General features: G+C 43.3%; 1 protein-coding gene across 1 annotated transcript; it reads right to left on the bottom strand.

Annotated features, from left to right (window-relative positions):
* Positions 1 to 12,208: 12,208 nt before the first annotated feature.
* LOC142748176 (gonadotropin-releasing hormone II receptor-like) lies at positions 12,209 to 62,704 on the bottom strand. Its single transcript, XM_075855293.1, has 5 exons — positions 62,595 to 62,704; positions 43,246 to 43,321; positions 40,563 to 41,075; positions 35,146 to 35,347; positions 12,209 to 13,042 (listed from the first exon to the last, which is right to left on the bottom strand). The coding sequence occupies exons 2-5, from the start codon at positions 43,246 to 43,248 to the stop codon at positions 12,639 to 12,641; spliced, it is 1,122 nt and encodes a 373-aa protein (XP_075711408.1). The 5' UTR covers positions 43,249 to 43,321; positions 62,595 to 62,704; the 3' UTR covers positions 12,209 to 12,638.
* Between the last annotated feature and the right edge of the window lie 9,385 nt (positions 62,705 to 72,089).

Genomic DNA, 72,089 nt, shown 5'->3' with positions numbered 1-72,089 from the left:
GATCAATAATCTGGCACCTCCTGGACATGTTGTTTATCTGTGTTTTTCTTTACACTTGATGAGTAAATATGTCCTTTTGTAGATCCCCCAACCCTCATCATTTATTAACAAAGCAAAAGAATGAAGCATGGCTATCTTAGTTCTTCTTATTGGGTACCATTCCAAAACAAATATATAATATTTTTCTACTTTTACTTTTTATGAACTGTGGAGGTTCCATTTGTCAATTAGACTTTAATATTAAGACAATTTTAGGATAAACCTACAGATAATAATTTCTGCTTTCCACAAATACATTATCTTTGTAACTGCACTGAGAATTCTTGTTGCTAAAAATTATGTAGCCCAAAAAATTCGAAACCTCTATTATTAGAAAGGATAGAGTTCTAATATGTTCTATAAATATCTAATGAATGTTTCATATATTATGCATAAGCACTTGATATGTTACACCCAAACCGACAGCCTCTTCCAATAAAAGAACTTTTAATAAAAGGCTAGAAGAGGTTGGTTTGGGTGTCACCAATGAAGTTTACATATTCTCACGCATTTCTTTTAAACCATTGTGTAAGTTATCCACTTGAAAATTAATTATAAAAGTTAGCAGATTTCATGACTTTATTACATCTGCCAGTTTTGTGTTTTTCTATTTTTTTTTAACATTAGGTGTATAAATGTTCTTTTATGTCACAGTCCTAACACCAGTAGGTTTTATTAAAATTAATTTGTACCCACTTTCTATTTATACATGCGTGCAATCAGTTATGTACCAATCATGACATCTTTTTTTGATTCCCCTAGATTCCTTTTTATGGTTTTAAAAATTAAGACTTATGAAAATTAATCTTACAAAAAACAAATCTTATGGGCGGGTCTATTTTGCGGTTGTCACTATTATGTTAAAAATAATACTTCGAAGCAGAACTATGATTAGACTGGTAACTGAGTGCATCTCTCAGATTCTTTGAACAAGTATAACTAGTGGGAGGTCTATACTATGTAAGCTTAGAGTTGGAGATGTGGTCGCATGGGAACAAGAGAATCTTACATTTTGAGCTGATGGCTGAGATATGCCATTCCTCTCTGATTGGTGGGGTCCAACCTCTGGGGCCCCACCAATTCTGAAAATGAAACGAGTGCAGTGCTTATTTAGCGCTACAGCCCCTTCACTGTTTATCCCTGCACAGGGTCGCTCCTGGCAACCCATTTTGCAGGGAACTGCAGCACGGCCCTATACAAGTGAATGAGGTTTTGCTGCAGATCTCTGCACAGCCGGTGGCCACTATGTAGGAAAAACTTAGAAGGAGATGTAGTTCTAAAGCAGGTCTCATGATATTGCTATCACTTTCTGAAAACAAAAAAACCCTTTAAGCTGGCCATACTAGTTATTTTTATTATCTATAACCACAGATTTTCTAAATTTATTACCATAAGTTGGTCTTTCTTCATGACACGAAAGACATCAACAGCAGATAGCCTGACAACCAGTTTGTTAGATTTTTTCCGTGCTTGGAAAGTCATTTGTGCTGACAGATGTGCGCCCCATCAATGGAAGATGAGCCCAGTTTCAAGATAATAGCAGAAATGGATCATTGGTTTGTCATGTTAACCTTTGACTCAAGAACTGTTGGATGTGACTAAGGCATTGTGAACGCTGTAATAATCTACAGGTTTATCAATGACCTCTTCACCAGCTGCAACAGAAATACTTAATTGTAATTAGAAAAAATTTGTTCTAAATGAACTTTTCTATAAAGATTTTTCTTAAAACCCCGGCTTGCAGTTAGACGTTAGTGCCAGGCCCCCTATTGAGCTGTGGGAGGGCTGCAGATGCCTTCTTACATATTGGCCTGGAGTTTATGATCTACTTGAACAGCTTGTAAGCCCACCAGAGATGAGAAATAGAACATGATGATTAATGCAAAGCCATAACTGGAACTGTACAAAAATAGTTTGCTTTGAAACTTCACCTATATTAGAAATGTGCAATGAACAGCGACAGTCCATGAGTCTCCAATCTGCAACAATCTACAGTTCAATACATGGGAATGGTTTTCAAAACCCCATCCACACGTAGCTTAAAAAAAGGAAGCAATGTTGCAGATTTAGCTGTGAATTTCACCCTTTTTAATAAAAAGAGTGAAATCCACAGCAAAATTGTCTTGCAATGCATCTCAATTACGTCTGAAACCACCCTAACTGACAACATTGATAAATACATTACATTTGAGATCAGGGGCGTATCTAGGAAAGACTGGGCCCTATAGCAAACTTTTGACTGGGGCCCCCCCCTCCCCTGGGTGTCACACATGCCCCCCTTGTAGATAGTGCCTTTTTTACAGCCCCCCGGTAGATAACGCCATACAGCCCTCCCCTGTAGATAACGCCATACAGCCCCCCTGTAGATAACGCCATACAGCCCTCCTGTTGATAACTCCATACAGCCCCCTTTGTAGATAGCGCTATACAACCTCCTCTGAAGATAACGCCATACAGCCCCCCTGCAGATAACTCCATTCAGGCCCCTTTGTAGATAGCGCCATACAGCCCCCCCTGTAGATAATGCCATACAGCCCCCCTGTAGATAACGCCATACAGCCCCCTATAGATAACGCCATACAGCCCCCCTGTAGATAACGGCATACAGCCCCCTGTAGATAACGCCATTCAGCCCACCCTGTAGATAACGCCATACAGCCCCCCTGTAGATAACGCCATACAGCCCCCCTGTAGATAACGCCATACAGCCCCCCTGTAGATAACGCCATACAGCCCCCTGTAGATAACGCCATATAGACCCTCTGTAGATAACGCCATACAGACCCCTTTGTAAATAGCGCCACACAGCCCCCCCTGTAGATAACACCATACAGCCCCCTCTGTAGATAACGCCATACAGCCCCCCCTGTAGATAACGCCATACAGACCCCCTGTAGATAACGCCATACAGCCCCTCTGTAGATAACACCATACAGCCCCCTCTGTAGATAACGCCATACAGCCCCCTCTGTTGATAACGCTATACAGCCACCCTGTAGGTAACACCATACGGCCCCCCCCTGTAGGTAACGCCACACAGCCCCCCTGTAGGTAACGCTATACAGCCCCCCTGTAGGTAACGCTATACAGCCCCCCTGTAGGTAAAGCTATACAGCCCCCCTGTAGGTAACGCCATACAGCCCCCCCTGTAGGTAACGTTATACAGCCCCAACACCCAAAAAAAATCCGACCTATAGTGTGTCCTACAAAAGACATGTATCCCCTATCCACAGGATAGGGGATACATGTGTGATTGCTGGGACGCCCAGCGATAAGAAGATAAGTTCTCCATGACTAACCTCTGACTTCCGGAGTCTGCCCAGCTCAATAAAAGTGAAAGCAGCGCTGGTCACGCATGCGCACAAGCGCGACCGGCGCTCCAGTCATTTCTACGGAGCTGCCGACACAGACCTCGGAAGTCCGAGGTTTCTCATGGAGAACTTCAGGGGAATTTCGGTCCCCCGTTCTCCTTATCGCTGCCAGCGATCACACATGTATCCCCTATCCTGTGCTCTGCCGTAGTCTTCAGTGGCGTCGCGCTGTAGTAGCCATAGTGGCAGCTAGCGAAGCCTCCGGCCATGGTGGGGGCCCGTGCCGGCGGGCGACACGGGCCCCCTCATGCCGCGGACCCGTAGCAGCAGCTACGGCTGCTACAGCGGTAGTTACGCCACTGTTTGAGATGATGTATCTTATTCTACCGCATGTGATACCATGCTATACACTAGATGTCTTATGTGATGCATAATGAATTTATTTATTTAAAATACAAACAACATTTTTTTTTCATTTAAAGTCTTACATTTCAATAAATATGACATAAGATATTCAGGGAAATATATTTTCTGTAGCTGGTAACAGTTTCTAACTCAGTTTACAGAGAAAAATACTTTATGAGGCAAAGTTTGAAAATGTCCTTTAAGATTGAAGAACACTGGATGAGTGCGATCACATTTTTATTTTCTTCACCGAACTGAATTTTTATAGGGTGATCTCTAGCGTGTCTCAGAACAATCTAACTTTAATGTCTGTAGATCTTGCCGGCAATCTATTGGGGGTCTACAAGCTTTAGATCACTGAATGGATGAGATTATCCATCGAGAATGTAAAAATCGGCTTATTCCCAAGATATCAAAAATTTCCAATATAAACTTTAGACTGTTTTCACACATTTAGTCTTGGGGTGCCGAAAGGTTGACTAAATATTTTGTTTGGGGTTAACAGGAGGTGCATAGAAATACTGTATGGATTACGTGATCATAAAAAAGACAGGTCGATTACAAAATGATCATGACCTGCTTTCTGACTATGAAGGTATGAGGTGCCAAGTAAATGACTTCCGTTTAATTTTCTGATGTACCCGTGCATGTTGATGGCATTATGTCTATTTGTATTCACCCGTACATACACAAGTAGAGATTTAGGCAGTAATTTTACAGATCTCGGCTTGGTACAGAAGACTATTTTTTAAAATACAGATTTTTTTTCTTGTTATTTAAATTTATCTTCCTTTTTCCCGTTCCATATGTGGGGATCATATTTCTGCCTCTGTAAGAGGATCATTATGATTGCTGGTTGCATACATTTATTTTAATGAGGTGTAACATATAGGTTGGATTTCACTGGTGAGAAATAATTGTAAGGACCAAATACAAACCTTGTCCCGCATAGGGAAATAAAGACCTATACTGAATATAAATGTGTGTGCGCATCACAAATTGTCTTGGTGCTCTGTTCAAAATAAAAACCTTTAATTTCAGTCTGTATTGTCTTGTTATATCACAATGGATAGAAGGTAAACAGGCAACTTTCACTTAGTTTATGCAATTTATAGTAATACAAAAACTAAACACATATACAATAAGTAACATGAGGAGAAATACATTGTGAAGCTTTCTTCTACCCGTTTAATGGTATAAGATGACAAAACCCATTTAATATCCCTGATTGTGCTCTTGTCTGTGCTGAGTGCTCACACCATGCACATTATCCGTATAAAAAATATCAACTGGCATCACTTATGTGGATACAAGTGTCTATAATAAAGTCATATTTCATGTCGCCCTATATACGTACCCATGAAATTTATAGATACAATATAAACCAATGTGCCGAGTTCTTAGTTATGATAAACTACTCCTCAGAAAACAGGTGCAAAAGTCGGTTTGTACTGACCATTTGGCCTCATTCAGATGGGCATATTGTACTTTTGTTTACAGTGTCCCTCCAGTTATACACTAGCGCCGAACTAAAAATGGGCGTGGAGAGACTCTCCTGCACGCTGGGCGGCACTGTTGCCATTGCAATTGTACGACGCCCGTAGAGTATTGTGCATGGGCCCAATTCTAATTAATTGGACCCATGCACAATACACTCTGGGCCTCGTACAATTGCCACGGAACAGTACCGCCCACCGTGCAGGAGTGTCTCTAAATGCCCAATGTTACTTTGGTGGGAGAGTATAACTGGAGGGACATTTTAAAGGGAAACTGTCACGTCAAAAATGCAATTAGATCTTCAGGTAGCATGTAAAAGAGCATTAAGGAGCTGAGCAGATTGATATAAAGTTGAGTGTGAAAAGATTCTTAGGAGTCCAGTGGGCGGTCCTACTCAGTCATTAACAACTATTTCTGTATTTATACTCATATGTTGAAGGCTGACATTCAATGGTATAGCCCGCGCTCTGGACTCTTTAGTACACCATGAGCAGGGATGTAAATTAATAAATTACAAGTTATCCTGAATCTTATTGCACAAAACTATAAATCAATCTACTCAATTCCTCCTGCTCTATTACATGCTGCCTGCAGATCACAATGCATGTTTGACGAGACAGGTTCCCTTTAGTTGTCTGTTTTCTGGACCTAACACCTGGACCCCCCACAGTTCTAATGAACCGAACTTACTGCACCTTAGGAATCTATGGTGCTGTACGTTGGATTCTGCAGAACCACGGGGGGGGGGTCCAGGTGTTACTTTTGGAATGTGCACAATTAAACACAGATAAAATACGTTTGTCTGTATGAGGCTATACTGTGTATTTATTTATGTTATTCTGCATTTTTTCTTTTTTTACTAAACTTTAACCCCTTCCCTCTTTAGCCACTTTTGACCTTCCTGACAGAGCCTCATTTTTCAAATCTGACATGTGTCACTTTATGTGGTAATAACTCCGGAATGCTTTCACCTATCCAAGCGATTCTGAGATTGTTTTCTCGTGACACATTGGACTTTATGTTACTGGCAAAATTTGCTCGATATGTTCAGTATTTAATTGTGAAAAACACCAAAATTTAGCGAAAAATTGCAAAAATTAGCATTTTTCTCAATTTAAATGTATCTGCTTGTAAGACAGGCAGTTATAATACACAAAATTGTTGCTAATTAACATCCCCCATATGTCTACTTTAGATTGGCATCGTTTTTTGAACATCCTTTTATTTTTCTATGACCTCACAAGGCTTAGAACATTAGCAGCAATTTCTCACATTTTCAAGAAAATTTCAAAAGGCTATTTTTACAGGGGCCAGTTCAGTTGTGAAGTGGTTTTGAGGGCCTTATATATTAGAAACCCCAAAAAAGTCACCCCATTTTAAAAACTTCACCCCTCAAAGTATTCAAAACAGCATTTAGAAAATGTCTTAACCCTTTAAACATTTCACAGGAATTAAAGCAAAGTAGAGGTGAAATTTACAAATTTCATATTTTTCTGCAGAAATACATTTTTAATACAATTTTTTTTATAACACAGAAGGTTTTACCAGAGAAATGCAACTCAATATTTGTTGCCCAGTTTTTGCAGTTTTAGGAAATATCCCACATGTGGCCGTAGCGTGCTACTGGACTGAAACACCGGCCTCAGAAGCAAAGGAGCACCTAGTGGATTTTGGGGCCTTATTTTTGTTAGAATATATTTTAGGCACCATGTCAGGTTTGAAGGGCTCTTGCGGTGCCAAAACAGTCAAAATCCCCCAAAAGTGACCCCATCTGGGAAACTAGACACCTCAAGGAAATTATCTAGGGGTGTAGTGAGCATTTTCACCGCACAGGTTTTTTACAGAAATTATTGGAAGTAGGCCGTGAAAATTAAAATCAACATTTCTTCAAAGAAAATGTAGGTTTAGCGATTTTTTTTCTCATTTCCACAAGGACTAAAGGAGAAAAAGCACCGCAAAATTTGTAAAGCAATTTCTCCCGAGTAAAACAATACCTCACATGTGGTAATAAACGGTTGTTTGGAGACACGGCGTGGCTGAGAAGGGAAAAAGCGCCATTTGGCTTTTGGAGTTCACATTTAGCAGGAATGGTTTGCGGAGGCCATGTCACATTTACAAAGCCCCTGAGGGGACAAAACAGTGAAAACCCCAAACAAGTGACCCCATTTTGGAAACTATACCCCTTGAGGAAATTATCTAGGGGTATAGTGAGCATTTTGACCCCACAGGTTTTTTGCAGAAATTTTTGCAAGTAGGCTGTGAAAATGAAAATCTACATTTTTTCAAATAAAATGTAGGTTTAGCTAATTTTTTTTCATTTCCACAAGGACTAAAGGAGAAAAATCACCATAAAATTTGTAAAGAAATTTCTCCCGAGTAAAACAGTACCCCACATGTGGTAATAAACGGCTGTTTGGACACACGGCGAGGCTGAGAAGGGAAAGAGCGCCATTTGGCTTTTGGAACTCAAATTTAGCAGGAATGGTTTGCGGAGGCCATGTTACATTTACAAAGCCCCTGAGGGGACAAAACAGTGGAAACCCCCCACAAGTGACCCCATTTTGGAAACAACACCCATTGAGGAAATTATCTAGGGGTATAGTGAGCGATTTGACACCACAGTTTTTTTGCAGAAATTATTGGAAGTAGGCCCTGAAAATAATAATCTACATTTTTTCAAAGAAAATGTAGGTTTAGCTAATTTTTTCTCATTTCCAGAAGGACTAAAGGAGAAAAAGCACCACAAAATTTGTAAAGCAATTTCTCCCGAGTAAAACAATACCCCACATGTGGTAATAAACGGCTGTTTGGACACACGGCAGGGCTTAGAAGGGAAAGAGCACTATTTTACTTTTTGAGATCACATTTAGCAGGAATGATTTGCGGAGGCCAGGTCACATTTGCAAAGCCCCTGAGGGGACAAAACAATGAAAACGCCCAAAAAGGGACTCCATTTAGGAAACTACACCTCTTGAAGAATGCATCTAGGGGTGTAGTGAGCATTTTGACCCCACAGATGTTTCATAGAATTTATTAGAATTAGGCAGTGAAAATAAAAACAGTCCTTTTTCTTCAATAAGACGTAGCTTTAGCGCAAATTTTTTCATTTTCTCAACAAATAAAGGAAAAAAAGAACCCAACATTTGTAAAGCTATTTCTCCCGAGTACGGCAATACCCCATATGTGGTCATAAACTGCTGTTTGGGCAAACGGCAGGGCTCAGAAGGGAAGGACCGCCATTTGGAGTGCAGATGTTGCTGGATTGGTTTCTGGGCACCTGTGGGCCCAAAACAGTGGAAACCCCCCAGAAGTGACCCCATTTTGTAAACTACACCCCTCAATGCATTTACCAAGGGGTGTAGTAAGCATTTTAACCCTGCAGGTGTTTTGTAGAAATTAGTGTGCGCTCAATGTTGCAGAGTGAAAATGGGATTTTTTTCCATAGATATGCCAATATGTGGTGCCCGGCTTGTGCCACCATAACAAGACAGCTCTCTAATTATTATGCGGTGTTTCCCGGTTTTAGAAACACCCTACATGTGGCCCTAATCTTTTGTCTGGACATATGACAGGGCTCAGAAGTGAAGAGTACCATGCGGAGTGGAGGCCTAATTTGGCGATTTACAAAGTATTGGTTCACAACTGCAGAGGCTCAGATGTGAAATAATAAAAATAAACCCCTGATAAGTGACCCCATTATGGAACTGCACCCCTCAAGGCATTTATTAAGGGGTGTAGTGAGCATTTTCACCCCACAGGTCTTTTCCATAAATGAATGCGCTGCGGATGGTGCAAATTAAAAATTTATATTTTTCCCTAGATATGCCATTCAGTGGCAAATATGTCATGCCCAGCTTATGACGCTGGAGACACACACCACAAAAATTGTTAAAAGGGTTCTCACGGGTATGACGGTGCCATATATGTTGAAGGAAACTGCTGTTTGGGCACGCTGTAGGGTTCAGGGCCGAGGGAGCACCATTTGGCTTTTGGAGAGCGGATTTTGCTTGGTACTATATTTGTTTGAGTATTGCTGGTGTTTTATAATGTGGGGGTACATGTAAGCGGGGCGGAGTATATAAGGGGCATAGTCAGGTGGTATAAAAAAATAAAAATAATCCATAGATGTGTGTTACGCTGTGAAGCAATCCTTTCTGCACAGGCCGGTGTCGCACTGATAAATGGTGTCATTTCTTATCCCCCTTTTGGTCCACACTCCGCGCCTTTGTAGTTTGGGGAATTTTGCTGGGAAAGTATTATCCTGGTATAATACGGGCACCGTCGCTTCCATCGGATATGATTGGGCCCTCCCTTCCTGGTTCCCTAATTTTAGGTCCTTGATAAATCGCCTCTTGAAACAGAAGAAATGTTCTCCTCGGGCACAACTGCATATTTTTTTATTTCCTGACTTATTGGAGCCATAACTAATTTTATTTTTCATAGACGTAGCGGTATGAGGGCTGGTTTGTTGCGGGACGAGCTATAGTTTTTATAGGTACCATTTTTGGATACGTGCGACTTTTTGATCACTTTTTATTGTAATATTTGTAGGGCAAAGTGACTAAAAAACAGAAACTCTGGTAACGTTTTTTACGGGTTTTTTTTACGCTGTTCACCGCGTGCAATAAATAATATAATATTTTGATACCTCCGGTCGTTACGGTCGTGGCGATACCAAATACATATGGTTTATTATTATTTTTCAATAATAAAGGACTTGATAAGAGTAAAAGGGGGATTGTGTGTTATTTGATTACTTGAAACTTTTATTGTTTTCAAACTTTTATTTTTTGCACTTTTTTTTACACTTTTTTATACTTTTTTTACACTTTTTCTCAAGTCCCACTAGGGGACTTGAAGGTCCAACGGTCAGATTTTTTTTTTTCTAATACATTGCACTACCTATGTAGTGCAATGTATTAGATCTGTCAGTCATTCACTGACAGCAAGCCGTTTAGGCTTCGCCTCCCGGCGGGGCCTAAATCGGCTTCCGTAATGGCAGAGCAGGAGACCATTGTGTCTCCTGTTGCCATAACAGCAGTCGCCAGTCCCGATTGCCTGTCAGGGCTGGCGATCTGCTTGTAACCGCTACGATGCAGCAATCGCTTTCGATTGCTGCATCGAAGGGGTTAATGGCAGGGATCGGAGCTAGCTCCGGTTCCTGCCGTTACAGGTGGATGTCAGCTGTACAGTACAGCTGACTTCCACCGCTGATGACGCCGGATCAGCTCCTGACCCGGCGCCATCTTGCCGGCAGCTACGGAAGCCGATCAGGCTCCGCCGCCGGGCGGATCTTGACCGGCTTCGGTGCTAGGCAGACCGGGAGGCCAGTATTAGGCCTCCGGTTGCCATTGCAGCCACCGGAACCCCGGCAATTTCATTACTGGGGTTCCGATGAGCTGCAAACACCTTAAGTGCAGCGATCGCGTTTGAGCGCTGCACTTAAGGGGTTAATGGCGGGGATCGAAGCTAATTTCGGTCCCCGCCGTTACAGTCGGATGTCAGCTGTAAGATACAGCTGAGATCCGGTGATGATGGGACCGGCTCAGCTTCTGAGCCGGTGCCAAACGTTTGACGTACATGTACGGCAAGATGCGGGAAGTCAGTACTTTCCATGACGTACATGTACGGCAAATGTCGGGAAGGGGTTAAGTTTAATGTTTTCTGTTTCAATAGCCTAAAGATGCCTGCCTAGTTGCCTCTGAGTACTTTTTAAGCAATTTTAAAATCGGTGGTACTGGTAGCTTGTAGACATTCAACACGCTGGTATTTTATTGTGATTGTACCAATGCTGATAAGTCCATTAGGCCATTATTAAAAGGAGATGGACATTTACTTATGGTGCAGCAGGCACTGGTTATAATAATATGTTTAGATTATACAGTGTATATATATATGTATGTATATTCATAATTGCATTCTCCTAATCAGCCCTGTTAGGATAAATAAGTGTCATAAGGGGAGTTTCAGAGCGGAGCGCAACTAGCAAAGGGCACCAGTATATAGCGGATCAGTTAACTTGAGATTTCCGTTTTCAGGTTATACATGTAGCCAGTTTTTGTATTAATAGCATAAAGGGGTTCTCTAGGATTGTATGGGGTTATTTGAAATGGGTACATGACATCTGCATACTCTGTACCAACACAGGGGTCTGGTCCTCAGACAATGTAAACATATATAAAAGGTATGTAGGGTATGCAAAAAAATAAAACACTTAAACAAACAAAAGATCCAATATCAATGGGCAGACAAACAATGCATGATACCCCTTTTAATATGCAATATGGTTAAAATACCTATGTTATCAACACAGAACATCATTCATGTGGAAAAATCGTTTTTGGATATTGTTGTTCCTGTGCAGTGTTGTTTCCCATATACATCATTTTTAATGGTTTGAAGCTGTGTTTTATGTTTATTGTGGCGTTTATTTATTTGACTCTTGTCCTTATATTTTAAAATGTAGTTTTACTGGTTTTTCTCTTGTGCTGGCTTAATGTGGAAACACCACCTGGAATAGAGGTTGGTTATTGTGTTCTATAGTACACAGTACAGTTCAATAAAACAACATGAATTTGTGAGCTACCATAGTGTGACTTAAAGGTGTTATCTGGGAATTTAAACCTGATGGCCCATACTTAAGATAGGCCATAAATATTAGATCGGTGGTGGTCCGACTCTCGGCATCCCCACCGATCAGCTGCTTGAAGGAGCCGTGGCGCTCATATGAGCGATGGAGCCTGTTCATTGTTTACATGGATTCCATTTTTGTTCGTACTTCCACACTCCTTTACTTTCGTAGCGGCTGTAGCGGCTGTATTGCAGAGTTGTCCTATTCAATACCTTGCACAGCCGCTATGAATATAATAACGTGTGCAAGTACAAACAAAAATTAAATCCATGTAAACAATGAAGAGGCTCAGGTGTTCGAGCACCACGGCCCCTGCAAATAGTTGATCGGCAGGGGTACCGAGAGTTGGACCACCACCGATCTAATATTGGTGGCCTATCCTAAAGATAGGCCATTCTTTTCAAAATCCTGGATAATCCCTATGAATTTTCTTTTAAAGTACTGAAAAAAATAGAAAAACTTTCTTACTAGTAATATAAATATGACTTGAAGACAATGCTTGAAAGGCCACCGGTATATATAGAACCGCATCTAGAAAAATGTTCTGCATTATAGAACTGTCTTTGTGGCTGAGTATTCATGTCTAAAATAAATAGCAAATGCAGGGCTTTGGAATGTGGATGATAAATACTTCTAAAGCCTCCCATTGGCCCCCCACCGTGGGTTGTCTGATGGATTTAATATGTCATTTAGAATTTTGTGTCTAGAGTCTCTTAACAGTCTTTTGACAATCCAAAAACATCCTAGTGTTGACTTTAAAATATAGACTGCAGGGTTGTTCCAGTAGATGTTGGTCCATCCATGGAGGTGAAGTCTTTGATAGTCATCTCAGAGTCTGCGAGTTGCTTGCTATTTTTTGCTCTTCTTGACAGAAGTCCTCCTACTCTTCTGAGCCAGTTGCGCACATCTTCTTTGAAGGACGGGGTGTACAATCCATATACAAGAGGATCAGTGCAGGTGTGAAGAAGACCAAAGAGAAACAAGCTATGATGAATATACTCAGGGGTCAGGTAAATCATTTCTGGCTGGAACCAGTACCATATTCCTAACAGATAATAAGGAGTCCAGCAGACCATGAATGATACCACAATAACTAATGTCATCTTCAGTGTTTTCAGTCGTGCTTTGGAGATGAGGTCATTTTTACTTCTTGCTAGCTCTGGGAATAAAAAAAACACATAAATTATAAAATATGTTTGCCGGTCACTGACTACATCATCCTGAGGGACTCCATTGCAGACAAATACATTTCACCACTGGTTCAAGATAATGAATTCGCACAATACTGTATGTCACAAATTTACAGAACAGGTGCTTGAACAAGACTAAAGACCGCTCTGTTCTCGTCTTGTTACAACTACATAATCAGATAAGAGGACATATACAAGAAACTGAGCACATACAAACCACTGATGCAGATGGATTAGAGAAATCATTGATATTTCGGGATTTTGGCAGACTGCTCCATAAAATGCAACTTAACTTTTTTTTGTAAACCAAAGTTAAATCTACACTTTTTTATTGGACTACTGCATATACAGAATACAAATAACAATACCACATTGTGCCGAATCATAAGGGCCATACAGTATGATGCTATAATAACTTTTATATAAAGTTTCCTAAAAGTAATGCTATTCTGTCCTGCCACCACCAACACTGCAAAAATAATATACTGTACATTGTGTGGCACTGATACTAAGGCAATGTAAATACAGTGCTCAAATAATACCACCTTACAGTGTTCAAATAAGAGCAACATACAGTGATCAAATAACTCCCTACATAAAGTAATCAAATAAAAGTGCTATAAAATCTGCTATACAATTAATATAAAGATTTGTAGCAGTCACAAGCATCCATTGTTAGGCCACCTGTGCCACCCCCTTCATCACAGGTGGCTGATGCGTGCTCTGTGACCACACAAGTCGCACAAAGCCGCTTTGTATACACCTGAATATAGAGCAGCTAGCACATCATAAAAAAGAAAGTGTAGAGTACCCAGGTTTTAGAAAACAGAAAATAGGGAAAAAAATCATATTTTACTTCTTTTACAAATAAAATACTATTGGTTAAAAAAATTATTTGTTCGGTTTCACCACATTCTTGGAGCCATAAGTTATATTTTTTCATCGTTTGAGCGGTGTGAGGGCTTATTTTTTTGAGGGACGAGCTGTAGATTTTATTAGCACTATTTTTTTGGTACATATAATTTTTTTATTCACTTTTTATTTCATTCTTTTTACCGCTATGGTGACCAAAAAACAACGATTCTGGGGTTTTGAATGTATTTTTTTTTACACTGTTCACTGTGTGAGTCAAATAATGCTATATTGTAATAGTTTCTGACTTTTACGGACACAGCGATACAAATTTTTGTATTATTTTTTTATTCTTACATTGTGGTTGGATAAAAATGAAAATGAGAAAATGTATCAAACTTTTTTTTGTTTACACACTTTATTAGTTCCCCTATGGGACTTGAACCAGCAATCATTAGATCGCTGGTACAATACATGGATGAGTTACGGAAACAGTTACGGCCACTTCCTGGTTACATGGTCGAGTTACAGAAACAGCGTAACTCGCTGAGCTACGCTGTTTCCGTAACTCCCATAGTAGTGAATGGCAGTTACAGAAGCAGCGTAGCATGCTACGCTGTTCCCGTAACAACAGTTCAGTTCTAAGGGAGTTACGAAAACAGCGTAGCTAAGCGAGTTATGCTATTTCCGTAACTCGACCATGTAACCAGGAAGTGGTTGGGAGACAGCGGAGCTGGGTAAGACAGAACGGCATTTAGGGGGCCCTGTTTTAGAGATAGGTGCGGGACCCGCATCTATATGACATTTTTTACATATCCTGTGGATATGTCATAAATGTCCTTCATGGGAAGACCCCTATAAATTCCGCAGTCTCTATTGACCGTTGAATTTAACTAAACGGCCAGGAACAGCGCCATTGCTGTTCCTGGCCGTTAGAGCAGTGTGTCAGCTGTAAAACACAGCTGACATCTGCAGTGTATGGAGCGTGCTCAGCACGTGAGCCTGCTCCGCTCCAAACATAATCCCCTCCCCGCTCCATGATGTGCTGACACATCACGGGTCGGGAAAGGGTTAATTAAGAAGTGGTCAGGGGGCCCGGCGCTGCCGGGTCCCTTGACTGCCGACTATAAAATGCAGGGACTTTTTAGAAAGATTTATTCTTGCTAAAAACTGCGTTTTATAGTCCGAAAAATACGGTATATTTTTTACAACCACTGTATTCTACTATTACGTACAGATGTGTCCACCCTTACCTTTGCTTGAATTTGGTTAAGTACTCCAATTTTTCATAAGAACAATATCGCGACATTCTAGCAAAACTTGTAAAAGGCCGCAATGCACGTCAAAACCACTGGGCGGACAAACATAGACACATATAGCATAGACATCTCGTGACAAAGTATTGTGAAATCATGTTTAGTTTTAAAGCTGATTATCTCGCTCCACACATCTCTGGCCATGTTGAGATAAGAGGAAAGGTAAGGAAGGACACATCTGTAGCCTCTCTTGTAAATTGAATTAGATTGATGCTGTAGATGCAATTCTGTAATATACAAGAGTAGACTCACCTTCGGGTAGGTCAAGTTAATTTTATACATTAAATTCATGTCATGGCTGTTGTAACAAAAAAGGCTGACTCTACTATGTCTATGTGAGTGGTTAGGGAAATATGAGAAAAACTAATGGTACAAACGGATAGCACAATTCACCTTAAGGTCTCCCTTTACCTGTGTCTGCATACTCTGCTGGACTACAAGGAAAGGTGTTTCTCTAGAGATTAAATTCCTGGATAAATAGCAAGGAGCCAAGGCAAAGAAAAACGAGCAAGTGTTTGCAATTAGCATGGGAATATAAGCCTAGTAGCCAACATTGCTCTAGGTTAACTCAGAATCCGAGGATAGAATCATAGTAGGGAAAGTAGGGCGTTTGCAACGATCAGGCAACACAATAGAGAATCATCAGGGCAAACTGGATTACCAGGTAGAAGATCAACTCCAGTTGAGCAACCACAGTACCAGCGGATAATGTGCAAGTAATCCAGATGAGCAACCATAGGTCCAGAGGTCAAAGAATTAAAGTCTCAACCCTAAATTTAAGGATGAACCACTGTAGCAGGCAACAGAACGGTGCCAGGAAGTCTTTTAAATAATGGCTGCTGGATTTTGATTAGCGAGGTGGGTGGCTTTTTTCATTCATTACGTCTAGGGTGGCAGTGGTGGCCAGGCCCTTACAATGTTGCTGCAGCTACAGTTTCTTATAAAAATCACCCAAAACATTGATCTAAAGTAGTAAACCCATAGCTAAAATATTTACACAGCAGAACAGGCTATAAATTCTGAGATATTTGGTAGAATATAGTCAACATGTAATAAATCCAGGAAAAAATAAGACATGGTCTGAACATCCAGTATTTTTACAGTGATATATTGCTGCTAAGCACAATTAAAAAAAATGAACATGAGTTTTTTTGTAAACATTGTTTTCAAACTGTGTAAGCCCAATTGCCACTTTACGGTAAGCTATTTAAAGCTTGCCGTTGTCAAATTGCTTGTTAACGGCCACATGGTGTTGCGGGTAAAACTGCTGGTTGGTTACCTGCGAAATCGCACAGCGATTATCAAGCAATTTCATGCAGCACAGCAGCATCATTTTAAACAAACTGTATAAGCCCACTTGCCACTTCAAGGCAATCGCTTTAAAGTGGGTCCCTATGCTTAAACTTGGTCCGGGGCCGTACGGGGACCGCCACAGTGCAGCAGTTGCAGGGGGAGTAATGCAACTGTCTGGTTTCTCTCCTGTCATTTATCACCGCCTCAGTGGAATCACTCTCATTATTTATTGACAGTTAAAAGCTGTGTCCCTGAATTGAAGAAGAATTGTCAGTGAAATGGCTTGTCTAGGATTACTTAGGCATGTCTTTCTCTTAACCCTCGAAGCTATAGCAGTGCCCTGCACGAAAAAATGTACTCATCATTTGCACATGACCGTTGACTTTGCTTACTCTGGAGATTTGAAATGCATTTTTATTCACCCAAAGCTCCAGAGAAAAAACTCTTTATAACAACCCATTATCTCCCTTGTCATTTACTATAAGATATATGAGATATGCAAGCATCCTCTGAGCGTGACATTAAAGGGCTCTCACAGAGACAATTAGCAGCTTTTCCTCGCATCAAAAAGCAGAGTGGGGAAACAGGGAATGCACAAGCCTTGGACGCCAGCAGGGTTATCCCACAAGCTGCACATGGAGTGGGATAACAGGAAAGCAACTTCATGTCCACATTCCAAAACATTGGCATCTCTTTTTGGAAATTTCTGCAAAAAATCTATCACGAAACATATTGAATGTTTATATTTAGTATTGCTGACATATTCTCACTGCAAATAAAGAGATATTATATCTGTGTAAAGCTGCTCTTCATAGGAAAAGTCAAACTCAATAGAACGTCAAGATCTGAACAGTAAAATGAAATCCTAATATTTCTACTTGGGCTATAATAGCTTAAAGCATTGTAACAGATCACGCCCTAGCTTCATGCTATTGCTTGTCCGGTGAATGACATGGACAGGCTATAGAGGTGTCAACGCACTTCATTTTCTAAGGAGACACCCAATTTTCACTGTAAAAGGACAGTTTTTACCACATTCCATGGAAAAAGCCGGAAGTCCGAAACCCAGGTTCGGGCAGGAAATTTGGCGTGCTGCATGTTTTTATATTTGATATGTTCAAACTTTTTATATACCTTGTAAGTATGGAATAAACACTGTGGTGTGAAGTTAATCCCACAGTGTTGTGCTATAATTTATTTATATTCTTAGAGTTTATGTTCCAATCCTTTGGAACATCTGGGAGTTGGTATCTGGAGATCGATACCTATTTCTGTGGACCTACAGGACCCAGGAGAACTAAGTGCAAACCATTGGGAATATCGATTGTCTACCGCATACGTGCTGGGAGAAGTGATATCCTCTGAAGATTAATTTGGACTGTTGCTAAGTATGTTTTTTTATATTTGGGTGTTGTGGATTTCATTCCTTTTACCTGCTCCGATCTAACTATTTAGGAAGTATGCATAGGGAAAATTGTATTTCTTTTCACTGCCTCCGACCCAGGCATTTAAGGTAGGATGCAGGATTTCTCTGTACATGGCTGCTGAGCAGAGGCTTTTACTCTTGTGATGTCTGCCATAACTATGCAGTAATTTCAAGCTGCCCTCTCATCCAAAGTGTAGAACACTGTGGGCAGATGTTCTGTGGGCAAGGGAGCCCTCTGCACATCGAAACAGACTGCAGGTGTCATAGAGAGTGGAACTACATAGATGAAGAGGAAGATACAATTTTCCCCTATAAAATATACCGTTCAGCCATACAATATATATATATATATATATATATATATATATATATATATATATATATAAAACCACCTGTCTAAAATTGTGTTGTCCCCCTCATGTAACCAATACAGCTCTAACCCATCAAGGTATGCACTCCACAAGACCTCCAAAAGGTGTCCAATGTATAGGTAGAAGTAGTACCTGTCGAAGTAACATCCATATGAAGGCCAGGACCCAAGATTTTTCAGTAGAACATTGACCAGAGCATTACACTGCCTTGGTCCCGCTGGCTTGCCTTCTTCCTATTGTGCTTACTGGTGCCATTTCTAAGCGACACAAACACCTGGCTGTTCACATGATGTCAAAGAAAACGTGATTCATCAGACCAGGCCATCTTCTTCCATTTCTCCACGACCCAGTTATGATGTTCACATGCCCATTGTAGACGCTTTTGGCAGTGGACTGTCATCAGCATGGGCACTCTAACTCATCTGCGGTGACGCAGCTCCTGTTATGGAATCACTGGGGTTGCGAATTTCCCAAAAGGCTGCTGGAGACTGTCGGGTGTAAGCGTGCAAATAAAACCACAAACCCAAATCTGTCACAACTCTGATCGACAGAATCTAAGGCTACTCTGAGATATTCACCAGAGCCCACCAGAAGGCGGGATGGTATTCGCTGCACAGAACCCAGGTTGTTTTAACAGAGTTCAGTGTTGGATAAGGGGTGCAATGCAGGCAAACCTGAACAGGTAACCAGACAGCCAGAGGGTAAACAGAAAGTCCAAAACAGAGCTAGTGGAAATCAGGTACAGCAGAGGTCAGAACCAGCCGGGAGCAGATAATCAAAATCAGTAAACAAGAGGTTAATGAGAGACAAGCCAAGGTCAGTTTCCAAGGAGTCCAGAAGCCTAGGGCACAGAGTAAGTGAGAGCTTGATCACCACATTTAAGAAAGGAGAAAAATTCCCAAGCAAAGAAAGAGGAAGGAGGCCAGGTATAAATATCCTACCCTACACCTGACAGGGAGAAGACAGAGAAGAGGGATAGGCTCAGGAAATACACAGAACTGCCCAGAAGATAGATTAGCAGACATGGCGATCGTAAGGACACAGACGTTTCCTAACAGTATCCGCCTTACTACGAGGGGCCACCGGAGCCTTAAACCCCGGCCTAGGTTTCAAAGGGAAAATGAAAGCTTTTAACTAGACAAATAGCATGTACATAATAGGCCGGAACCCAAGTTTGTTCCTCTGGCCCATACCCTTTCCAGTGCACCAAGTACTGGAGAATACCCCTAGCCCTTCTGGAGTCCACAATCCTCTGAACCTCAAATTCCACATCTCCTTCCATCTGAACTGGAGGAGGTTTCTTGTGAAGATTAGATGGTGGAAAAATATTTTTAAGGAGAGATTTGTGAAAAACACGGAGGAAAAGCCAGACGAAAAGATATAGGATTAATAATTTCAACAATTTTATATGGACCAATAAACCTAGGAGCAAACTTGCGAGACGGTACTTTCAGTCAGAGATTTTTAGTAGAGAGCCACAGCCTTTGCCCCACACCAAACACAGGACCCACCATCTGTTTTTTGTCAGCATTTTTCATTTGAGTAACTTGGGAGTTCTGCAGGTTTAATTGAACCTGAGCCCAAACTGTGCACAGTTTATTTGATTCAACTTCCACCTGAGGGTTATCACTAGAAGAGGTGGAAAATGAACCAAAATGAGGATGAAAACCATAATTACAGAAAAACAGCAATGTATGAAGGGAAACATGGTGGCGATTATTTATGGCAAATTACGCTAATGGAAGATATGAGACCCATTCAACCTGGTTATCAGCAATATAACACCTAAGATACTGTTCCAAGGTTTGATTAAAGCGCTCAGTTTGTCCATTAGTCTCAGGATGAAATGCAGAAGAGAAAGATAACTGTACACCAAGTTTTTGCAGAAGGCTCTCCAGAAGTTAGCCACAAATTGTACACCTCAATCAGAGACAATATTTTCCGGAATACCATTCAGACGAACCACTTGATAAACAAATAATCTAGACAAAGTCTGGGAATCAGGGAGTTGAGGCAAAGGAATGAAATTGTAAAGGATCTGCCAGGCACAGCTTCGGGATTAACTCCCATAGGTAATCAGTCTACACCTGAATCTACGTCTCTGAGACTGACTCCTTCTTCCACCACTCAGGATGGCAGGCTTAGGAGATGGAGAGCCTATCGCAGCCTGGCCAGATGGAGCTAGCTCCCACCCTCTGTCTATTTATACCTGCCTTTCCTGTTTCTCCCTTGCTTGTGATTCTTTCTGTGTGGTTTCCTGGCCCAGCTACAGCTCCTAACTATTTGATCCTGCTCCATACTGACCATGGCTTACTGACTACTCTTCTGCTCTGCGTTTGGTACCTCGTGCTCTCCTGGTTTGACTTGGCTCGTTCACCACTCTGTTGCTCACGGTGTTGCCGTGGGCAACTGCCCCTTTCTCTTTGCTTTGTATTCCCTTGTATGTTTGTCTCGTGCACTTACTAAGTGTAGGGACCGCCGCCCAGTTGTACCCCGTCGCCTAGGGCGGGTCGTTGCAAGTAGGCAGGGACAGAGTGGCAGGTAGATTAGGGCTCACTTGTTCGTTTCCCTACCCCCGTCGTTACATAATCACAAGCCCATACCTAGTCTACCCTGGTCCCTGACACCACTATGGACCCCCTTGAGACCCTGGCTCAGCAAATGCAGGGTCTCTCCCTACAGGTCCAGGCCCTGGCTCAGAGGGCCAACCAGCCTGATGCTACCTTGGTAGTTCCCCTCACCTCACCTCCTGAACCCCACCTCAAGTTGCCCGACCGGTTCTCAGGGGACCGGAGGGCTTTTCTCTCCTTTCGGGAGAGTTGTAGGCTTTACTTTCGCTTAAAGCCCCACTCCTCAGGTTCTGAGAGCCAGCGAGTGGGTATAATTATGTCCCGGCTCCAGGACGGGCCCCAAGAATGGGCCTTCTCCTTGGCTCCTGACGCCCCTGAACTTTCCTCCGTTGATCTTTTCTTTTCTGCTCTCGGACTCATTTATGACGAGACTGACAAGACTGCCTTTGCCGAGAGTCAGCTGGTGACCTTACGTCAGGGTAAGAGACCTGTTGAGGAGTATTGTTCTGACTTTAGGAAGTGGTGCGTAGCTTCTCGGTGGAATGACCCTGCCTTAAGGTGCCAGTTTAGGTTGGGTCTGTCGAATGCCCTGAAAGACCTGCTAGTTAGCTATCCCTCTTCTGACTCCCTAGACCAGGTTATGGCTTTAGCGGTACGACTTGACCGACGTCTCAGGGAACGACAACGCAAACGTTTAAGTGTTTTCTCCTCCGACTCCCCCATGATGCCTCCCGAGGTTCCGTTGCTTCGTTCTTCCCCGGAAGACTCAGAGGTACCTATGCAACTCGGGGCCTTCCTGTCCCCCCAACAACGTAGAGATTTCCGCAGGAAGAATGGTCTCTGCTTCTACTGTGGGGATGACAAGCATCAAGTGAACAACTGTCCTAAGCGTAAGAATGCAGCCGGAGAACTTCCGTGCCTAAGTGATCATCGGGGAGGTCACTTGGGCGCACAGGTATTTCCCGTAAATATGAAACGTAATAAGATCTTGCTTCCCTTTGAGGTCTCTTTTGGTGGTGGGTCTGCTACCGGCAGTGCCTTCGTGGATTCAGGGTCCTCTGCTAATATCATGTCTGTGGAATTTGCTATGTCTCTTGCTATGCCTTTGATTGATTTGCCTAAACCTGTCCCGGTAGTGGGTATCGACTCCACTCCTCTTGCTAATGGTTATTTTACACAGCATACCCCTGTTTTTGAACTCCTTGTTGGCTCCATGCATTTGGAGCAGTGCTCTGTACTGTTGATGCAGGGATTATCGTCCGATTTGGTTTTAGGCCTTCCCTGGTTGCAGTTGCATAATCCCACGTTTGACTGGAATACTGGGGAGCTTACCCAATGGGGTAATGAATGTTTGACGTCATGTTTTTCTGTTAATTCTATTTCTCCCCCTGAGGAGGTGAACACGCTACCTGAGTTTGTTCGGGACTTCGCTGATGTTTTCTCTAAGGAGGCCTCCGAAGTGTTACCTCCTCATAGAGAATACGATTGCGCTATCGAATTGGTACCAGGAGCTAAGCTTCCTAAGGGTAGGATATTTAATCTTTCTTGTCCCGAACGTGAAGCCATGAGAGAGTATATCCAGGAATGCCTGGCCAAGGGTTACATTCGCCCCTCTACTTCTCCGGTAGGTGCTGGCTTCTTCTTCGTAGGGAAGAAGGATGGTGGTCTTAGGCCATGCATTGACTACCGTAACCTGAATAAGGTCACTGTAAGGAACCAGTATCCCCTTCCTTTGATTCCTGATCTCTTTAATCAGGTTCAGGGGGCCCAATGGTTCTCTGAGTTTGATCTACGGGGGGCATATAACCTTATCCGCATCAAAGAGGGGGATGAGTGGAAGACTGCGTTTAACACGCCCGAAGGTCATTTCGAATACCTCGTCATGCCCTTTGGGTTGTGTAATGCTCCGGCGGTCTTCCATAATGTCATAAATTAGATTTTGAAAGATTACCTGGGGATATTTCTTGTAGTGTACCTTGATGACATACTGGTGTTTTCCAAGGACTGGCCCTCCCACATTGAGCATGTCAGGAAGGTGCTCCAGGTCCTTCGGGAAAACAAACTGTTTGCAAAAACCGAAAAATGTGTGTTTGGGGTACAGGAGATACCATTTTTTGGTCAAATCCTCACTCCTCATGAATTCCGCATGGACCCCGCCAAGGTTCAGGCTGTGGCGGAATGGGTCCAACCTGCCTCCCTGAAGGCTTTACAGTGTTTTTTGGGGTTCGCTAATTATTACAGGAGATTTATTGATAACTTCTCGTTTATCGCTAAGCCTCTTACGGACCTCACTCGCAAAGGTGCTGATCTCCTCCACTGGTCTCCTGAGGCTGTCCAGGCTTTTGAGGTCCTTAAGAAATGCTTTATCTCGGCCCCGGTGCTGGTTCAGCCAAACCAAATGGAGCCATTTATCGTGGAAGTTGACGCATCCGAGGTGGGAGCGGGGGCTGTCTTGTCCCAGGGTATCAGGTCCCTCACCCATCTCTGCCCCTGTGCCTACTTCTCCAGGAAGTTTTCGCCCACTGAGAGTAACTATGATATTGGCAACCGCGAACTCAGCCATTAAATGGGCATTTGAAGAGTGGCGCCACTTCCTGGAGGGGGCTAGGCACCAGGTAACGGTCCTTACCGACCACAAGAATCTGGTTTTCCTAGAATCTGCCCGGAGGCTAAACCCGAGACAAGCTCGATGGGCGCTATTTTTTACCAGATTCAACTTTTTGATTACCTATAGGGCTGGGTCTAAAAATATTAAGGCCGATGCACTGTCGCGTAGCTTCATGGCCAGCCCTCCTTCGGAGGAAGATCCTGCTTGTATTTTGCCTCCCGGTATAATCATTTCTTCTATTGATTCTGATTTAGTCTCTGAAATTGCGGCTGATCAAGGTTCAGCTCCCGGGAACCTTCCTGAGGACAAGCTGTTTGTTCCCCTGCAATACCGGCTAAGGGTACTTAGGGAAAATCATGACTCTGCACTATCTGGTCTTCCAGGCATCCTGGGTACCAAACACCTCATTGCCAGAAACTATTGGTGGCCTGGGTTGCCTAAAGACGTTAAGGCCTACGTCGCCGCTTGTGAGGTTTGTGAAAGGTCCAAGACTCCCAGGTCCCGAACAGCGGGCTTACTACGTTCGTTGCCCATTCCCCAGAGACCTTGGACTCATATCTCCATGGATTTTATCACCGATTTGCCTCCATACCAAGGCAAGTCGGTGGTGTGGGTGGTAGTAGACCACTTCAGTAAGATGTGCCACTTTGTGCCCCTCAAGAAACTACCCAACGCCAAGACGTTAGCTACCTTGTTTGTCAAACACATCCTGCGTCTCCATGGGGTCCCTGTCAATATTGTTTCGGACAGAGGGGTACAATTTGTTTCATTGTTTTGGAGAGCCTTCTGTAAAAAGTTGGAGATTGATCTGTCCTTCTCCTCTGCCTTCCATCCTGAAACTAATGGCCAAACTGAGAGGACTAATCAGTCTCTAGAGCAATATTTAAGGTGTTTTATCTCTGACTGTCAATATGATTGGGTCTCATTCATTCCCCTCGCTGAATTTTCCCTTAATAACCGGGTCAGTAACTCTTCAGGGGTCTCCCCCTTTTTCTGTAATTTTGGGTTTAATCCACGGTTCTCCTCTGTTTCACATGGTAGTTCCAACAACCCAGAGGTAGAGGTCGTTCATCGGGAACTGTGCACAGTCTGGGCCCAGGTTCAGAAGAACCTAGAGGCGTACCAGAGCGTACAAAAAACTCAGGCTGATAGAAAACGTTCTGCTAACCTCTTGTTTATGGTCGGGGATCTAGTGTGGTTATCGTCTAGGAACTTGCGTCTTAAGGTCTCGTCCAAGAAGTTTTCTCCCCGGTTTATTGGGCCGTATAAGGTCATTGAATTCCTTAATCCTGTCTCCTTCCGGCTGGAGTTACCCCCATCTTTTCGTATACACGACGTGTTTCATGCCTCCCTCCTTAAACGCTGCTCCCCGTCCTTGGCTCCCTCGAGGAAACCTCCTGTTCCCGTTCTCACCCCTGAGGGGGTGGAATTCAAGGTGGCCAAGATTGTGGACAGCAAGATGGTCCAAGGCTCCCTCCAGTACCTGGTCCATTGGAGAGGATACGGGCCTGAGGAGACTTGGGTACCCGCCCGGGATGTTCACGCTGGGGTATTGGTCAGGAAGTTCCACCTTCATTTCCCCAGTAAACCAGGTCCTCTTAGAAAGGGTCCGGTGGCCCCTCATAAAAGGGGGGGTACTGTAAAGGATCTGCCAGGCACAGCTTCGGGATTAACTCCCATAGGTAATCAGTCTACACCTGAATCTACGTCTCTGAGACTGACTCCTTCTTCCACCACTCAGGATGGCAGGCTTAGGAGTGGGAGAGCCTATCGCAGCCTGGCCAGACGGAGCTAGCTCCCGCCCTCTGTCTATTTATACCTGCCTTTCCTGTTTCTCCCTTGCTTGTGATTCTTTCCGTGTGGTTTCCTGGCCCAGCTACAGCTCCTAACTATTTGATCCTGCTCCATACTGACCCTAGCTTACTGACTACTCTTCTGCTCTGCGTTTGGTACCTCGTGCTCTCCTGGTTTGACTTGGCTCGTTCACCACTCTGTTGCTCACGGTGTTGCCGTGGGCAACTGCCCCTTTCCCTTTGCTTTGTATTCCCTTGTATGTTTGTCTCGTGCACTTACTGAGCGTAGGGACCGCCGCCCAGTTGTATCCCGTCGCCTAGGGCGGGTCGTTGCAAGTAGGCAGGGACAGAGTGGCGGGTAGATTAGGGCTCACTTATTCGTTTCCCTACCCCCGTCGTTACAGAAATTACACATTTTACTGAAACGGTCCACCACAACCCAAATGACAGTTTTCCCTTTAGAGAAAGGCAAATTGGTGATAAAATCCATGGACATGTGAGACCACGGTTTCTGTGGGACAGACAATGGCAGCAGTCCACGCATAGGACGAGTTCGAGGAGTCTTAGCGCGAGAGCAGACATCACAAGAAGAGACATAGGTACTCACAACACGAGACAAAGACGGCCACCAATAGAGCCGCGAGACTAATCTTTCAGTCCCAGTTATCCCTGGATGGCCACATACAACAGAATCATGTAACTCAATGAGAAAATTAAATCTGAACTGAGGAGGTACAAACAACTTCCCTGCAGGAATGGTTTGCGGAGCGAGTTACATAGTTACATAGTTACATAGATACATAGTTAGTACGGCTGAAAAAAGACACATGTCCATCAAGTTCAACCAAGGGACGGGAAAATGGAAGGAAAAATTTCTACACATAGGAGCTAATATTTTTTTGTTCTAGGAAATTATCTAACCCTTTTTTAAAGCCATCTACTGTCCCTGCTGTGACCAGCTCCTGCGGTAGGCTACTCCATAGATTCACAGTTCTCACGGTAAAGAAGCCTTGTCGCCTCTGCAGCTTGAACCTTTTTTTCTCCAGACGGAGGGAGTGCCCCCTTGTTTTTTGAGGGGGTTTTACAAGGAACAGGATTTCACCATATTTTTTGTATGTGCCATTAATATATTTATATAAGTTAATCATGTCCCCCCTTAGTCGTCTTTTTTCAAGGCTAAATAAGTTTAATTCTTTCAATCTTTCCTCATAACTTAAATTCTCCATGCCCCTAATTAGCTTCGTTGCTCTTCTTTGTATTTTTTCCAACTCCAGGGCATCCTTTCTATGAACTGGAGCCCAGAACTGAACTGCATATTCTAGATGAGGCCTCACTAATGCTTTGTAAAGTGGCAATATTACATCCATGTCCCGTGAGTCCATGCCTCTTTTAATACACGACAATATCCTGCTGGCCTTTGAAGCAGCTGATTGACACTGCATGCTGTTATTGAGTTTATGATTTACAAGAACACCCAGATCCTTCTCAACAAGTAAATCCGCCAGTGTAGCTCCCCCTAGGACATATGATGCATGCAGGTTGTTGGTACCCAGATGCATAACTTTACATTTATCTACATTAAACTTCATCTGCCAAGTGAACGCCCAAACACTTAGTTTGTTTAAATCTGCCTGCAATTCATGAACATCTTCCATAGACTGAACTATATTACATAGCTTGGTGTCATCTGCAAAAATAGAAATAGTGCTATTAATCCCATCTTCTATATCATTAATAAATAAGTTGAATAATAGTGGTCCCAGCACTGAACCCTGGGGTACACCACTTATTACCGGGGACCATTCAGAGTAGGAATCATTGACCACAACTCTCTGGATACGGTCCTTGAGCCAATTCTCAATCCAATTACAAACTATATTTTCTAAACCTATAGTCCTTAATTTACCCATTAGGCGTCTATGGGGGACAGTGTCAAATGCCTTTGCAAAGTCCAAAAACACTAAATCCACAGCGGCCCCTCTGTCTAGACTTCTGCTCACCTCTTCATAAAAACAAATTAGGTTAGTTTGACAACTTCTGTCCTTAGTAAAACCGTGCTGGCTGTCACTTATAATGCTATTTATTGTCACATAATCCTGTAAATAGTCCCTCAATAGCCCCTCAAACATTTTCCCCACGATGGATGTTAAGCTCACTGGTCTATAATTACCCGGGGAAGACCTGGAGCCCATTTTGAAAATAGGCACCACATTTGCGCTGCGCCAGTCCCTTGGCACTATACCAGTCACTAGAGATTCTCTGAATATTATGAAAAGGGGGACAGAAATAACTGAACTAAGCTCTTTAAGAATTCTAGGGTGTAACCCATCTGGTCCCGGGGCCTTGTGCACATTTATTTTATTTAATTTAGCTTGGACCATATCTACATTCATCCAATTCAGTATATCAACTGATATATTAACAGCACTGGCACCGGCTACATCAGCTGCTCTTTCTTCTGTTGTATATACAGAGCTAAAGAACCCATTTAGTAACTCTGCCTTCTCTTGATCCCCTGTGATCAACTCCCCATTACCATTATCTAGGAGTCCTACATGTTCAGACCTTGGCTATTTAGCATTTATATACTTGAAGAATTTTTTGGGATTTGTTTTACTATCCTTGGCCACCTGCCTTTCATTTTGTATTTTTGCTAATTTTATTACCTTTTTACAGATTTTATTAAGCTCTTTATATTTTACAAAGGCTACAGCTGTACCCTCAGATTTGTATTTTTTAAATGCCCTTTTTTTGTCGTGTATTGCCCCTTTCACAGAAGGTGTAAGCCATGTGGGGTTTAATTTGAGTCGTTTATACTTGTTACCTATACGAATAAATTTTGCACTATAATAACTCAAAGTAGATTTCAAAATCTCCCATTTATCATTTGTTCCATTATTTGACATTAGTTCTTCCCAGTCCATATCCTGAATTGCAGCCCTCATCCTGGGGAAATTGGCTTTCTTAAAATTAAATGTTTTTGCCCTCCCAGCCTGCGTTTGTTTTTTACAGTATAGGTAAAATGTAACTATATTATGATCACTGTTACCGAGGTTTTCACGAACATTGACATTCCCAACAAGATCTGCATTATTAGAAATGACCAGATCCAACAGAGCTTCACCTCTAGTCGGGTCTTGCACAAACTGGCCCATAAAATAAATTTTCCTGCAACAGGTTTTGGAAATGTCTCCCCTTTGCAGTTGAAGCTGAACCATGACACCAATTAATATCCCGGAAATTAAAATCTCCCATTATCACTACAGTACCCGCCTGTGCAGCCCGCTCCATCTGTTTATATAGCTGAACTTCCATCTCCTCAGTTATATTGTGGGGTCTATAGATTACACCAAAAGTAATTTTTTCAGTGTTTACCCCCCTTTCTAGTTCCACCCACAAGGTTTCAACCTCCTCACAGTATTCACCCACTATTGTCTCTTTCAGACTCGCCTTCATATCATTTCTCACATACAGACATACACCACCACCTTTCCTATTTGTCCTGTCTTTCCGAAAAAGTGTAAAACCCTGTAGATTTACAGCCCAGTCATGTGAAGAGTCCAGCCATGTTTCAGCAACACCAACTATATCTATATTTTCTTCCAGTTGCTGACATTCTTTAATTTCAGTTGGAAGATCAGGTGATATTGCAGAAACCACTATCTCTTTAGATTGATCAGGGTCAGGATGAATGTCAGGGACCTGTGAGGAACAGAAACTTTGAGATAATGCGTCAGCTCTGCCATTTTTAGACCCGGGTATGTAGGTTACAATAAAGTCAAATCTGGTAAAGAACAAGTCCCACCTAGCCTGTCTGGGATTGAGTCTAATTCTAAAAAAGTCAGCTTTTTATGGTCAGTCAGTACAGTCATTTGATGTTTAGCCCCCTCTATAAAGTGGCGCCACTCTTCATACGCCAACTTCATAGCAAGAAGGTCACGATTACAATATCATAGTTCTTTTCAGTGGCAGAAAATATGCAAGAAAAAAAAGCACAGGGACACAAATTAGTCAATACAAAAGATCCTTGAGATAACACAGCCCCCACACCTATTTCTGAGGCATCAACAAAATTTCTGAAAATATAATTAACAACATTTCTGAAAATATAATTAACCAGGTTTTGAAAAACCGCTGGAGCATTACTTAAACCAAAAGGCATGACCAAATACTCATAATGACCATCAGGAGTATTAAATGCTGTCTTCCACTCATACCCTTTGCGGATGCAAACCAAATTGTAGGCCCCGCGTATATCTTGTTTAGAGAACCACCTGGCTCCTAAGATCTGATTAAACAGGTCCGGGATCAGAGGAAGAGGATATTGATTCTTAACGGTAATCTTATTTAATTCACGATAGTCGATACAGAGTCTTAAGCCGACATCTTTCTTTTCAACAAAGAAAAAACCTGCACCCACCGGAGAAGTAGGTGGACGAATATGACCCTTACGTAGACTGTCTTTAATATAATCTATCATGGCTTGTGAATATGTTAGGCTTGTGCATATGTTATGGAATCACTGGTTGCGCAATTCCCAAAAGGCTGCTGGAGACTGTCGGGAGTAAGCGTGCAAATAAAACCGCAACCCCAAATCCGTCACAACTCTGATCGACAGAATCTAAGGCTACCCTGAGGTATTAGAAAAAGAGCCCACCGCAAGGCGGGATAACTTTTGCTGCACAGAACCCGGGTTGTTCTAACAGAGTTCAGTGTTGGATAAGGGGTGCAATGCAGGCTATACCTGAATAGGAACCAGACAGCCAGAGGGTAAACAGAAAGTCCAAAACAAAGCAGGTGGAAATCAGGTACAGCAGAGGTCAGAACCAGCCTGGGAGCAGATAATAAAAATCAGTAAACAAGCGATTAACGAGAGACAAGCCGAGGTCAGTTTTCAAGGAGTCCAGAAGTCTAGGGCACAGAGTAAGTAAGAGCTTGATCATCACATTTAAAGAGGCTCTGTCACCAGATTCTCAAATCCCTATCTCCTATTGCATGTGATCGACGCTGCAATGTAGATAACAGTAAAGTTTTTTTTGTTTGTTTTTTTTAAACGTTCAAGTTATAAGCTATTTTATATATATGCAAATGAGCTTTGAAATGGACAACTGGGCGTGTTTTTTTTCATATGTCCAACTGGGCGTGTATTGTGTTTTTAACTGGCGTGTTTACTTGTTTTACTAACTGGGCGTTGTGAATAGAAGTGTATGATGCTGACCACTTGCGTAGCTATAGGGGTCGCAGCGGTCGCAATTGCGACCGGGCCCCGAAGCCAGGGGGCCCACGGCCCCCCACACCACATCCTTAAAAAGTTACTATAGTAACTCGGGCCGCGGGCCCCTGTTACTATAGTAACAGACTGTACTTACCTTCCTGGTTCCGGATTGCAGCGGAGGTCCTGACGTCAAGCGCTGTGCGCATCGCATGACGTCACAGCGCTATGCGCCGCGCACAGCATCGAAACGACAGAACTACCGCCGCGGCTGAAGAGGAAGGTAAGATTAGCCCTGACTGGCGGGGTCCGACTCCCGGGACCCGCCAATCAGCTGTTTTGAAGGGGCCGCAGCACTCGTACGAGAGCTGCTCCCCTTCATTCCGGTCACAATGTGAATCGGTGTCGGCGATTCACAGTGTGAGCGAGTAGTGAAACGAAGGGGAAGCAGCTATCCTGTGGATAGGCCATCAATGTTTAGGGGCTGCACAACCCCTAAGCCTACGATTGTAGCAGGCTTAGGGGGCCCATGAGACAGGATCACAGATTGTGTGATCCTGTCTGCTGGGCCCTGTATCTAAGCCAATCACATGGTAGGCTTAGATATATGGCCCATGCGTGATCCTGTCTGCTGGGCCCTGTATCTAAGCCAATCACATGGTAGGCTTAGATACATGGCCCATGTGTGATCCTGTATATAAGCCTACCACACTGTAGGTTTAGATACAGGGTCCAGCAGACAGTAATCTTATACTGTATAAGATTACTGTCTGCTGGACCCTGTATCTAAGCCTACCTTGTGGTAGGCTTAGATGCAGGGTCCCACAGACAATATCACACATGGGCCCTGTATCTAAGCCTAACACATGTGTTACTAATAGTTTTTTTTGTGTGTTTTCTTACAGGTTTGGTCGTTGGACTACGGCGGATTCCAGGACTACTTCGATGACGGCTTTTTTTTATTATCAATAAAATGGTTAATGAGGGTTGTGTGTTTTTTTTTTTATTTCAATAAAATATTTTTTCTATGTCTTTGTTTTTTTTTAAACTATATTACTACCGCCTTAGTAATGGCCACCGGCTGATTGATAGCATCCATTGCTAAGGCGGGGCTTAGTGTTAGCCGATGCAGAGGCGAACACTAACTCCCTTTATTACCCCGGTACCCACCGACACCAGGGGTGCTGGGAAGAGCCGGGTACGATCCTGGTGGCGGTGGGTACCGGGGTAATAATGGAGGTTAGTGTTGGCCTCTGCAGCGGCTAACATTAAGCCCCGCCTTAGTAATGGAGGTTGTCAATCAGCCAGCGGCCATTACTAAGGCGGTGATAATAAAGTTTAAAAAGATACAAGCACATAGAAAAAATATTTTATTGAAATAAAAAAACACAACCCTCATTAACCATTTTATTGAGAATAAAAAAACACCGTCATTGAAGTCCTCATATCCGAAGTCCAACAATCGAACCTGTAAAAAAAACACAAACACACAAAAATAATCAGTAACACACAAAGAAGCAAAATTATTATTCTTACCTTTCCTGGGTCCAACGCTGGAGCTGCAATGTCAGCGAGCTGAGCCCTGTATCTAATCCAATCATGTGTGATACTGTCTGCTGGGCCCTATATCTAATCCTATCATGTGTGATACTGTCTGCTAGGCCCTATATCTAATCCTATCATGTGTGATACTGTCTGCTGAGTTACTGTATCTAATCCTATCGTGTGTGATACTGTCTGCTGAGCCACTGTATCTAATCCTATCATGTGTGATACTGTCTGCTGAGCCACTGTATCTAATCCTATCATATGTGATACTGTCTGCTGGGCCCTATCTCTAATCCTATCATGTGCGATACTGTCTGCTGAGCCGCTGTATCTAATCCTATCATGTGTGATACTGCCTTCCGAGCCACTGTATCTAATCCGATCATGTGTGATACTGTCTGCTGGGCCCTATATCTAATCCGATTATGTGTGATACTGTCTGCTGGGCCCTATATCTAATCCAATCATGTGTGATACTGTCTGCTGAGCCACTGTATCTAATCCTATCATGTGTGATACTGTCTGCTCAGCCACTGTATCTAATCCTATCATGTGTGATACTGTCTGCTGAGCCACTGTATCTAATCCTATCATGTGTGATACTGTCTGCTCAGCCATTGTATCTAATCCTATCATGTGTGATACTGTCTGCTGGGCCACTGCATCTAACCCTGTCATGTGTGATACTTTCTGCTCAGCCACTGTATCTAATCCTATCTGTGTGATACTGTCTGCTCAGCCACTGTATCTAATCCTATCATGTGTGATACTGTCTGCTGAGCCAATGTATCTAATCCTATCCATAGTTTATAGGGTCGCAGTGCTATAGATATGCTATGCTGTCTCCTATACACACATTTTTTTGGGCGGACACATATGTATTGGGGCTATTTCCCCTGACATTTTAAGCCCTGAGGGTATGTTCACACGGCAGCGTCCGTTACGGCTGAAATTACGGTGCTGTTTTCAGCCGTAAGTAAAAAAAATGACCGTCGGCACAGAACATCGTAAGACCCATTCAAATGAATGGGCAGATGTTTGCCAACGCTTTTGAGCCGCATTTTCGGACGTAATTCAATGCTAAAACGCCCGAATTACGTCCGTAAATAGGGTGTTTGTGAACCCAGCCTTAGTGACACCCCGGCTGCTAGTGTTGCATTGTTGGGTCACTTAGGAGACCCAGCGACCGTCGGACAATAAGGAGTTTTGCGGGGGGGGGGGGCCAATGAGAACTTTTGCATCGGGGCCCATGAGCCTTTAGCTACGCCCCTGATGCTGACGAATCAGTGACCAATCAGCATCATGCACTCCTCTCCATTCATTTACACAGCACATAGTGTTCTGACACTTCTGAATCTTTTCTGTGAGATTGCCAGCAAGGGAAATGAAATCTCGTTTACCTCGTAATCTCACGAGATTACGCGTGGCTTGCTGGAATCTCACAGAGAAGATTCAGAAGTGTCAGGATTCTGAATACACATGACGTCCAGGCTGGAGGTCATGTGTATTCATTATCAGGACACTTGTGTATGTGGCTGCACATCGTTCTAGTAAGAACACTATGTGCTGTGTAAATCAATGGAGAGGAGTGCATGATGCTGATTGGTCACTGATTCGTCAGCATCATACACTTCTATTCACAACGCCCAGTTAGTAAAACAAGTAAACACGCCCAGTTAAAAACACAATACACGCCCAGTTTTACATACGAAAAAAACACGCCCAGTTGTCCATTTCAAAGCTCATTTGCATATATATAAATAGCTCATAACTTGGCCAAAAATGAACGTTTAAAAAAAAAAAAAACAACGTTACTGTTCTCTACATTGCAGCGCCGATCACATGCAATAGGAGATAGGTATTTGAGAATCTGGTGACAGAGCCTCTTTAAGAAAGAAGAAAATTCACAAGCAAAGGTATAAATAGCCACCCTATACCTGAAAGGAAGAAGACAGACAAATGGGATAGGCTCAGGAAGTAAACAGAACCGCCCAAAAGCTAGATCAGTAGTCATGGCGCTCTTAAAGACACAGACGCTTCTTAACAGCCCCAAGTGTTCCTTTTTATCATAGATAGCTTTTTACTTTTCTGATTTTTCTACTACAGTAGTTCTTCCGTGAAATTGGACCAGACACGATAGCCTTCTTTCTCCACGTGCATCAATGAGCCTTGGGCGCCCAAGATCCTATAGTCGGCTCACGGTTGTCCTCCCTCGGACCACTTTTGTATGTAGGTGCTAACCAATGTATACCGGCAAGACCCCACAACACCTGTCGTTTTGGAGATGCTCTGACCCAATCGTCTAGCCATTAAAATTAGGCTCTTGTCAAAGTCGCTCAGATCCTTACGCATGCCCATTTTTCCTGTTTCCAATGCAACAAGAACTGTGTTTTCACTTGCTGCCTAATATTTTCCACCCCTTGTCAGGCTCCATTGTAACATTGTTATTCACTTGACCTGCCAGCGGTTTCAATGTTATGGCTGATCTGTGTATATTACAAAGACGTTTTCTGTATTCACCTGTACTACTGATTTATAACAAAAAAAAATGCTATCATAGTAGATAGCAACTTTAGAATCCCAATGGTGGAGTGAAAGTGACTTATAAATCTGTCATTTGCCTAAACCCTTTCAAAAGTTTCCATAACACAGTCCAAACGAAATTGAAGCTTTTTCAGTACAAGAGATGTGTATTGAAATCCCTGAGAACATTTATTTTCAGGGGGTTTATATTATCCTCTTCATTTAGGACATTATTAGGAGTTCTATTTCACACATCCCCAATAATGCCAACTTTTAACTTGTCTTGCTGACTTGCTTGTTTCAAATTATAAATAAATAAAAATACTTAAATTTATACCTCCTGCCCAAAGTGAAGTTTTATTACTAGCATATTTATATAGTTTAAGCATTTATTTCATTTCAGTATATTATTTTAGTCACTTGGCCTAAATTTAGGAAGAAAATTGAGTTGGGCCTTTACGTTTTAATGGGACCCAGTAGGTTCAATGAAGAGATATTTAAGTGAAGAAAGGATAGTGGGAGGAAGTCTTCCTTGTGTAAAAGTAATAAAGATGTCTCACCTTTCTTATGCTTCATTTGCTTGCCAATTTCCCAAAGGATACGAGTGTAGCAAACAATCATGACAACAAGCGGTGTAATAAATAGGGTGAAAAAAGTGAACATGTTGTATGCTGTTTCCTGCCAGCGGTGGGCAAAGCTCCCATGTGTGGCACACTGTGTAAAGTTGGCTCCAGGAACAGTTTGCAGTCGGAAGAGGAACAGCTATGAAAAAAACAATAAACATTGATGAATTTTCATTTCATGTGAGAAGCAACAAATCTATGGTAACTATAATTTAAAATGAAACCTATTTAAAGAGGATCCATCACCAGATTTCACAATACAAACTGCATACATTATTAAATAGATCTTGTAGACCTGATGAAGCTTGTGCACTTACTCTGAAAATCCATGTCAGAATGTCTGTATAATCCTTTCCGCAATTAGCATTTTATAAGTCTAGTAGTCAAAAAATGCTCATTTTGATATCAGACGAGAAGACTTCGAGAAACAATTATACAACTATTTTGACATGGAATTTCAAAGTAAATACACCAGCTTCATCAGGTCTAAGAGATTTAAACTTTTATTTATTTTAACTAATGTATGCAGTTTGTATTGTGAAATCTGATGACAAATCCTCTTTAAAGATGATATTTTGCTAGAATCTTGGATTTTGATTGGATTGATTGATTGATTGATTGATTGAATTGATTGATTGATTTTTATGTTTGATTTGTTCTGAATAGGCATGGTACAGGTGGGTAAGGAGAGAAGAAAAATAAATTTATTAGGGGTTCTTCATCTTGGATAATCACTTTTTGTTAGAAGGCTCTTCCAATGATAAACTGATCACAGGTTGTCCCTTTTCTGAGACCACCAGCAATCAACTGTAATCTGTGAAAGAACCTAAAGAACGAAAATAATGTGGTTGCATAAACATGCATACCCTTAAACTAATACTTTGTTGAATTAGCCTTTGAGTTTATAACAGCATTCAGTCTTTTTGGGTAGAAGTCTATCAGTATGGCAGATCTTGACTTGGCAATTGTTGCCCACTCTTCCTTGCAAAAGTGCTCCAAATCTGTCAGATTGCGAGATATCTCCTGTGTGCAGCCGTCTTCAGGTCACCACACAGATTTTCAATGGGATTCAGGTCTGGGTTCTGGCTGGGCCATTCCAAAACTTTGATCATCTTCTGGTGAAGCCATTCTTTTGTTGATTTGGAGGTATGCTTTGGGTCGTTGTTGTGCTGAAAGATGAAATTCCTCTTCATCTTCAGCTTTTTAGCAGAGGCCTGCAGGTTTTGTGCCAATATTAACTGATATTTGGAACTGTTTCTAATTCCCTCTACCTTGACTAAAGCCCCAGTTCCAGCTGCAGAACAACAGCCCCAAAGCATAATGCTGCCTCCACCATGCTTCACTGTGGGTATGGTGTTCTTTTGATGATGTGCAGTGTTGGCTTTGCGCCAAACAAACCTTTTGGAATTATGTCCAAAAAGTTCAACTTTGGTCCCATCAGACCATAACACGTTTTCCCACATGCTTTTGGCAAACTTGATGTAGGTCTTTGCAAAACATAGCCGGGCTTGGATGTTATTCTTTGTTAGAAAATGCTTCTGTCTTGCCACCCTACCCCACAGCCCAGACATATGAAGAATACGGGAGATTGTTATTACATGCACTACACAACCAGTACCTGCAAGAAAGTCCTGCAGCTACTTTAATGTTGCTGTAGGCTTCTTGGTAGCCTCTTGGACCAATTTTCATCTTGTCTTTTCATCAAGTTTTGAGGTACGTCCAGTTCTTGGTAATGTCACTGTTGTGTCAAATGTAATCCACTTCTTGATGACCGTCTTCACTGTGTTCCACGGTATAACTAATGCCTTGTAAATTCTTTGGTACCCTTCTCCTGACTGATGCCTTTTATGTGTTGTAAGCGCTTTACGGACCATGGCTTTTGCCGTCACATGCAACAACGAAAATGTCAGGAAATCCTAATAGAACAGCTGAACTTTATATGGGGTTACTCAGAATCCACTTTAAATAATGGCAGCTGTGTACTGACTACTATTTAACATGAGTTTAAATGTGATTGGCTAATTCTGAACACAACCACATTCCGAATTTTAAGAGGGTGTTCACACTTATGCAACCACATTATTGTAGTTTTGATATTTTTATTTTCCCCCTCTAAATGATTTCAGTTTGTTTTTCAATGGAATTGTACAGATTATGGGTCACATTAAAGGTGGAAAAAGTTCTGAAATGATTCATCTTGTACTGATTTTGTAACATGCAAAAACCTGGCATTTTAACAGGGGTGTGTAGACTTTTTATATCCACTGTAGGTCCTCTAGATTGAGGGATACTCTTTATATACACATAGCTGCTTTCCACTCTGAAAGGGTCCTGAAAGGGGAACCTTTCCCCTTTATCAACTCAAAATTCCATAATAGGGTATTTGAAAATGTGTTTTCTTTGCCAGGCACCCTCTTTAATGTGTGAAAATATAGTTTGTAATGATGATTAATTTACACAATTTACAGTTCACTCTCTAGAAAAACGAATACATTTTTCTTTTTATTACAATTTTATGTTGTTATTTTTGTTCTGTTTCTTTGCAATAATTAAATTACATTTTCTAAACTGATATTGTTATGCCTTTAGGCTTAAAACTATTAGGTGCTTTGAATAATTAATATACAGTAGCTCAAAACACCGGTTTTCAATTGTGACTTAGATTATATTATATTTATCACCAAAAACATTCTATCCTTTACTAGAATGGTGGCAAAAAGTTCACAAGAATCTGAGCTTACTTTGCAATAAAGACAAAAAGGACAAACGCTGCAATCCAAGAGCCATACATTTTTTATTTTCCGTAGCCATATTTGGGTTTTTTTTATGCAGGACGAGATGTCGTTTTTATTGGTATGATTTTGAGGTACATGGAACTTATTGATTAACATTTATTATTTAATGGGGAGGAGGGGGATGAGGAAAGAAAAGAAGCAACTTTGTCGTTTTTTGCTGTTTTGTTTTTTATGCCTGTGGTTTACATTACATATTAACTTGATAGTTAGGGTCATTGCAATCGCGGCGATACCATATATATATGTATGTTTTTGTTTACACTTGTACAAAATAAAATCACTTTTATAGAAAAAAAGTTTTATTTATTTCCACTGTGCACTTTTTTTTAAAATAATAAATTGGATTCATATTTATTTAACTATCTATTAAGCCCCACCAGGGGACATCCCAATGCAATCTTTTGATCACTTATATAATGCTTTGGTATGCATTATTTCCTGTCAGTGTAAGACTAATGGATAATCTATTAGGCCGTGCCTCTAGCACAGCCATGCCAGACCTGGGGGGCTTTGTTAGGCAATTAACTGCCATGGCAACTCATCGGCCGTCCACAATTGCGCTTGTGAGCTGCTGATGGGTGACAGAGGGAGCCACCTCCTTTTGTCACACCACTTAAATGCCGCGACATTTAAGGGGTTAAGCAGCCGGGATCCGAGTTATCTCCGATCCCGGCTGTTGCAGCGCGATCCCAGCTGTAAGTCAATGCTGGGCTCGCACGGTCAACGCTTGGTCACAGCTCCTGGTGCCCGTGTGATCACCATGACGTAGCTGTATGTCATGGTGGCTTAATGTAATCCAGACCATGACATACAGTTATGTCACAGTGGCTTAAGGGGTTGAAGAGGTTGTCTAATTCCATGCATTTAAAAAAAAAACAAAAAAAAACACAACTTACAACAGTGTCAAATAACAAAAGAAGTAATACCTTATCAATCCCCTGCCTCTCACACATGGGCGTAAGTAGGACATACTGGACCTTATAGAAAACTTTTAACTGGGCCCCCCTCCCATCCCCTCGGTGCCACACACAGCCCCACTTGTAGATAGTGCCCACATGTAGATTGTGCGATACAGCCTCCCCTGTAGATACTGACATACAGCCCCCCTTCAGATAGTGCCATACAGCCCCCTGTTGATAGTGCTATAAAGCCCCCTTCGAAGATTATGCCATAAGCCTCCCCCGTAGTTTATGCCATACATCCCCCCTGTAGATTGTGCCATATAGCCCCCCCTGTAGACTGTGCCATACAGCCCCCGACTGTAGATTGTGCCATACTGCCTCCTTGTAGATAGTACCATACAGCCCCCCTGTTGATTTTGCCATACATCCCCCCTTGTAGATTGTGCTATACAGCCCTCTGTACATAGTGTCACACCCCCTTGTAGATAGTGCCACACACCTCCACTGTAGACAGTGCCCCCTCCCCCCTTGTAGACAGTGCCATACAGCCTGCCTTTTAAATAGTGCCCGCCACCTCCCCCTTGTAGATAGCGTCATAGTGCCTTGGCTCTCAACCTTTAATATATGTATTCTAGGGGGTACATGTAATGTCTCTACTCGCACTGTCCTCGTGCTTTTGTTAGGTGCACAAGTGTATGTTCATGGCCTTGGCGGTACTTTGATGTAATTTATTTAAGCAGGGGGTACTTAGCTTAGGAGTGTTAAGAAGCAATGCGTTATACCACTCTAGCTGATGTTTGGCACTGTGCATAGTGGTCTCAGTCAAGCTTATGTGAATCTCTTGATAAGGAATGCAGTAAGTGTGGGGAAAGAAAATATTTTGGTGCACTATGAGCTGCAGAAGTTACATTTCATGAACCTCTCTCAGCTATTGTTGATTCTACACATTTTACAGTAATAGCACTCACAATTATTCAGGCCAGATTTAGCAGGGCAAAATATAGATTGTGCGTTACAGACACACAGGAGCTGCCGTCAGCCGAGCCGTCAGTCCAGCTCACTGATTGATCTGCGTTCTGCAGCTTCTATGTAAAGTGAATAAATAGAAGCTGTAGCATTGGAACGAAGCAAAACTTTAAATAAATGTATATTAGAAAGTACTTATAATCAACATATATAAGAAATTGTTACAAAGGTTTCTATAGCCTTTAAATTATAACATGTTTGCTAGTGCAGCCAACTAGAGGCAGAGCATAGAAGCTTACTGCATTTATTATTGAGTTTAATCAAAGCATTATAAATCGGTATGCATTCAGCGCCCCCTAGTGGTGTAACTAGGGCAACTAGAAATTTTAAATTTCAATATATGACTGTGGGAAGGGATTTTTGAAATCTATTTAAAAAAATACAGGACTCCAACCCTTCTCAAGATCATGAAATTAATCAACACAAAATGTTGCACCTATCAGTGCATTTCAGACTCAATGTACACTGAGAGCTCATATCGTAGAATATTGGAATTCTGAACCTTAACATTATTGATTCATAATCTCTACACTGAAATAGAACATGTAGTAGTTTAAAAATTATGTAAATCTTTGTTTAATTTCAAACCTGTTTGTAAATTTAAAAAAATGAAAACATTGGTCATCTATACCTGGGGTGATGCCAGAAGAAGGCTGCCGATCCATGCAGTCCATAACATGATACGGTTGCGTTGCCCAGCACTTGTAAAGCTGAGTGGGTACAGAATAGCCCAGTGGCGGTCGAGGCTGATCACCACTAGCACTAATGCAGCAGAATACATAGCAAATAGCTTTCCAAAGTTAAGAATCTTGCAGGAAAGTTCATCTGCGAACCATTGCACCATCACATTCCACATTGCGTCCAATGGCATGACTAAGAAGGTAACCAGCAGGTCAGCGACTGAGAGACTGAGAATAAGGATCCGGAGATGGGACTTGCATCGTTTTCCACTGATGCTACATAGTACCGCCACATTACTACATGATGCTATGAGGAAAAAGCAACAGGTAATGCCCACGCGTACTTTGGCAGCTGCTGTAAATGTAGGCTCTCTCCACGGGCCTGGAAAGCCCATTGCTGAAACGTTGGCATCAGACAGGACCAGATGGCTTAGATTCACGATAGCTGGCAGCATCGCCATGGTCTAAAATATACATATACACAAGCCAGGTTTAGAAAGGAATAGACAATATTAATAGCAATGTACATATTCTTATTATATTCCGTTTGTGTTCTAGATTTCAGGGAAAAATTTACAAGTTGCATAGTAAATTCTTCAACGTGAGACTTTTGTTCTGCACTTAGGTCATGCTGCCCATATAAAAGCAAATCCATCAACTACAAGTGACAGGATCTATACTGAATTAACATTGATAAATCCAGCTTTTTGGGCCTTCAGATGATTCATATGGTCCTACTGAGCACAACAGATAAGCTACAATGTCAGTATGATTTTGGTAATAATCTTTATTATCAGGATTATGTTATGCATTTGTTTATTGGAAAAATCCCTTCCCAAATTGTAAATCATTGGTGATAATTAATGGATAGGCAGCTTTTTTAGGGTATGTTCACACAAGGCCGATTTGCTACATGCCAGAGATCTATGCAAAGGATAGACCATCAATGTTAAAGGGATTGTGCAATTTTTATCAAATGAATGTTATTTTTTGTATAATTCAAAGCTATAAAATGTTTCTAGATACTTTCTGTATTAATTCTTTATAGTTTGCAAGATCTCTGCTTGTTGTTAGTCAGTAGAAACATTCATTGTTTACTTCCAGTGTATACAATTCTGTCCATGGTCATGTGATGGACACACGGGTGCTGGGATTGTTAGAAGATACAGATCTGATACACACACTGTAACTGTTACGAGTCGTGCACCTGTGTATCCATTACATGACCAGGGACAGAATTTTATTCACTGGAAGTGAACAATGAATGTTCGTACTGAATAACAACACACAGAGTTCTAAAAACTGTGATAGATTAATACAGAAAGTATATTGAAAGACTTTTTATTACACAAACAATAACATTAATTTGCTGAAACCGGACAACCCCTTTAATGTCCCGAAGAGTTCCTTTAATCTCAGCAGTGGCGTAACAATTGCAGTCGCAGACAGTGCCCCAGATCCACTCAGGCTGCCACGTCAGGCCCTGGCAGACAAGGTCTGTGCCACGGCACATCCAAGGTCCTAACGTTGTGTGCTGTGTTGCATATTACATCCTGATGTAGTCCAGCATCAGGACCTTGTATGCGCCGCGGCCCTGCCCGATGTGTCAGTTTGAGAGAAAACGGGAGTGGTGAGTTAATTGTTTTTTTTTAATGTGTGATATGGAAAGGGAGCATGGGGCCCAGTAAGAAGTCCATCATGAGGGCCGGCAACTCTTGGGTATGTCCCTGAATCACAGTATAATATATACAATTTTATCCACTTCTCAGCTGAGCTGAGCTGAGAGCAGGACTAGGTATGTACAATTTTTAAGCCTCTAAATTTAAACAAGAATATTTTCATCCAGTGACAGCAGGCAAAGATCTTCAAAATGGTGAAGCATTAGAATACAAAGGAGGGAATTTATTAAGACTGGATTTCAGATACCGGTCTTAATCTAAAACGCGCTGGAGTAAGATGCACCTAATTTATTAAGAGACACCCGACACTTAATAAAATAGGCGTATCTCTGGCCATTTATGCGCCAGAAAGCCTAGAGTAGATTTGCAGTATAAATTATAGGCTTAAGGTGTAAATTATAGCTAATTTTCACGGACTGTGGAAGTTCACACCCCTCCTTCTAGACCCAATCCACTTTTTTAGTACAGGGGCTAGGGACGCATATGCCTCAACAGTCGTATTTTTATTTTTTTTGCAAATTGGGACTTTGGAGACATTTGAGACTTTTCTATACATTGCACCCAAAGTATATTAGACAGTTGTAGAACTTTGACTATACAATAATTATGTATTTAATTGAATAAACCCGGAAAGCCCCTTCATGATCACATCGATGGAATATATTTTTCTAGCTTTGGAATCACATTATGAACATTACAAATAATTTCTAGGTGAAATGTTCTCCAGGGATCATTAGAGTAATTTACAGAGTGTAGTGTGTATCTTGTGTTTTACCTGGTTTGCAGCATTTAATGCAGATGGATGGTAGTGACTCATGTGGCGCTCAGGAGGCTTTCTGTCATGATATAATCCTTAATATTTATGACATTCATGAAGATGTAACGCTGAGCAGAGCTGTTTTTAAACTGATGCTGAGATAATGAAAAGTGGTTTGGATAAAGTAAGCTGCCTCACCATATTACTGAAGCGTCCTTTCCAGACATGTGCCGTGCCCACATACTTGTCACCAGCATGGTATCTTGTGGCGTTTCTGCAAAAAACAAAAGTTAAAAGGTGGTAAAGTCTTGGTGATTATTTTCATATAGCTGAAATGCTGGGCCTATTAAATTTATTGGAGGCTATGTCCTTCACAACACATTTTTTTAAGTTGCCATGATCAAAACTCTTCTACCATTTCGGGTCTTCAGCTCCTATTCGGACCTATAGGAAAAATAAACACAAAAAACAAACCCAGTGTAGTCAAATCCTGCAGTTACATGACCTGCCTAGGTAGAGTCGTGTGTTAACCTTAAACCATACTATCCCCCACCCCCATTTAGTAACGACACATGACACCGAGGTTGGATGTGAAATGGCCACAGCAGCCGTTTATTAATTTCACAGTTTTATAAAAACAATTTAAATCCGAAACATTCGGATAACTAGTTAGGAATCCACCGGAGAATTCCTCCTAATAATTCACATGACCCAACATGGGTCAGAATCATAAATAACCATTAAACGTTAACATTAACCCGAGCAGAGGAAGTCCTTGAAGCCCCTTCAGATGTTCCTTTCAAGAACACACCGAATTAGCCATCTGCAAACCACTAATTACCTCCAGCCGTAAACCAGCTCGGAAGCACCGTTCACCTCTGCAGATGGCTCCACCCACTAGAAGTCCACTTCAAGGGGATAACACCCGTTGAAGCCCTCAAGTGATATACCGCCCACTAGAAGTCCACTTCAAAGGGATAACACCCGATGAAGCCTTCAAGTGACATACCTTCTACCAGAAGACCACTTCAAAGGGATAACACCCGATGAAGTCTTCAACCATGTACCTTTTTTGGGGGACGCATACCCCCGATGCGACCCCCCCACCATTTTGTACTGACTGGCCTCAAGGACTCCCCCCGCCAGCTGCCATGACAACAGAACCTACTCCGGAAAAAAGAAAAACATGTTAAATAAACACACAAAATAAAACACAACGCTCATATACGGACGTACAGAAGACCTAAGGAGTAACAAAACAAGGGTGGGAGGGTGGGAGCTTTGCTTCTTGTGTACTACTCCTCCCGCTGCTTCCGGCTCAATGCCGAGAAACAGCGGGAAGCGCAGTAACGGCCCCCCCGTCCCCCCTAGCTCCTCCCCGTCCCTCCTTCAGCTTCTTCACCTTTCCCTCACCTCTTAACATTAACCCTTTCCCTACCAGGACGGTCATGTCGGCTTCCCTCAAGCCTGCAGCTGCGTCCAGCCTCTTCTTGACCTGCCTAGGTAGAGTCGTGTGTTAACCTTAAACCATACTATCCCCCACCCCCATTTAGTAACGACACATGACACCGAGGTTGGATGTGAAATGGCCACAGCAGCCGTTTATTAATTTCACAGTTTTATAAAAACAATTTAAATCCGAAACATTCGGATAACTAGTTAGGAATCCACCGGAGAATTCCTCCTAATAATTCACATGACCCAACATGGGTCAGAATCATAAATAACCATTAAACGTTAACATTAACCCGAGCAGAGGAAGTCCTTGAAGCCCCTTCAGATGTTCCTTTCAAGAACACACCGAATTAGCCATCTGCAAACCACTAATTACCTCCAGCCGTAAACCAGCTCGGAAGCACCGTTCACCTCTGCAGATGGCTCCACCCACTAGAAGTCCACTTCAAGGGGATAACACCCGTTGAAGCCCTCAAGTGATATACCGCCCACTAGAAGTCCACTTCAAAGGGATAACACCCGATGAAGCCTTCAAGTGACATACCTTCTACCAGAAGACCACTTCAAAGGGATAACACCCGATGAAGTCTTCAACCATGTACCTTTTTTGGGGGACGCATACCCCCGATGCGACCCCCCCACCATTTTGTACTGACTGGCCTCAAGGACTCCCCCCGCCACCGCGAAACAGGCCTTGACCACCTTAAGCCTGTGAGTTCCTCCACACCACCACCGCCCTTTCTATGCCTTCTGCTATAGCCAAGCTCCAAATATCAATGCCAACCTCGGTCAGATGAACCCCGTCACTCCTCCAGAAATTCCCCAATCCTGACTCCAAATCCCTATGCCTCACGCAAATGCCCCCGTTCTTTGCCACAAAACGGGACACCGCCCGGTTAACTTTTATCCGAGCCTTATTGACTCTCTCCACCGATCTAGCTAACCGCCAATGCTTCCTTGGGACTATGTCCGACCACACTACCACCAACTTGGGATAAGATACCCACAAACACAACAAATCATGTTTGATATCCCGCACCAACTCACGAAAAGGGCGGACTCCTAAGTCATTCCCACCCACGTGCAACACTAAAACCTCCGGAACCCTATCAAGCCGCACATATGTCTGGAATTCCGCCAACACCCTGTTCCACGACATACCTCTAAACCCCAGCCAATGCACAACCGCATCCTGTCGCGGAATGCGCAACTGGCGACCATCCGGGCGGACGTCCGCCCTCAAAGCCCCCCAGTGCACGTACGAATGACCCATCAACCACACCAGACAAGGAGGCGAATCTGAAACGGAAAACACAGTTAGGCACCACCATATACATTTGCAAGCATAAACAACAAAATTACAACATATGGGGGCGGACATAGGACTTAAACCTTTTAGACTCCCAACGACCAATACGCCTCACCCCCTCATCATCCAACCCCCAGCGCCCTGCTTCCGTTGCTGCGCCAATCCGGAAGGAATGAGATGAATATGAGCCTGCCGCAACCCCAACCGCCGTCAAACATTTTTTAAAAACAGCTCCAAACTGAAACCTGGACAAGAACGACCCGTCCACATGACATAACAAAGGCAAATCTGGAGACCCCCTGTTTTTTGTAAAACCACGCATGCACTCTACTGGGCACATGACCGACCCCGGGAGAGCGAACAAAACTATCAGTTTTCCCTTCCCTAATTGGTCAGTTTTTGATCTACGCAACCATACCTCCAACCGATCTGCAAAAAGGCTCACCTCCCCAGATCTCAGCCCCCCTGCCTGTTTAGTACTTGGCGACACCAACTCACCTATTCTAAATGCTCCGAAGAACGCCAACGAGAAAGCCAACCGAAACAAATCCATTTCATCTGAAGAACGACATACCGATGCCAATGAACCACCCAACAAGCCCAGCAAAGCAAACGACACCGGCCTTCTACTATCCGCCTCCACCCTACCTCTGCGCACCCCCTTCAAAGCCTGCGATACCAGAAATTCCTTCGATACATCCCGCAAGCCCCGCAACTTAAGCCCAAACGCCACCGCGGATATAAACCGGTTCACCTTCGCTACTGAAAACCCCGCCTCCCAGGCATCCCCTAACCAATACAAAAGTGCCACCAACCTGTCTCTATCCGTATTGACATCACCCAACTCTCTTACCCACTCCTCCCACTGCCTCCAACAAGCAGCATAAGCCCTCCACGTCGTGCCCGCCAAAGACCTTTGTAACAGCTGCTCTACGGGACCGATACCAGATCCCATAGATGATCCGGACACGCCAAACCAATACGTTCCGCTCCCGGAGCCAATTGCCGAAACCGGTCCCACTGCGAGCGAGAAAGAGCATCAGCAACACAATTCCGTACACCCGGGACATGCACCGCCACCACCCACGCGTTCAGCGACAAACACACCAACACTAAATGTCGCAACAATTGAACTACCGGAGGAGAGGACGCCGTGATGTTATTAATGGCAAGCACCACACCCATGTTGTCGCAGTAAAAACGGACCTTCTTATCCCTGAGCCTGTCCCCCCAAATGGTAGCCGCCACCACGATGGGAAACAGCTCGAGCAGGGCCAGATTCCGCGTCAATCCACTGGACACCCAGCTAGCCGGCCATTGACCTGCGCACCACGGACCTCCCCCGTAAGCTCCAAAGCCACCCGCCCCAGCCGCATCCGTGAAAATATTCAGATCACTCGTATCCTGCGCTGGGGCCATCCATAGCGAGCGACCATTGTACTGGCCCAAGAAGTCATCCCAAACCTGAAGATCAGCTCGGTGCTCCTCCTTGAGCCTCACAAAATGATGCGGCGCCCGCACTCCCGCCGTTGCCGCCGCCAACCTTCTACCAAACACCCTCCCCATCGGCATAATCCGGCAGGCGAAATTCAACTTCCCCAGCAGCGACTGAAGCTCCCTCAACGACATTTTCTTCCTTCTACAAGCCCGTCGCACCTCCAGCCTCAAAGCACCCAGCTTATCCGCCGGGAGCCGACACTCCATTGCCACCGAGTCAATTTCGATTCCCAAGAAACAAATCGTCGCTACCGGGCCCTCCGTTTTTTCCGGCGCCAAAGGGATCCCAAAATCCCTCGCCACCTTCTGCAGGGCATGAAGCAAGTTACCGCAAACCGGCGAACCCCCCGGGCCAACGCACAAAAAATCATCTAAGTAATGGATCAACGAATCGACCCCGGATACTCCCCTCGTTACCCACTCCACGAAGCTACTAAACGCCTCGAAGTATGCACAAGAAAGAGAACACCCCATCGGAAGGCACCGATCCACGTAAAAGGCCCCATTCCAAAAACAGCCCAACAGCCGTTGGCTTTCTGGATGCACCGGCAACAACCTGAACGCCGCCTCGATGTCGGTTTTTGCTAGCAGCGCCCCCGGACCCGCAGCCCGCACTAACCCCACCGCCTTATCGAATGAGGTATAAACTACGGAACACAACTCGTGATCAATCCCGTCGTTTACCGACGAACCTTTGGGATACGATAAATGTTGAATCAAACGAAACTTTCCGGGCTCGCGTTTAGGGACAATACCCAAAGGGGACACAACTAAATCTTTCACCGGCGACTCCACAAATGGCCCCGACATGCGCCCCAACGAAACTTCTTTTAACAACTTTTCCGACACGACTTCCGCATGCACGTAAGCCGATTTTAAATTTCTCCGCGTAACCGGAACCTCATAAGGAGGCGGAGGAATAACAAAACCAACACTAAACCCTTCATAAAGCAACTTAGCCGCCACCCTATCCGGATACTCATTTAGATAAGGGGCCATCCTTTCCACCCTCACCGGCGACACCCCCTTGACCAGCCCCGTGCTGGTTCCCGGACCTCTTTTTACGCAGACATTTTGCCGCCCCGTGTGATGCACCATTACACTCGGAGCACACGTGCTTGAACTTGCACGTGGCCCCGAACTTACACTGGCCTTCATTGAATTGCCAGCAAAACCCCGCCTTTCCCCCGCCGCTTGGTCCACTCTGACTAGTCTGGCCTCCCTGGCCACCGCTCCCGGGAAAGGGCTGCCTAACCGGAACCGTAACCCGTAACCAGAGAGCAATATCCTTCTGGTCCCACCGAATCGCCGGCCGAACCGCCTTCCGCTGACGGAATTGCTCATCATATCGCAGCCACGCCTGACCCCCATACGCCCTATGAGCCTCCCCAATAGCATCAAAATAACAAAATAACGCCGAACAATTTTCCGGCGCCTTTTCCCCTATCACACTAGCCAATATGGCGAACGCCTGCGACCAATTAACGAACGTCTGCGGGATAAGCCTATACCGCCGCCGTTCCTCCTCGTCCTTTTTACTCTCATCCCGCTTGCTCTTATCCAAATTGAATTTAGCCAGCGGCAAGAGAGAAAAAATTTCAACATATTCATCTTTCCAGATCCGATCACGCACCTCCTGCTTTAAATGCGCCCCCAACGGACCCTCAAAACAAACATACACCTCCCCCCGAGCACGATCGTCCATGCGCACTCGATCGCCGTCCTTCTGTGCCTCAGTCTGCACCGACACCGCGACCGCCTCTCTAACCGCCACCACAGGACGCGCCTGCAACGATCCCACTTCCCTGGAGCCTTCCCAAACTACCGCAGGGGACACTTCCGTTACTACCGGCGCCGCGGCCCTATCCAGGCGCCCCACCAGCTCCCGTAAGCAACCCACTAAATCTGCCAAACCCGCTCCGTCGCGTCCGCCCGCGCCACTACCGGCCCCCGATGCTATGCTAGCAGCCCCCCCGCCGACACCCGACATAAAAATCGCTGGATAAGACAATAAAGGAGTTATACACTCACCGGGCTGCACAGGCGCTGTGTTCCCGTCAGCCGGACCATCCTGACCTCGACGATAGACGTCCAGTTCACCTTCCTCCAGTTCTTCTCTCGCCGACGACTGTCCCTCCCAACGACCTCTTCGGAAAGGGGATGAGGACGCGCTGACCGATGGGCCGGCAACCTGCCGCCCGACCGCCGGGACCCAGACTTCCGACCGGACCTGTTGCCTCGACGTCGCTGCAGATCTAGTCGTCCGTCTAGACGATCCTGACGAAGCCTGCCCCCTGGCCGGAACATCACCATGCGGGGCGGCCGTACCTTGCTCTTGACATCTTCCATCTGATGGGGGAGGGGTGACAGGGAGCCCGGCCTGCGACTCCCTGCTTACCGCCGGACCCCGTCGCGGCCTGGGATTCCTGCCAGGACGCAGGGCCTGGGAAGGGGCGGTCCTCCCAGCTGCCTGGCCTGCAGCGTCCGGGATCGGGCTCCCTCTGCGACGCCGTGTCCGCGGGACTACCTCCGGACTCAGGCGCTCTGGAGGTCGGGACCGCCGAGAGGGACGGGTCGACACAGCCTGCATCGCCGTCACCCCTGCTACCGCTCTCTGCCTGCCCAGCGCAGGAGCGGTTGTTGCCGACTCCCCCCCCGCCGCCATAGCCATGCTCGTAGGGGGGCCGGGGGAGGGGAGCCTGTCCCTTACAACAGACCCCGAACGCCGTGCCCGACGTGGCGAAACGGCGTCCGGGATCCGCGTTAATGCAGCCACGGTCTCCTCCAGCCATCCGGGACCGTGGTGCACAGCAGCGGCACGCAGCCGCTCTAAAATCAGGGCCTCTGCCATACTAAAAAGCCGGGCAACGGGGAGCTTTGCTTCTTGTGTACTACTCCTCCCGCTGCTTCCGGCTCAATGCCGAGAAACAGCGGGAAGCGCAGTAACGGCCCCCCCGTCCCCCCTAGCTCCTCCCCGTCCCTCCTTCAGCTTCTTCACCTTTCCCTCACCTCTTAACATTAACCCTTTCCCTACCAGGACGGTCATGTCGGCTTCCCTCAAGCCTGCAGCTGCGTCCAGCCTCTTCTCAACCTTCCATTTGTCCCCTATGTCTTGCAAACATACATTAAGTATTTTAGCAAGAAGTAGGAGGAAGATGGAAGAGAGTATGATCGAAAGAACAAACTACACAAGAATTTTGAAAGTCTGTATAAGTAAGTTTAATCCAATGCGGGGTTTGTTTGTAGTCTGTTACCATAGAGATACATAGATCTGCAGAGCTTTAGACACAAAACAGTAGGAGATTTGTCAGCATTGTGAGAAACTAGACATGGACCGCAAAATCCACAGTATATACGTTGATCTGAGCCGCTAGGCATAATTTAGAAACATGAACATGAGGTTCTTTGTAAAAATTTTGATCAAACTGTATAAGCCCACTTGCCACTTCACGGCGACCTCTTTAAAGTGGGTCCCTACTCTAGCGGTTGCAGCACCGCATGGCGGCTACCGCCACCGCAGCACCGCTCCTGCAGAGGGAGCAACCCAGGGGCCCAAAAGCACCCATGCCTTCAGACCGTGCCAAGCCTCCTTGGCTCTGGGCCACGTCCCCCCACAAGTGCAGCACTACAGCAACAGACACCACCATACAGCACCACAACATGTGAACAGATGGAATGAGCTCACCTTGCCATGCGCCCCCAGTGGCCAACTGACAGCACAAGCAAGAGCAGGAACACTTATGAGGTCATTCTGGAATTAAAATCAGCTGGGTATTTTTTCAAAAGCGTGGAGTGCTGGTACCAAGTAAAACAAAGGAAATGAGGAGGATAGACTATACAATATCAGCATTGTGAAAAACTAGACATGGACCGCACAATCCACAGTATATACGTTGATCTGAGCCGCTAGGCATAATTTAGAAACATGAACATGAGGTTCTTTGTAAACATTTTGATCAAACTGTATAAGCCCACTTGCCACTTCACGGCGACCTCTTTGCTGATATTGTATAGTCTATCCTCCTCATTTCCTTTGTTTTACTTGGTACCAGCACTCCACGCATTTGAAAAAATACCCAGCTGATTTTAATTCCAGAATGACCTCATAAGTGTTCCTGCTCTTGCTTGTGCTCTCAGTTGTGCTCTCAGTTGGCCACTGGGGGCGCATGGCAAGGTGAGCTCATTCCATCTGTTCACATGTTGTGGTGCTGTATGGTGGTGTCTGTTGCTGTAGTGCTGCACTTGTGGGGGGATGTGGCCCAGAGCCAAGGAGGCTTGGCACGGTCTGAAGGCATGGGTGCTTTTGGGCCGCTGGGTTGCTCCCTCTGCAGGAGCGGTGCTGCGGTGGTGGTAGCCGCCGTGCGGTGCTGCAACCGCTAGAGTAGGGACCCACTTTAAAGAGGTCGCCGTGAAGTGGCAAGTGGGCTTATACAGTTTGATCAAAATGTTTACAAAGAACCTCATGTTCATGTTTCTAAATTATGCCTAGCGGCTCAGATCAACGTATATACTGTGGATTGTGCGGTCCATGTCTAGTTTCTCACAATGCTGATATTGTATAGTCTATCCTCCTCATTTCCTTTGTTTTACTTGGTACCAGCACTCCACGCATTTGAAAAAATACCCAGCTGATTTTAATTCCAGAATGACCTCATAAGTGTTCCTGCTCTTGCTTGTGCTCTCAGTTGGCCACTGGGGGCGCATGGCAAGGTGAGCTCATTCCATCTGTTCACATGTTGTGGTGCTGTATGGTGGTGTCTGTTGCTGTAGTGCTGCACTTGTGGGGGGACGTGGCCCAGAGCCAAGGAGGCTTGGCACGGTCTGAAGGCATGGGTGCTTTTGGGCCGCTGGGTTGCTCCCTCTGCAGGAGCGGTGCTGCGGTGGTGGTAGCCGCCGTGCGGTGCTGCAACCGCTAGAGTAGGGACCCACTTTAAAGAGGTCGCCGTGAAGTGGCAAGTGGGCTTATACAGTTTGATCAAAATGTTTACAAAGAACCTCATGTTCATGTTTCTAAATTATGCCTAGCGGCTCAGATCAACGTATATACTGTGGATTGTGCGGTCCATGTCTAGTTTCTCACAATGCTGATATTGTATAGTCTATCCTCCTCATTTCCTTTGTTTTACTTGGTACCAGCACTCCACGCATTTGAAAAAATACCCAGCTGATTTTAATTCCAGAATGACCTCATAAGTGTTCCTGCTCTTGCTTGTGCTCTCAGTTGGCCACTGGGGGCGCATGGCAAGGTGAGCTCATTCCATCTGTTCACATGTTGTGGTGCTGTATGGTGGTGTCTGTTGCTGTAGTGCTGCACTTGTGGGGGGACGTGGCCCAGAGCCAAGGAGGCTTGGCACGGTCTGAAGGCATGGGTGCTTTTGGGCCGCTGGGTTGCTCCCTCTGCAGGAGCGGTGCTGCGGTGGTGGTAGCCGCCGTGCGGTGCTGCAACCGCTAGAGTAGGGACCCACTTTAAAGAGGTCGCCGTGAAGTGGCAAGTGGGCTTATACAGTTTGATCAAAATGTTTACAAAGAACCTCATGTTCATGTTTCTAAATTATGCCTAGCGGCTCAGATCAACGTATATACTGTGGATTGTGCGGTCCATGTCTAGTTTCTCACAATGCTGACAGTAGGAGATTTGTATTGAGGATTATTTGTAAAGTTGCTTCATTTTTATTTTTAAATAAATTAGATAAATAAGTAAAAAATGAAATGGGTGTGAAGATGCACATAGCCTTTAAATATGAATGCTATCTCAGGAGCCTGTTGGCACAATATAACTGGTGCCCTCCCAGTAATAAATTCCCACCTAAAACCATATCTCTCATGAGAGTAATCACATAAATTCGATGTAAAATATATCAATACTATTGACAAATAGTGGGTAAATGTACTGTATGGAGTTTACTACATGAACAATCACAATCTCAAACTTTTCTTCTGGGGTCCAACCAACTAAACCATGGTGACACCTGGGCTTCATCAGCAGTCTGAGTCCATGTAGAGTGCTGCCAATATCAGCCACAGTGTCTCCAGTACCAGCCATAGCATCTTGAGTACCATCCACTATGCTTCCAGTAACAGCCAATGTCTCAGCACAACACATACTGTACATTCTCCACTCTTCTGCTGAATGACGGAAATAACCTTGTAAGGCTATGTTCACATCTGCGTTGGAGGCTCCGTTAGGAACTTTACTCACAGATTCTGTCAAAAATGCTCGAAAAAATAGTGCAGCAATACAGCGCATTTTTGTCCGGTAAAATGACGGAAACTGTGACGGAATCTCGACGAATCACATTAAAGTGAATAGGGTCCGTCGGGCTCCATTGGTGTCCGTGATGTGATGGATCGGGCACTGCCGTTAGTTTTGTTTTTTTGTCCTAATGACGGCACAGAAAACTGGAAATACGAACGCAGATGTAAACTCAGTCACACTACCTGTTCCTGTGCCACTGTGCACAGAAGCATGTCTGTGATAGATCACTTCTAGAATAGTCTTGTCCTGGGACAGGGGGACAATCCTGCTTTAACCATGATTATTGGGTGGCATCAGGGCCGATTCTAGCTTTTCTGCTGCCTGAGGCAAAAATTTAAATGGCGCCCCCTAGATTTTGATTGACATCCCCCTGGCTGTTCTACATCACTACCAGCCTCCTCCAACTCTTGAGGATGCGCTGTTGCCTTGTACTCCCCCGGCTTGCGTGGTGTAATGATGAAGCCGGGCAGAGTAAACCTCGCTGCACGGTGCGTGCCCAAGTAGTACAAGCAAGGCAATCGCGCAGCCGAGAAAGTTGAAGGAGGCTGCTAGTGATGTATAACAGCCAAGTGTTACTCAAGCATGGAAAGGTGGGTTTGGAGGCAGGACTATGTGACTCTTCAGGATAGCGGCACCGCCCCATGACCCTTTAATGAGCAATTAGCATATAGTGTGCACCATTTAAAAAGTTGATTTTATAGATTTTGCTGCATCTACAGAAAACATACAAGGAAATGTTTGGAAATATTGTCAGGTCATGTATTACCACATGGTGGTGGTTCAAGGGGTTAAAACTACATGACAGGTTCCCATTAAATATACAATAAATTAAAAACAATTCCATTTGCCCTGCAATTTTGTTATTATAAATATATCCTATATAATTACAGCTTCAGAACCAAGCTCATACATATATACTGTACCAGAACCAAGCTCAATACATATATACAGCATGAGAACTAGGCTTAGTACATAAATACTACACCAAAATAAAAGCCCAGTACATAAATACAACACTAGAACCATGCTCAGTACATAAATACAGCACCAGAACCAAGCTCAGTACAAAAATACAGCACTAGCACGAATACAGCTCAATTTAATGCAACCCCTGTCGTATGGGTTTGTATGGCATGAAACTACAGCTCCCAGCATGGCCCGAACAATGATGAGGATATGCTGGGAGTTGCTGTTTCACAAAAAAATTTAAAAAAAAAATCATACCGCCCATTATCTTGATGCAGATCATACAGTGACTACAGTACTGATTAGAGGCAGAAAAAACATTGACATTAAGTGACTCACGGGTGATGTCTTCTCAGATTCCAGTTGTTCTTTCTCTCTTTTCTTCTCTATCCGGTCCAAACATCTATGATGACTTCTCCCGGCCACAGCCCATTTCTGCAGTTTGCCGCTCAGATGTCTTCAGATTCCCACTTTGCAAACATTTCTGCACCTGTAAATGAAGATAAAATTCTCATGGTGCTACATACTACGGCCCTAAGTGTAATAGCACCACACACTGCACCTCTAATCATAATAGCGCCATAAACTGTGTCCCTGATTATAATAGCACCATACACTGTGTCCCACACACACACAAGCACACGCACACACACACAAACACACGCACACACACACACACACACACACTGCCCCCTGTATATCATGCCCCATGTAGATAGTGCCCCTATAGAGCTCCCTCTAGATAGTGCCCCTTATAGAGGCCCCTGTAGACAGTGCCCCACGTAGTGCCCCACATAAAGCCCCTGTAGACGGTGCCCCACCATACGCTGTCACACACACACACACACACACACACACACACACACACAGTGCCCCCTGTAGATAGTGCCCCTATAGAGCCTCCTGTAGGTACTGCCCCCGTAGAGCCCCATGTAGACAGCCCCCATAAATTGAATGTGGATAGTGCCCCCATAGATATTGCCCCCATAGAGCGCTCTTAAGATAGAGCCCCCTGTAGATTGTGCCCTAATTAGATCCCCCTGTAGATATTGGCTCCATAGAGCCCCCTGTAGATAATTCCAAACATATATCTCCCTGTAGATAGTGGCCCCGATAGATCCCTCTGTAGATAAGAGCCCCTGTAGATAGTGTCCACATACGGCCCCCTGTACATAGTGTCCCACATATAGTTCCCGTGTAGATAGTGCCCCATATATAGCCCCCTGTAGATAGTGCCCTACATATAGCCCCCTGTAGTTAGTGCCCTACATATAGCTCCTGTAGTTAGTGCCCCACATATAGCCCCCTTGAAGATAGTGGCCCACATATAGCCCCCCCTGTAGATAGTGCCCCACCTATAGCCCCCCATGTAGATTGTGCCCCACATATAGCCCCCCCATAGATATTGTACCCCCTGTAGATAATGCCACTCACACTTTTAAGAGCAAAAAAACCTCTGTATCCTGATCCCGTTCTCACACCATACTCTTTCAATGCATGCCTGAGCAGATTTGCTGGGGCTAAATGACGCAAGCGGCATGATTACGTCATCACGCCACTTGCGTCGTTAAAAGGAGCTGAATGGCAGGGCAAGTCAATCTGCCCCGCCAATCAGCACCTTTCAACTGCGAAAGCGGTGCAATGACATCATTGCGACGCTTGCGTCGTTGAAAGGCGCGGATTGGCAGGGTGCCTTGCCATTCAATGACACAAACGGCGCTTGATATAGACGCAGATACAATTATAGTGCAAAAGGGGGTGGCGGAGGCTGGGGAGGCATCAGGCCACTGCCTGAGGCGAGAACCTCATCTCGCCTTATGGACAGTGCGGCCCTGGGTGGCATGCTGCTCCTCATCAAGAACTGGGTGGATCCAATCTTGAATACAGACCAGGAGAGAAATTTCTATTGCTGGAGACAGACAATTTTCCTTTTTTCATTTTTCCATCGTCGCAACTTTTTTATTTTTTCTATTTGTTCGTCGACATAGCCATATGAGGGCATTATTTTTGCAGAACAAGTTTTACTTTTGAATGGCACCATTTAAGTACCATATAATGTACTGGGAAACGTAGAAATAATTCTTTGTTCATTCTTTTTGGGGTGTAATGAGAAAAAAACAGTGATTCCTTCATGTTTTTTTGCGTTTGGTTTTAAAAGTGGTCCCTGTGTGGTAAAAACGACATGATAACTTTATTCTACATGTTAATAGGATTACGTTGATATCAAATTTATATATTTTATTTATGTTTTACTACTTTTAAAAAGAAAAATCTATTCGTTAAAAAAAAAGTTGTTTTGTAACGCCATATTCTGAGATCAGTTGTGCAGTTTGAGGGCTTGTTTTTTGCCGGGCAAGATGTACTTTTTACTTGTACAATTTGGGGGTACATGCGACTTTTTGATTACTTTTTATTACATTTTTTTGTTGGTGACCAAAAAAAAAGCAATGCTTGTTGAATCATTTTTTGTTACGATGTTTACCCGACAGGTGAAATAACATGATATTTTAATAGTTTAGACTTTTACAGATGGAGCGATACCAATTATGTTAACTTTTTTTATTGCTTACGTAATTTTTGGGAAAAATGGGAATTTTTTTTTTAAACTTTTAGTGAGGGGTTGAATGGCCAGGATAAGAGTTATCTCTGATCCCTATTGTTGCAGTCGGGTGTCAGCTGTTTGAATCAGCCGGCTCTTGCCATGCATGGTGCGCACCCAGCTCCTGAGCCCACGCCGTATTGTGATGGTGTACATCCGACATAATAGTAAATAAGAGTCGCCAAGGGTTTAAAAAAGATATAAGCTTATAATGAGATCCATCAAGGTTCTGTTAAAGTTTTCATTATTGCAGAGTTATTCTTTCCGTCAAAATAGACAAAACCCTTGAAGGAACCCCCAACGGAGTCTCATAGCGCAAGTGTGAATACAGGCCTGTTTCGCACAAGTGGATTTGTAAACATCCATAATGCGCATTATATGGACGTATTACGGATGATTTTGCATTAGTATAGCATCAGTATTTCATCACTATTACATCAGTATTACAGATCCGTATTACTGATGGGCTGTCTTCTAGGGAGATAATTGAATGTCATTAGGCATCCCCTTTGAAAAATGTATGCATGAATTTTGAACCTCCATGTTCCTCACATTAATAGTAATTAACCCCATCATGTTTCTCACAGTCATAATAGACAACAGTCGGTTAATGTGTGAGGTACATGATGGGGTTAATTACTACACTGCGTTCCAAATTATTATGCAAATGTTATTTTTCGCTGATTTTCTTAAATAGTCGATGCAAATGACAGTCAGTATAATTTTCAAGCCATCAACCGTTGGAGCATAATGCGAATTTTATTGAACAAATCTCCTAATGATAACAGATTTTTTTTTTAGAAGTAAAAAACTCAAAATGCACTGTTTCACATTATTATGCACAACAGAGATCAAAACATTTTAAAGCTTGTAAAGAGAACTAAAATGGAAATTTGTTGAATTTACAGCATCAAGAGGTCATATTTACAGAAATCAAAAGCTCTTTCAATAAAAAAAAAGTTAGCACACCAAGTTACATGTTAACATAGGACCCCTTCTTTGATATCACATTCACAATTCTTGCATCAATTGAATTTGTGAGTATTTGGACAGTTTCTGCTTGAATATCTTTGCAGGATGTTAGAATAGCCTCCCAGAGCTTCTATTTTGATGTGAACTGCCTCCCACCCTCATAGATATTTTGCTTGAGGATGCTCCAAAGGTTCTCAATAGGGTTGAGGTCAGGGGAACATGGGGGCCACACCATGAGCTTCTCTGCTTTTATGCCCATAGCAGCCAATGACACAGAGGTATTCTTTGCAGCATGAGATGGTACATTGTCATGCATGAAGATAATTTTGCTACGGAAGGCACGGTTCTTCTTTTTGTACCACGGAAGAAAGTGGTCAGTCATAAACTCTACGTACTTTGCAGAGGTCATTTTCACACCATCAGGGACCCTAAAGGGGCCTACCAGCTCTCTCCCCATGATTCCAGCCCAAAACATGACTCCGCCACCTCCTTGCTGACATCGCAGCCTTGTTGGGACATGGTGGCCATTCACCAACCATCCACTACTCCATCCATCTGGACCATCCAGTGTTGCACTGCACTCATCAGTAAACAACACGGTTTGAAAATTAGTCTTCATGTATTTCTGAGCCCACTGCAACCGTTTCTGCTTGTGAGCATTGTTTAGGGGTGGCCGAATAATAGCTTTATGCACACTTGCAAACCTCTGGAGGATCCTACACCTTGAGGTTCGCGGGACTCCAGAGGCACCAGCGGCTTCAAATACCTGTTTGCTGCTTTGCAATGGCATTTTAGCAGCTGCTCTCCTAATCCTATTAATTTGTCTGGCAGAAACCTTCCTCATTATGCCTTTATCTGAATGAACCCGTCTGTGCTCTGAATCAGCCACAAATCTTTTCACAGTACGATGATCACGCTTAAGTTTTCTTGAAATATCCAATGTTTTCATACCTTGTCCAAGGTATTGCACTATTTCACGCTTTTCGTCAGCAGAGAGATCCTTTTTCTTTCCCATATTGCTTGAAACCTGTGGCCTGCTTAATAATGTGGAACGTCCTTCTTAAGTAGTTTTCCTTTGATTGGGCACACCTGGCAAACTAATTATCACAGGTGTCTGAGATTGATTACAATGATCCAAAGAGCCCTAAGACACAATACCATCCATGAGTTTCATTGAAAAACTAATAATTAAATGTTTATGACACTTAAATCCAATGTGCATAATAATTTGGAACACGGTGTATTAATGTGAGGTACATGGAGGTACTAATTTCATAACACATTGTGCCTCATATTAATAAGTGAAAGAAAGCCGTTTTTATTTTTATTTAGAGCGTACACATAATAAATTACGCTATAAATTTGTTGTGCAGGATATTATGGACACAACGATACCAAATATGTTTATATTTTATGTATTGAGACTTTTATTTTAATATTTATTGTAACAAATGTGTGTATATTTTTTTTAAAATTGAACTTTACTTTATTTTTTTTACTTTTTTCGTTTTAAACTTTAATGTACAGGCATATATCTATATGCCAGTACATTAGCCTGTGTACTGATAGTACACAGGCAGTTGTTAGGACATACCTAAGTATACCCTAACAGGTAATATGGTCAGACAGCCCTGGGGTCCCTCGATCATGTTACAGGGATTTCCTGTGATGCGATCCAAGAGGCATCCCCCTTCTCATTTTCTCCTTGAATGCTGTGTTCAGATTTGATCGCTGCATTCAAAGGAATAGTGGCGGAGAGGTTTCTCTGATCTCCGCCGTTAAAGCGGGGCTACGGCTGTGTAATACAGCCATTGCCCCACTCTTGATAACAAATGTGCACGCGGTCAGCGCTGCACTAATGAGCGGCGGCGCCGGCCCTGAAGTCAGAGAACATGGGGTTGCTTTGCAGTGCGCCCACCATGTTCTCTGTCTTCAGTGCCAATGCTCATTAGTGCAGCGCCGGCCACATCACCTCGTGCTGACCATGCGCGCACACTTGTCAAGAGCGGGGCGATGGCTGTATTACACAGCCGCAGCCCCGCTCTGACTAAATTCATGTGTTGCAATACTAAGCTGTGCGGCTGCACAGCTTAGTATCGAAATACATGAATTAACGGTATTGAACTGTTTGAGGGTGCACGGCATCTAAATATTATTGATATTTTGATGCATCGTGCCACCCTACCCCCTAGAGACATGGTATGTGCCATCAAAATTGGCCAAATAGTTATGAAAAACAGCATAAAAAGATATCTTAACTATCAGATTACAAAAACGCTCTTGGGAATAGCGAAGATGCTTGAAATTCTGTATCTTCCTAAAGGGAATGTGTCATCAGAAAATGACCTACTGTTTAAATCAAGTTTAAAGTTAAACATATTTAAGAATGTTTGGTAATTTTTTCTTTACATTTTGCATGTCATTATCTATATTAAAAAATAATCCTAAAATCTTGCACTTTTCACTCTGGACACTGAGCTTCACACTTCCTGTTCTTTAGAGATCACTTCTCATCAGTCATCTCATTATTATCACAGGATTACAATGACCGGAAACATCTCTATATAGATGAAACAGGATCCACCATTGATCGACACAGCTCCCCTCTTACTCCTTTCTGCACAGGTCACAGAGCATGCCTAGAAAACTCTACATAGAAGTTAATGGATCCCCTCCTGTTTACATGTTCCTATGGTACACGAGGCTGCCGTAAAACATTTTACAGCAGCTCCAGCAAGATGGCTGTCCCCATTACCATGTACATGAAAAAAAAATACAAAAAATTCCAATCAACAAAATAAAAACAGATTAGAAATAAAAATATGTTTAACTATCTGGTTTTAATTAGTATAGGTGATGCATTCCCTTTAAACTCTGCTTAATCTGATCTTCTCGTTGGCACAGGACTGCAGGGTACTCAATATTTGAATGGTGTTTTAAAAGAAACATTGTACATACAGACGACAAAACTATATAATACATACAAACAAGTAAAATATATTGCGCCTAAGACAATGGATAATGGAAAAATTGGTTCACAAATACACACCTACGAAATCTCCATACGTGTAGGGATTGTTTTTTTTTTCTTTTACCTGTGTCCTCTGTTCTGTATTTCTATGTCTTATTTTCTTCTTGAATAATGCAGAAATACTCAGAATGTGCAGACACCACGCAGTGCGGAATTAGTTCCTCCTCTCCAGTAAGTCATCCCAGGAGTCTCAGAATAGACAGCACTTTTACTCTCCTTGTACCAACTGTTCATGTCATTTCTACTTACATTTTACAAATTGCCCACCAGCTGTGGAAAGTCATTGGGACCATGACTGCTGATTTCTGATGAAATCCTAAATATCTGTTCTTATATATAGGTGAGGTTCCCTAACTGATAGGACATCCATTATCTTGACTGCAGCAGATCAGATGGTGGAGCAATGCCAGCAAGCAATGGGGGTGAACTTGCTGGAACAATCCTTTATCTATTAGGTTCCTTGGGCAATGGGGTACAACCCATAGGTTACGAATCAAAAGAGATCCCTCTAATCCCGTATCCAAATTGATGTGTTGGATACTACACATAAATATCAGAGAATTTACTGCAGTACCCTGAGACATCTCTCTATCCCTAACTTCTGTCACTGAGCTGGAAATAAATTGTTTTACAATTCCTGAGACTATTAACGTGTCACAGATCTGTTGAAGATAATTATTTTAGTATGTCCCCTGCTAGGTAACCACACAGCCTCATATAGGGGGTGATTAATGTTTGTTTTTTTACAGCGCTGTCTCCATTATAATCTGTTTGTAAGTAAAATAAGAATTTCTATCGCTATTTTCTAAGATTTCCTTCCTATAATTACAGATCTGGATTTGAGTATAGACTTTGATGAGGGGTGAAAAGATAAAATGAATATTTATAATTGAAAATGAATAAGTAAGATGCAGAACAATTAATTGATCCGGTGTTTAATTGCTTTTTAGCAAGGCAAATGTCCTAAAATGAATATTCCTTGGAAAGATCATGTTCCTCTAATTCACATCTGGTGGATCCAGATATACAGAAGGATGAATAGATATATTTCAAAAAAAGTGAATGTCAATATAACAGATCAAAGTGTCGCTGCATGAAACACATTGATGGTATGGACACAGGACATTTAAAACTATTATCATTGTGTCCCTGTAGGATTGCTAGCAAAAGATAAGAAGAAACCTTTGTCTGCCTCTATATGGTGAACGCGATAGGTTAATACCTATTTATTGCTATGTATGGGGAAAAAAACTCTTATTAGAATAGATCTGTATCCTACTCTATATGCACATGTGGAAACATATTATAGGGAATGCTAAATGGTAAACTACACACATTTATACCCATATAGTTCATACAATAATGAAAACCATATATATAGCAGATTTTATATATATATATACTTAGTACAAATATTATATAACTAAGACATTACAAATAAAGTAAATCAATGTGCACTCACCAAATTCTGCTCTCCTGCTAGATTGTACTAGGACCACTCCATAGGAGTCATTTAAACTTGTGCTTGTCCTGTGGTGGTACCCAGGTCTGAGTGTTCACATCCTCTCTCCGCACACCACATATCCCTGCTGATGCTTCATAGATGCAGCTGAGAGATGAGCAGTGAATCTAGTGGGAGGGGAGATGGAGCATAAAGCCAGTAACAGGCAACCCATTGAAGATAAAGTGCGGCTCCTGGCACAGTAAGGTACCACAAGATGTATATGCTCTCACTAGGTGTCCTGCTAATATTCCATATATGCATTTGTAAAATGTCCTATATCATGCAATAGCTAGTACAGAGAAAATGTTGAAGGACGTATTTTCATAAAATGTTGTGCAAAATGAAATCTCAATGGAATAGAAAAGCATCTCTTATGACGTCTGCTTCCATATATCTCCGTATACAAAAGACTGGTGGAAATGAAGAAAAAACTGATAGTTGTGAATGAAGCTTAAACAGGCTGTCTAGTTTATAAAAACTATTTTAAAATACCTTATTAAGGAATTCTGAGTTAATAGACGGGGATTCCTGTTCATGATCCCCCTTTATTAGGCAGAGCAGAGAGTGGATACAAAGAGAGTCTCTCACTCTGGAGGACTCAGCTTGACAGTGCATTAGATGGACAGTGCATTGATTTCAATTGTACCTGTGTAATGCTTTATTTCTCCTGTTGTGGCGCTGCAAGAAAATGTTAATACATATTTCCCGGTTTCTGCACTGTTTACAACTGAATGCTTGGAGTCCAAGCAGCGGGACCCCAGATATCAGCGTAACGTCCTTGAACCTTTCTGACAAAAAAGATTGTTCAATGCGGACAACCCCTTTAACACTTTGGTCATGAACCCCCACCATGCACAATAGTTTTAGATTGATGGGCTGAATAATGTAATATCATAGCATATTTGTAATTACTAACAGGGGTTGGGGGATCGTCCTATGGACCCAGAATCTGACACAAAAATAGGGTCCACAGTAGGTCTAGATCCTGATATATAAATGGTGGAGCACCCAAGTGATCCAGAAGCACCCAACCCCTAGTGAAGCAGAAAAGTGAAGTGGATAACTTGCGGATGGGGTTTACCATTTGGATTATTTTACAAATAACCTACAAAGAGCTTTAAATTATTTGTCCTGTGTGTGGAATGATAACAAAGCAGTCTATGATTCAATTAAAAGCGGAGATGTATAACCGGAGTTTGGGCCTTCCAAATAAAATCAGTCTGGAGGACCCAAGGTACTCCAGTCCCAAACTGCATATACCTTGGCTGAGATTCTTTGGCTTGTCTTTTGGCTTAGATTTGAGAGACTGAAGATTAGAATCGGTCTAGTTAATGGAGGCTTGAATTTAGATGACGTTATTAAATTGGCATTCAGGTTTGGAATTGGAGGCAAATTGTTTTGTTTCTTGTTTGCATAACAGAGGCCATTAACCCGTTAGTGACTGCCAATACGCCTTTTAACGGCGGCTACTAACGGGCTTTATTCTGATGCATATGCCTTTTTACGGCACTGCATCAGGATAAAGTAAACAGAGCAGGGAGCGTCAAATCTCCCTGCTCTCGGCTGCTAGAGGCAGCTGAGGGCTGGGGGCGTCCCTGCTCTGCCGTGTGAGATCGATATAAGTATCGATCTCACATGTTTAACCCCTCAGATGCGGCGCTCAATAGCGAGCACCGCATCTGAGTGGTTTTGGAGAGGGGGACGGAGCTCCCTCTCTCTCCCACCGACACCCGGCGATAAGATCGCCGAGTGTCAGTGTCTTCTATGGCAGCCGGGGGCCTAATAAAGGCCCCCAGGTCTGCCTGTCATGAATGCCTGCTAGATCAGGCCTCTGGCATGACCTAGCAGATGCCTGTCCGTTTTAAACGGACAGGCAGTAATACACTGCAATACAGAAGTATTGCAGTGTATTATAATAGCGATCGGAGAATCGCATAGTGAAGTCCCCTAGTGGGACTAGTAAAAAAGTAAAAAAAAACTTTAATAAAGTTAATTTAAAAAAAAATGTGAAAAAAAATGAAAAACCCAGCTTTTCCTCCCTCCAACAAAATGCTTTACTATTAAAAAACCAAAATAAATTTAAAAAGTTACGCATATTCTGTATCGCCGCGTCCATAACAACCCCGACTTTAAATCTATTACGGTGAACGCCGTAAAAAAATTAATAAAAAACTATGGAAAAATTGCTGTTTTCTGTGAATCCTGACTTAAAAAAAATGTTATAAAAAGTCGCATCTACTCCAAAATGGTACCAATAAAAACGACAAGTCTTCCCGCAAAAAAAAAGCCCTCATACAACTGCATCGGCGGAACAATAAAAACGTTACGGCTCTTCAAACATGGAGACACAAAAACAAATAATTTTGAAAAAAAAGCGTTTTTACTGTGTAAGAGTAGTAAAACATACAAAAACTATACAAATTTGGTATCGTTGCAATCGTAACAACCCGCTGAATAAAGTTATTGTGTTATTTATATCACACGGTAAACGGCGTAGATTTAAGATGCAAAAAAGCGTGGCGAAATTTCAGGGTTTTTTCTATTCCCCCCCCAAAAAAAGTTAATAAAAGTTAATCAATAAATAATATGTACCTCAAAATGGTGCTATTAAAAAATACAACTTGTCCCACAAAAAACAAGACCTTATACAGCTATGTCGACGCAAAAATAAAAGAGTTATAGCTCTTGGAATGCGACGATGGAAAAACGTAAAAAATGGCTTGGTCATTAAGGTTTAAAATAGGCTGGTCATTAAGGGGTTAAATTGATGGAGGTGGACATTGGCAGCTCTCGCCTAGCTAGGATGTGGTAATAGTATAAACAAATGACTAAATAATTTCAAGATCTGATCACAGTGCACACCTTTAATATCGTCACAATAAAAACAACATCACCAAGAGAGCTTATCCCGACCTTATATTAGTCATCTGTTTGAGTTATTTTTTTGCGAAGAGGAGGTCAATCCTGTATGAAAAATTGATGCTATAAAAATATTGTATAAAGAAATGTGAATAATATAGTGAAGCCGTTAAACATTTTATTCTCATTTTATAACCATAACTCCCTATAAGGTCTTTTGTTAATAAAAAACAACCCAATGGGGCTTACCACATTAAACCTATTTTAATGTATTTGTATATTGTCAGTTTGCTTTGAAGTAGTCTGTCCTATGGAGGTAATGGCAATTGGGAGGAAACAGAAAAAATTAATTCTGTATGTGTTACATGTCGATTCTACTGCTGATTTTGATGTGGATTTGCCACGGATTTCACTCTTTGCATTGCAAAGGGTGAAATCATCTGCAAAAATCCTCAAGAAATCATCATGTCCTAAAATACGCTCAGACTTTTTCCTCCACGTGTGAGGTTTTGTAAAACCATTGTATTTTGCTGTACTTTTTTATGGATTTTTGGTGCAGAATTGAGTATTCTGAAACTACTGCCTTCACATCATACTTTCTGATTATCATCCATTCATCATATCTCCAGACAACTGCCCTTGCATACATGGTGGCTCTGCCAAGATTTCTGCCCCGGATATAAATATTAGATTATTGCTTGGTGTCGCATATACATTAGATCAGGAGACCGGTCATCCAAAAAATAAAACCTTCAAATAAAGATTTCATGGTCAGAAGAAAATCGTATTATTAAACTGGCAGAATCGCTTGTTAGTGTCCTCTCTGGCTCTCAGCACCTGTGGCACATACCCTACCGCCCACCCTCCAACATCCCTGATGCACATAGAAATAACATGAATATTAAAGAGTGCACCTTACAGCTGATCAATAGGAATATGTTATATTGAAATGTATGAACTCTAAATAAGTTGTTTTTTTTACCCTATAGCCCAATATGTTGGAAGAGAAAAGACCAAATAAGATGTGTCCACAACCGATCTCTCTGTTTGAAGCCATTTTTTTTACTCATTCACCTGGTCTCTCCATCTCCTCTTATTTTTGGTGTGTTCTTTTAATCTACTGTGCATAATAAGAAAGATTAAGAGAACACTTAAAAATATATCTGCATCTGCAGCAGGGATGTAGCTAGGGGGGGGGGGGCTGGCAGGGTATGTGCCCCAGGTGATGGGAGCCAGGGGGGACTAACAAGCCATTCTGCCTTGGCCAGTGTATTTAAATACAGGGCTTGAGGAGCATACTGAATCTTTGCCCCGGTTGAAGGAAGGACTAGCTACGACTCTAGTTTACACAATGCATTGATATATTACTGGCAAGCCATAAAGTCTGGTGAACAATATATATTGTCAAATTAGCACAGATATTTTCAGTTGTCACTTTGAAAAGACTGGACTGTGAATACATTGAATGATGGACAGAAAGCGTCACTTTTTGGAGCACTATGTAAATAAGTTTGGGTCAAAAAGAAAAACACTGGCAATTGGGAGAAATTATCAAGATATATGTAGCATAATAATAAGGTTTTCAAGCTTTTTTAAAACATGTATCTAAATGAGCAGTCATTCCTAAACTGCCTAATGTCGAGGATAACAACACAACATGACCCTCAGCGGCACTTTATTTACCAGGCGGGGGCATGCCAGGGATAGCAACCAACCCGCTCTAGAACTCCAACTGCCCGGCACGGTGCTTGTTGCCTCTGCTGACACCTGATGCTAAGAATCCGGAGCTCGAGCAGATCTTCCGTATTGAGGAAGTAGATGCACACTCTAGTCATTCTTGCCCTAGCTTCTCAAAACTGTGGAAACCATGGAACGATTTCTGAAGTTCATCACAATTTCGGAGTTTACTCATGGAGTCCTACTGATTGCTATAAGCGGGCTATTGGATTGTGGACATACGGACACATGATATATACTTTGAAATATCGATGATCTATGTATACTTCTTATGTACTGATTCCTTTCTTCTACCCCTCTGCCCCTTCTCCCCCTTTAAATCATCACCTCACCCTCTCCCCACCCTTCTCCCTCTCCCCCCTAATTTTATAGACAAATAACTTTGTTTTTTTCGTTGGACAATTACCCTCATTCTTGGCAGGTCTTCTGTCAAAGACAGCTATGCTTTACATAAGAAATCTATTTTCTGTATTCAGAATATTGTACTCTAGCATTGCATTTACTTGTGAAACAAAATTGTTCAACATTTTACTGACTTTGTTACTTGTTATGCAAAACATTGTAAAACATTTCTCAATAAAAAGAAAATTGGAAAGAAAAGAATCTGGAGCTGAGGCTTCCTATGCGCAATGCCACTGTAACGTTCACTGGGGAAGTGTACCCACTGGGCTACTCCGTCATAACGGAGTAGCTGCTGGCTGGACAGATATAGGACAGTCACTGGTAGATGGTACCTTGATGGCAGGCTGGACACAGTTAGATTGCAGTGGAAGTGGAAGCAGGCTGGTGCCGGATCACTGGAAGAAGGCTGGTGCCGGATTACTGGAAGCAGGCTGGTGCCGGATTACTGGAAGCAGGCTGGTGCCGGATTACTGGAAGCAGGCTGGTGCCGGATTACTGGAAGCAGGCTGGTGCCGGATTACTGGAAGCAGGCTGGTGCTGGATTAGTGGGAGCAGGCTGGTGCCAGATAGCTGGAAGCAGACTGGTGCCCGATAGCTGAAAGCAGGCTTGTGTCGGATAACTGGGAGCAGGCAGGTGCCGGATTACTGGAAGAAAACTTGTGCTGGAAAGCTGGAAGCAGGCTTGTGCTGAAAAGCTGGAAGGAAGACTAGTCACAGACACTGGACTCAGGATGTAGGACTGGTCACGGACAATGCACTCAGGATACAGGACTGGACATGGATACAGAACTGGTCACAGACACTGGACTCAGGATACAGGATAGTCTCGGACATAGGTTTTAGGATACAGAACTTAGTCATGGACACACAATTCAGGAAACGACCCTTCGCAAACTAATACTGGGTTAGTAACAACATTGCTCAGGCACTGAGGAAGTGGGCAGAGTTCCTCAAGTAGTATGCAGGGTATGCAGGTATAGGCTGGGGGCAATATTCCTGGTGCGCGCGCTGGCCCTTTAAGAACTGGAATGAGCACGCGCGCATCCTCTGGACATAACCTGGGGGAGGTAGAGATGGCAGAGCGAGCCGCGTCCCTGGGAAAAGGAGACGCCGGCGATATGGAGGCACACGTTGATGGCCGCGGCCGCTGGAGTGGGTGAGGCCCGCGCCCATCGGCGCTACAGCGACAGCTTTCTGCTCTACATTCTGCGTGGCTGAGATGCAGGATTGAGGCCCAGCCACAGGAGATGATGTCAGAAGCTGGAGACCTTAAGGGCATGCCCCCACGTGGCGGATTTCCTCCGCAACTGTCCGCATCAATGCCGCACCTAATCCGGGTTGCGGATTACGGCTGCGGATCTGCCCAAAATGTGCAGTAAATTGATGCGGACTAGCTGCTGCGGACTGCGGGAAAAGTGCTTCCCTTCTCTGTATCAGTGCAGGATAGAGAGAAGGGACAGCACTTTCCCTAGTGAAAGTAAACGAATTTCATACTTACCGGCCGTTGTCTTGGTGACGCGTCCCTCTTTCGGCATCCAGCCCTACCTCCCTGGATGACGCGGCAGTCCATGTGACCGCTGCAGCCTGTGATTGGCTGCAGCTGTCACTTAGACTGAAACGTCATCCTGGGAAGCTGGACTGGAGACAGAAGCAGGGAGTTCTCGGTAAGTATGAACTTCTATTTTTTTACAGGTTGCTGTATATTGGGATCGGTAGTCACTATCCAGGGTGCAGAAACAGTTACTGCCGATCGCTTAACTCTTTCAGCACCCTGGACAGTGACTATTTACTGACGTCTCCTAGCAACGCTCCCGTAATTACGGGAGCCCCATTGACTTCCTCAGTCTGGCTGTAGACCTAGAAATACATAGGTCCAGCCAGAATGAAGAAATGTCATGTTAAAAAAGCAAGACGCATCCGCAGCACACATAACATGTGCATGACAGCTGCGGACTTCATTGCGGAATTTAGAATCTCCATTGAAGTCAATGGAGAAATTCCGCCATGAGTCCGCAACCAGTCCGCCACTGCTCCGCAACAGACAGAGCATGCTGCGGACACCAAATTCCACTCCGCAGCCTATGCTCCGCAGCGGAATTTTACGCATCGTCTAAACGAACACTTCTAAATTTAAGTGGAAGTCAATGGAGAAACGGCTCCGCTGCGGATTAACACTGCGGAGTGTCCGCAGCGGAATTCAAGTGAAATTCCGCCACGTGTGAACCCAGCCTAAAGGGAAACTGCTCCTGGAATGCTTGTTTCTCAACCCTGGTCGTAAGATTTTCTTGTGTTTGTCTCAGCATTGTCTTGACTTCGCTTGATCCAATATTGCCCCTAACGACCTCTGGCCTGACCCTGAACTAAAGGTGAATGCGGGATTCCATAGACTTTGCACCTTAGGCCTGTACCAGTCCATAACGGTTCCTATTATTTATGCTCTTGCCTGCTGCCAAACTTCTCCTGCGCTGCAGTCAACTCTACTTTCGACAAGTTTGCATAGTCCTGCTGAAGTATAATCCTGTTTCACTGTGCTATTCTGAATCACTGTTCCTGATCCGTCACCAAAGGCCCAACCCATACTAGCCGGTGATTGGCATCCAGACGCGCTCTAGGGTTTATTGTCAGTACAGGACGTGTGAAGGATGATTTATTTGCTTATATTCTCTGTATGAAATTACATTGTGAATTATCAAGCAGGATGCCGAATTACTAAGATATGTAATATGTGAAAGCGATGATAATGTTTAAATGATTTAGTTTCGTGCAGCAGCCATCTTGTCTGGAGTTCCCATCTTGGTTCTTTTGTAGTGAATAGGAAAGTCATTGTTCCTTTAATACAAGTAATGTTGATTTCGTATGTTTTATCTTTGACCTTGGTTCCCATGTGAAGTTGGACAGGGAGGGAGATGGGGGGATGGCAAGTATGCGTGAGGGAAGGTCTCCCCCCATCTCCACGAGGACATTCTGTCCAAAAGAGAGATAAGACACCTGTAAACATAATGTGTGAAGAATTATAATGATGTATCTGGGATGTATTTTATTGTATGCTTTTTACTGAATAACAAATATTGTTACATTGTCTCTGATTGGTTAACCTCAAGCCGACACCCCTTCTGAATTTCAGTTTAACAGTTTGAGTTTGGTAATAAATCCTTCAGAGGAGCATTTTGAACATTTCAGCGAGTCTGTGTGTTTTCTTCTCCTCTCTCGATATATATCGGTGAAATATCCTAATTAGGATTCTGACTAATGGAGTCTGGCCTTGAGAGTCTGTTGGGACTCGTATAAATTTCAGTCTAATATATTTTGAGCGATGGATTTCCACGACAGACGTTACACTTGCTCTAAGTCTGATGAAGTTTACATTCTACTTTTGGATTAATAGATCCATAGATTGTCACTCCTCTCGGGCATGTACAAAAGAACTACCCACAAGTTACTACTGTAGCACACCCTAAGGACACTGATAAGCCTCTCAGGCAAAGTAAGAAAAAACATTATGAGAGATTTATTAAAACTGGTGCAAAGGAAAAGTGGAGTAGTTGCCCATAGCATAGGCTAGATACAACAAATAATAATACAACAGCAAATCAAGTGTAGATGAACGGAGCAGCAGAGCAGATGAAAGTTGAAAGCTGGAGCCCTCATGATATAAAAAGTGAAATCCAAATACATGTATACTTCCCCGATCAAACGTTCTCTGGATGTGACGCTCAGCTGTGCCAATAAAGAATGTGATAGTATAGTATTGCAACACACTGTTTTGCAATTTGTTATTATACTTACTGCACATTTGTATCATACTTATTGTGAGTATAATAAATTACCTCTTTGTTTTAAACGGTGTGTTGCAATACTGTACTATCGCATTCTTTATTGGCCTGGAATAGGGTTAATCCACCTCACTGCAATACATGGTTTGAGGTAGAACTACTGGGCTCAGAACAGTTTGTGGAGATGGCTCACGCCCATCGTTTCCATCTGCTACATCTTCTCCGACGAGGTGAACGTTGTCCAGTCTCCCGTGTGTGTACGGGAACAGCTGATCGTCGCATCCATCCAGAGCACGTCTGAGCAGTGAAGTATACATGTATTTGAGTTGCCCATAGCAATTAATCAGATTCCACAATATGAAAGCAGAACTCTGATTGGTTTCTACTCCACTTTTCCTTTGCACTAGTTTTGCTAAACCTCCCCCAATTGATTTGATGCTTATCCTTATCGGGGTTGACTAATGGCTGGGTAAAATAAGAACAGTTTACATCTGTAGAAAATCTAGGTAGCTATACATTTTACTAATCCTTAGGGCTCATTCAGACGAGCGTGACTCTCGTCCATGTGCTGTGCGTTGAAACAACGCACAGCACACGGCCCCTTTGATTTCAATGGGGCATTTCACATATGCTTGACTTTTCATGCAGCGTGTGTCTGTAGTGCGCGAGCGGGTGACCCGAG

The sequence above is a fragment of the Rhinoderma darwinii genome, chromosome 3 (genome assembly GCF_050947455.1).
Source record: "Rhinoderma darwinii isolate aRhiDar2 chromosome 3, aRhiDar2.hap1, whole genome shotgun sequence".
Classification (NCBI taxonomy): domain Eukaryota; kingdom Metazoa; phylum Chordata; class Amphibia; order Anura; family Rhinodermatidae; genus Rhinoderma; species Rhinoderma darwinii.
The sequence above is the reverse complement of the archived record's forward strand: the minus strand, read 5'-3'. Positions and strand labels throughout refer to the sequence as shown.

Coding starts and splice junctions, on each gene's coding strand:
- LOC142748176 (XM_075855293.1), bottom strand. Junction 35,348..40,562: donor TTCTTCTGGCATCACCCCAG/GTATAGATGACC, acceptor TTTTTTTCATAG/CTGTTCCTCTTCCGACTGCA. Junction 13,043..35,145: donor GCAAATGAAGCATAAGAAAG/GTGAGACATCTT, acceptor TTTTATTCCCAG/AGCTAGCAAGAAGTAAAAAT.